Source organism: Hylobates moloch, unplaced genomic scaffold (genome assembly GCF_009828535.3).
Source record: "Hylobates moloch isolate HMO894 unplaced genomic scaffold, HMol_V3 SCAFFOLD_5, whole genome shotgun sequence".
Taxonomy (NCBI): domain Eukaryota; kingdom Metazoa; phylum Chordata; class Mammalia; order Primates; family Hylobatidae; genus Hylobates; species Hylobates moloch.
The window spans coordinates 66051149-66123237 of record NW_026652280.1 but is presented as its reverse complement, the minus strand read 5'-3'; the positions used below and the strand labels follow the sequence as shown (position 1 = coordinate 66123237).

Genomic DNA, 72089 nt, shown 5'->3' with positions numbered 1-72089 from the left:
GGGGAGGCAGCCAGTGTCTACTTCTCTTATTTCATCTTTGCCTCCTTACCTTCCCTCTTTGCAAGCTTGGAGGAGGGAGGGGGAAAGGAAAGGATCTTGAGCTTAAAAGCCAAGAATCTACTGTCTTTGTTCTCTGCCTCTGCGAGGATAACTTCCCCCTAAGACAGTGATGAATCATTGCTAGCTGCCTGGGCTGGAGGAAGGCCCTGGGGCCCAGTGGAGAAATTGACTGGAAAGAGAACACATGGCTTAATATCCTCCTGCCCTCCTCGCTTTGCACTCCTCTGTCTGCAGGTACCACTGCTCTGGGGATACATACAAAGCAGCAGTTTCCAGGCAGGGCTCCATAAGCCACATGACACTGCACAGGGGCCCTTCATGGATCTCATTCCACCGGGCTTTTGGATGGATAAATACAGGTCATAGGTATGGAACTTAAAAAATCCATTTCTCATCATCAGTCATCAAAACTACATTAAAATACATATTATAAAGCAGCATCTCCTCCACATCTCTACAGACCTCTGGATTACAGTGGGAAATCTGGGAAGCTGTCAATACGAAGACGAATGTTACTAAATGTGTGTATTTGACCTATAGAGAACAATCATTCCCTTTATACTGGGGACACAGTAAGACACAGTGAAAAATAGCACTGGCTTCCCACACCTATATTTAAGAATAAACAGCATCGAGCATTTATCCAGCACTGAAGAGCCTACCTCATGTGGTCTTATAATTACCAAGATAACTATCTTTCTTTAACCCTCCACACCTCCTACCCTATCCTTCCTCACAGTGATGAGCTTGCTTCCAATTTCACTGGGAAAATAGAAGCGGTGAGAACAGAGCTCATACAAGCTCCATCTGCCTGTGCCTGTGTTCCTTGTCTCTCTCCTGGTATCTGGAGGAATTGCCCAGGCTCCCAGCAAGACTAGACCCATCCTCACCAGAACTATCTCTTCTCCTCCTTAAGAATTCCTTCATGCAAATGGCTGGGCATGGTGGTGGCTCACACCTGTAATCCCAGCACTTTGGGAGGCCGAGGCAGGTGGATCACTTAAGATCAGGAGTTCAAGACTAGCCTGGCCAATATGGTGAAATGTGTCGTCTCTACCAAAAATACAAAAATTAGCCAGGTGTGGTGGTGAGTGCCTGTAATCCCAGCTACTTAGGAGACTGAGGCAGGAGAATCACTTGAACCTGGGAGGCGGAGCTTGCAGTGAGCCGAGATCGTGCCACTGCACTCCAACCCAGGCAACAGAGTGATACTCCATCTCAAAAAAAAAACAAAAAGAGAGAATTCTTTCATGCAATTAATTCTCCTGGAAGTAAATTCACTCTTTCCTGTCTTGTCAGTCTTTTTACTGTTTTTTCCACATCAGAAGAGTAAATAAGATTTATTTTCTTCCATATCAAAGGGGGAAAAATCCGTCTGTGGACTTTGTCTTCCCTCCACTACCACCTGCTTTCTCTCCCTCCCAAGCAGCAAAACTCCTCAGCAGGGCTGCCTAGTATTGGCTTCTCTGTTCTTTCATCAACTTGCCTGGTCAGCTTTGTGAGCAAAGGCACCAGGAGTCTACAGTTGCTAAGCCCCACAGTCAGCACCCACTGCCCAGTCTCGAACATCGCTCCCTTCTTCCTGACACTCTCTCTCCACTCGGAATCCGGAATCCCACAGCCTCTTCTCTTCCTCCCATTCTGCCTTGGTCTCCTGACCATTTCCCTTTTTCTCCCACCTCTGCATATGGCAGAGTCTTTGGATGTGCTCTCGCTCTATCTTGGAGAGCTCAGCTAGTTTTATGACTTCAAATGCACCTACGTACTGATAACAGCCCAAATTTATGTCTCCAGCCCAGTGCTCCCCTGGACTTCGGACTTCAGTACACATCTACCTGCCTGGGATCTCCATCTGGATGCCTACAGACATCTAAAATGAAAATGCTTCGCCAGGCGCGGTGGCTTACACCTGTAATCCCAGCACTTTGGGAGGCCGAGATGGGTGGATCATGAGGTCAGGAGATCAAGACCATCCTGACTAACACAGTGAAACCCCATCTCTACTAAAAATACAAAAAAATTAGCCGGGCGTGGCGGCGGGAGCCTGTAGTCCCAGCTACTCGGGAGGCTGAGGTAGGAGAATGGCGTGAACCCAGGAGGCAGAGCTTGCAGTAAGCCGAGATCGCGCCACTGCACTCCAGCCTGGGTGACTGAGCGAGGCGCGTCTCCAAAAGAAAAAGAAAAAAAAGAAAAGAAAATGTCTCAAGCTGAGCTCCTGCTCTCCCCCACCCGCCTACCCCACCACCTCAAACCTGCCTCTCTACTTTGTCACCTGAGTGAATTGCAATTCTATCCTGCTGATTGGTCAAGCCAAACACCAATGAGCAATTCTTGACTCTTTCCCATAATCTATTAATACATGAGATCCATCAGCAATTTCTGTGAATTTTACCTTCAAAATTTATCCACAATCTGAACACTTCTCACTTTCTGCACTGCCACCATCCTGGTGAGCCCACCATTCCGCCATTGACATTGCCCCCTCTCATCTCAACACAAGAGGTGGGTTTGAATGGGGGTTCAAACTCTCATTAGACCTGTGGTCCTCACACAGTTGGTCTCAGAATACTTTCTTCCCTTAGAAGTGAGTGACTGAAAACCCCTAAAAGCTCTTGCCTATGTGGATTATATTTATTGATGTTACTGTATTAGAAATTAAAGCTAATCGCTTGTTGGCCTTTTGGCTAAGATCAAGTGTAAGAAATTAAAGCGAAGTTTAAAAAATAATTCATTTTAAATAATAATAATAAACCTATTGCATGTTAACATAAGTAAAACAAACTTATAAAAAATAACTCAGCTGGGAGTGGTGGCTCACGCTTGTAATCCCAACACTTTGGCAGACCAAGGCCAGTGGATCACAAGGTCAGGAATTCGAGACCATCCTGGCTAACACAGTGAAACCCCATCTCTACTAAAAATACAAAAAATTAGCCGGGCATGGTGGCGGGCACCTGTAATCCCAGCTACTCAGGAGGCTGAGGCAGGAGAATCTTTTGAACCCAGGAGGTGGAGCTTACAGTGAGCCGAGATCGTGCCACTGCACTCCATCCTGGGCGACAGAGCGAGACTGTCTCAAAAAGAAAAACAAACAAACAAAAAACCAAAAAAACTCTATTTTCCAAAACAAAACAAAAAAACTGAGAAAAGTAGCAGTATACATTTTTGGAGAGTACATTTTGTAAATCTCTTTAATGTCTGGATTAATAGATGAATTCTCCATTTTCTACTTTGAATCTGTTGCAATATATGTCGTGTAGCTTCTAGAAAACTCAACTGTGTAGTTATGAGACAATGAGAACAAAAAGGGAAAATCATATCTTATATTACTATGAAAATAATTTTGATCTCATGGGGATCTCTGAAAAAGTGTCAGGGGCTCCCAGGAGTCCCCAGATCATGCTTTGAAAAATGCTGGGGTAGAGCACATCACACCTCTGCTCAAAACCCTGCAAAGGCTTCCAGACATAGGATGAATAACAGCCAGTGTCCTGACGGTGGGCTTCAAGAATCCACATGGCCAGTGCCCTCCCTCCCTCTGTCCCTGGCACAGTGGCCACCCTGTGGGTCCTCGGACATTCTGGGCATGCTCCTGCCTCAGGATCCTTGCACCTTCTGTTCCCTCAGCCTAGTACACTTTCCCTTTGGTATCTTCTGGGCTGGCTCCCTCATCTCATTTCAGGATTTTACTCAGACGTCACCTGTTCAGTGAGGTTTACCTGGATGTCTCTCTAGTACTGCAACACTGCCCCTCCCCAACGGCTCCTTTGATGCTCCCCAACACCCCCACCTACTTTATTTTTGCCTTAGCATCAATCTCCATCTAACTTACTGCTCATTTTACAATTTATTTTTGTTTACTTCTCCTCCACCTCCAATCACAGCCCCACTAGACTGTGGGCACTAGAATGGTACAGTACATAGTAGGCGCTGAATAAAATTAGAATCATGAATGAGCAAATGAATGTCTACATTCTAGCTGAGGAAGTAGAAACTTAGGGAGGGCACGACTTTCCCTGAGTCACAGAGCTAGTGGATAATACAGCTGAGTCCTGGAGGTGGGTCTGCTGGCTGCAAAGTCTGGGCTATTTCAACCACACAGCCAAAAATGCAGGCACATGTGCACGTTCAACTGCATGATTGAGTTCAGGCTGACTAGGAGGTCAGGTGTTTTCAAGGTCTAAAGGTGCACCCCTCTTTGGAATGGCCCTGGCGATGGTGGAATATATCATCTTCATTCTACAGGTGAGGACAGGGACCTAGAGATGTAACTGACTTGCCTAGAGTCACAGGATCCACAGCAGGAGTGAGAACCCCATGGGGCTTCCTAATCCAGCGCTCCAAGGAAATGCAAGGATATTGGTCATGGGTGACTCAATTTAACCAACAGTAGCTTGGTTAGACAATCTGCCTTTGGATTCATTCATAGTTAATTTCTTCATGTTTGCGTGGATTGATGATGCCATAATTCACGCTGTCTGGTATGGTTCAGCTACAGAAACATGCAATAGGGCATGTATTTTGTGGCTTGGTGACAAATCAGGACACACATGCAGTGCTGCTGTGAGCCAAGCCAGTTTCCTCAGGGTCAAGGCCTTGGCTGCGAAGCTCAGGTGCAAAACACCTCTGCTCGAGCTGCTTAGAGCTTTGACCACTGCAGGAACTCACGCACTCCTCAGTGCAGCCATGAGCTGGTGATGACGGTTCCAACTCAAGCTTGGAATGTCTAAGTAACTTGATAAAATTTGGAAGCTAGTGAGAAAACCAGGGGCACAACATACATCTTTCTGATTCTAACCTTTCTGCTACTGGCACCTCTTAAAGTAGGTTTAATGTGCCTGGCACTCCAAGTTCATAGGAAAAGCAGGAAGAGAGGGCTTAACTCACCCCCACGCAGCATCCCTCGGAGGGAGTCATGTTAGACAAGGAGAGGAAGGGAGTAGGCCTTATCTGCTGGCCTTTCCTTATACTTCTCTTCCTGTGTCTTATGTCAGATTTCCTTTCAAATACTCCAGGGAAAAAAAAAAAAAGGTGTGTGTGTGTGTGTGTGTGTGCTGGGGAAGGGACTTAGATGAAACAAGATTGACAAAATGTTGATGACTTTGAAGCTAGATAATGGAGCTGTGAGGATTCATTACACTACTCTCTTTATTTTGTGAATGTTCAGAATTTTCCATAATAAAAAGATAAAGGGAAAGGAGATGCAGCTAAAAAAATGCTCATCCTCTGGTTGTTTATAATCATGAAATACAGGAAGTATTCAAAATATCTAACAATAAGGGATAAATTAAATAAAAAAGGTTGTATCTGATCCATGCATTTAGGTGGCCGTAATAATATAAATGTAATTTATTGATGCTGAGACTATCCAAATGTGCTAACCACAAATAAATAGTAATATTTAGGAAAAGATTTATATTAAAATTCCATTTTGATTTTAGGTGCATATTTTTATGTATATGCTTGTGTTTGTATATGCATTGAAAGAGATCTGGAAATAGTAGCTCTTCCTGTGAAGACTTAACTTTATATACTTAGGTAATGTATAAATTTTCCAAATAAGAATGAATCACTATTGCAATTAAAATGTTTGACATTTTCTAAAAGCAGGTCAGAAAATGCCATGTATAATATCATCACATTTTTGTTTTTTAAAAAAGCAAGGAAAAAGAAGAGCATCGGAGTTGGATCCTGGACATAGGATGTGGACCAGAGCACATCAGCTGGGGGAAATTCTGGGAGAAAACCTTGGACCTGTCACGTTTCTGTTTACCCAGAACACAGAGCTGGGGAGGGGGTTTTAGTGCCGAGTGCAGTGCTGGGCTCAGCTAATACTTACTAAATTTAAAAAGCTCCCCACTACTCTGCCCTGGGAATGTGCATTCCCTGAACAGAGGGGAGAATTGAGTTCATTATTTCCTAGATTGGAAAGCTCTGATGAAAAGGAGATCTCCTTTGAAGAGAGAAAGGCAGCAATGAACAGAACAGCAGGAGGAAGTCAGCTCCTGAGAGTACTGCCGGCATCTGTCTAGTTGACAGCTCTACCAAGTAACAACGTGCAGCACCTTCCAGCGGAGAGGGAGCTGGGGCTGCCGATGCACTTTTACTCCAAGGAAAGGCCAGAGTATAAAGTAAACAACTGCATTAGAATGCCATATGCACTCAATGGGGTTGTAATTGTAGACATAATTGTAGCAGCAGATTCATGGTGTCCGGCTAAATGGAAAATCTGTAATTCAGACCACGAAGTAGGCAGCTGGGTTTGTTGCTTTAGATAACATAAATCTAAGGTCAGAAGTCTTACCCTGGATGTGCTACAGTGTGAAGCTCCCAACCGTATCCTTTTGCCATCAAGGAGAGGATATGCTAATATGTCAATGCAATACTAATGGGACTCCATGGATTCTATTACTTAAATGTCTCCAATCAATTAGGGGTTTTAACTTAGTCATACCGACATAAATATCCTTTAATACCAATTAAGGCCACTGTTCATCATCATGATGGCTTTATCATGGTGTATGTTTTGTTTTGGTTTGGGTTTTTTTTGCTGCTGAAATTTTAACAGGGAGGAAAACAAGACATTCTGGACAGAGTGGAAGATTCCTGGTCCCTCGACCCACACTGGTGTCAAAGAATGAAAATCACTCTCATGCTGTAGGTGTTGCATCTTCAAGTGCTCCTTAAGCTTGGGGGAGGCGAAAGAATTCAATGGGACAAATATTTTTCAATAACCTATTTTGAGTGAGGAACTCTGCTAGGCCCTAGACTTTATTTGTTACACCAAATACATAAATAAATTGAAAGCCCTCATCTTCTGATATGGTTTTCAAAGCTAAATAGCGTGTTTACCAGTATTGCTCATTGGTATTAAAAATTACAACCCCTGCTTCAGGATTGAATTAAATCTATGATAAGGAGAAAACTCAATTCCAGAATCATGTTCATATTGCTCCTACTGTCACAACCTTTCCCTTCTTTCCCATATAACAATCTGCGGTAGGGGACTTTTCTGTTCCAATTGCCCTGCAATGGCATGACCCTCCTTGGGATATGTTGTGTGCAATTTCGGGGAGTTCTCAGAATCCCTGACACCTTTGTATGAACCCCAGGTTAAAATAAGTATAAGTGAATACTGTCCATCTGACCGTCTATCCATCCATCCATGCCCCATCCATCCTCCTATCCATCCTCCTACCCATCCATTCATCCAACTGTCCATCCATCCATCCATCTCTCCATCCTCCTATTTATTAAAACTTATAAGGAGTTATATACAGTTCAGATGTTATATAATAAATATTCAGGTCAATATGTTCAATGGAATCACTGTTCCAAAAATTTGTATTGTATATGCAATCAATAAAAAATGTAAGCATCCTCAATATATAAAAATACATTTATATTTGTGCAATGCAGTGGCTCACGGGTGCAGTGGCTTACACCTGTAATCCCAGCACTTTGGGAGGCCGAGGTGGGCAGATCACGAGGTCAGGAGATCGAGACCATCCTGACTAACATGGTGAAACCCCGTCGCTACTAAAAAAAAAAAATACAAAAAAATTAGCTAGGCATTGTGGCCGGCACCTGTAGTCCCAGCTACTCGGGAGGCTGAAGCAGGAGAATGGCGTGAACCTGGGAGGCGGAGCTTGCAGTGAGCCGAGATTGCACCACTGCACTCCAGCCTGGGTGACAGAGTGAGATTCCATCAAAAAAAAAAATTCTACATATTTAGATATATACATATTTAAATGCTAATATGTTATACAAATCATAAAGCATACATAAATCACAAATGTTTAAATGATGACTTTAAACTAACTGGAAAGTCCTAACATTTTCTGCCCTCACCTTAATGATCATATTGTGTATCGTGGAGGTACACATTTCACCCTAGAGGCCCAGAGTTTGATGTTACTTTTTGCTGCCTGCTTGCATGAGTAGCAAATCCCATATTCTACACTTGAAGAGTTCTAAGTAATAAATACCTCTATTTTCTCCTGGACTCTTTGTTGGGAAGTGATATTTCCCTTGTCCTTTCATGTGAGCAGCGAGTGTTTTCTTGAAATGTATGGGGTGATCAACCTCTTTGTCCTCGTAAGTTCAGTTTAACCGGAACTGGACACATTATAGGCAATAGGACAGTGCCCCAGCATTCATGGAGCTTGGAGGTTTATCAGGGAGACGAACACACAAACAGATGGTTACGGCAGTGTGCTGAGGGCTGTTTGGGAGCACAGACGAAGGCACTGTAGGTCATTCGTCCTTATCCTTCAGCAGATTGATGGTAAGACTCAGGCCACCGCCTAGACTTGCCATTGAGCTGCCTCTAAGAACTGTTGCTTCTTTGTAAACTCCAATTAAATCACAATTAGACTTCCGTACCAGAACTCCTATGTTGCATTCTTTGGCCATTTTGAGAGGAGAAACAAGCATATACATACAGAATAAACTATCCATTAAACTACGTTCCTATAGTTCTTCTATCAATTCACTTACTTTTCTTTCCACCATTATCAATGTTGTCATCAACAGCCCACCTGTCTCCACAGTGGGTAGTGGCATACCTATACCATTATATCAATTAAAAAAATGAGGAATGGGCCGGGTGCAGTGGCTCTCGCCTGTAATCCCAGCACTTTGGGAGGCCGAGGTGGGGAGATCATCTGAGGTCAGGAGTTTGAGACAAGTCTGACCAGCATGGCCGAAAACCCCGTCCCTACTAAAAATACAAGAATTAGCTGGGTGTGGTGGCAGACGGTGCCTGTAATCCCAGCTACTCGGGAAGCTGAGAATCACCTGAGCCCAGGAAGCAGAGGTTGCAGTGAGCCGAGATCGTGTCACTGCACTCCAGCCTGGGCGACAGAGTGAGACTCCATCTCAAAAAAAAAAAAAAAAAAAAAAAATTGAGTAACGGAGACCACCAGCGACTTATGGTAAAGTGAGGGAGTGCAGGAGAGCTTTGTTTCCTCCCACGGAGATAAGAGGAGTGCCCCTCATTTTATTTGCCCTCACCCAGCACAGCGCCTGGGACCTAATAGGACTTCTACCAATGTTGGATGAAGGCAACTGGACGTGAGTAGTTCTGGATGCAAGTCAGCTTTTAGGGCAGAAGTGAAAAATTAGGTTGGGGAGACCTAGAGACAGCGATGGAGCTTGGAATACTAGACCGAAGATAAGTGACAAGGGTAAGTTTTTGAAGCAAACATGGGCAATAATGAAAATAATCTTATCACCTACCTCCACTGGGTGTTCACCATACCCAGAGAACAATGCCAGTTGCTCTGTCTCGGTAATCTCAATTATCTTCACAGAAGGCTTGGGAATTGGACATTTTCATTTTCATTACTTTATAGATGGAGAAACCAAGGCACAAACAGGATGAGTAAGTTGGACACTAATAGAGAGCACAGCACCCTTCTACCCCAGCTCCCAAACCCTGCCCATCACATTAGCGCTCCTATCTGGGATTGATGCAGTCAAGCAACATCCGTTAAGAAAAGCCGAAGGAAAGAGATGGGGAAGCTACAGGCTGCTGGGTCACTGTGATGATGGGGAAATAGACGATGCTGGGAGGGGAGTGGTTCGAAACAAGAGAGAGCAAGAGTCCTTTTCTGCCTGACTGTTTGCTTAAGCAGTCTTTGTGCAGATTCTCCTGGATGTCTGCACATCGCCAGAAAGTCAGGACAACATAAACCCGCGACAAATTCCCCTCCACGCAGCATGCATGCAAAGTAAAGCTGCAAACCTGTGCCCATTGCATTTCCCTAGAAGGCTGCAGCCACAGGACAGCAGGCTGTGTTGCTCCTGTAAGGCATTTTGAATACAAAACAAAATCTGATCATATCTTAATATGTTTTATCCAATTTGACCTTAGCAATGTTCAGTAGTAGAAACATTTGCGGGTGTTGAATGACAGAGCAAACAGTCTATTTAGAGAGCGAACCAATCAGTCCTTCTCTCAGGAGGTTTGATCCTCATTCAGGGTTGCTGGAGTGGATCAACATGGATTTTTACAGCTGCTGAGGGATTGATTTGGAAACACCTTCGCATGCAGTTGAAACAGCAGGGGTGACTTTTTTTTTTTATTTTTGAGAAAATAAAAACAACCTAAATCTTTTTGTTTCCTTTTCATGGGCTCGTAGTTCTGAAACCCAGCTTCTTCTTCTTGTACAAGTTCGCTTTGTGCTTCTAGGGTGTGATACACATGTGAACATAGCAGATAGCTGAGCCCTGCCTTCGGATCTTGGGTGGGTGACAGTGCCTAGTGTGCTCCTAAAAGGCCAAGACCTGGGCCTGCCTTTCTCAAGCCTGCTTCTGCAGAGACATAGAGGCTCCGGTGCAGCCCTGCTTAGAGAAAGGCTTTGCAGGAACTTTTAAAGAGCCAGGCCATCCATGTCATCTGACATCCTGGGTCCTAGCAGGTTGTTTTTCCCACAATCATCCCCACTCCCCATCCCCTGTGGACCTCTGTTCCTTTTACTCACCATTTTCTAGGGTGGTGTAATTTTCCTGCAGAACAAATGGGGTTTGATGGGACAGAGGAAACACTGGAAGTTGTCCCCAGAGAGTCTGACCATAGGGGCTATAGTGTTGGAAGCAGGGACTATGAACAAAGACCTGGTTCTAGTCGCAGCTCTGACCTGTATCCATGTAGGACCCTGGGCATGTCATTTAGCCTCTCTGAACCTAAGTGTCTTCATGTGTCAAATGAGGAAAATAATATCTTGCTGGTACTCAGGCCTTTTTCTGTTACAAGAGACAGAGAATCCACTCAAAATTGCTTAACCAGAAATGGGGCATTGGCTCCTGTACTACAAGGGCAGGGGTGGAGCTTAGGGCACACCCACCTCGGGTTTGAATCTGTCCTGTCTTCCTCCTTGTCATGTTACCTCATTCTCTCTGACTGTGTCATGCACATCACCGGGGCCAAGGCCACAGGGAACTCCACATCCAGGCAACTGTGGGTCTGGGAGGCAGAAGAGGCGTGTTCCCTCCAGGGCCAGCCAGAAAATGCCCATGGGGGGCTCTTATTGGGTTGGCTGTGGCCCCAATCCCATCCCTGAATCAAGCACTGGACAGGGCTGTGGCATAATTTAATGGGCCCACATTCTCCCATGGAAGGCTGTGGGGGAAGTGTGGTGAGTCAGCAAAGACTTGAGTCACCGTGTCACCTCACTGCACCATGGTCCGGGTAGAATGCACGTGTACAGAAAGTACCCAGGCGTATTGCCCAGTGCAGAGGAGTCACTCCAGGACTGGTAGCTTATTCAAGGGGCAGGGGCAGGCCTAGGGATGCTGCTGCTGGGGATCTCCTGGGAGCCGGGGGTCGGTGTTTGTAGCTGGGGAGGAGCTGGAGAGTGTTACCTGGATGTGGTCTCGGGCAGCTGATGAAGCTGCACCTGGGCCCATGGGCTGCTGTGGGAGTCTGTGGACACTTGTACATGCTCACCCACATACACTCACTCTCACACTAACACTGTTACATGCACTCACACACAGGCACTTACCTGTCCTTACACACTCACACGTGCTTGTACATACACTTGTGCATGCTCATACACATGCACACACCTGCACACACTCGTGTACATGCTTGCACACACACTTGCACACACATGCTCAAACCCAGCCCTTCCACACCAGATTGCACTGGGTTGCTGAGGCAGGGAAGGGGTCCCCTGGGAGTGGGGAGCATCCCCCTGAGGGCATCCCAGAAGGTAGGTATTTGTTGAGATTTTGCTAGGAAAGAGACACACCTTAATGGGTGAGTGAGGGGCCTTTTATAACAGGACTGCTTACAACAGCAGGGGCCCAATGCAGGAAAGCCAGGAAGAGGAGCTGGAGCACACAGGGCTAAGTCACAGCAGAGCAGGATGCCATCCTCAGGCCTGTGGGGGTGTGGGAGGGACTGCTGGCTGTGGGAGAGGGCTGGCCCACAGGGGCTGGGGCTTTGGCAGAAGCAAGGAAGAAATCCCCCTGACCTCACTCTCCCACTCTCTGAGCTCTTGCCGCTGCCATCCATTGGTCCAACCCAGCTGGCCCCAGAGGGAAAAGCAGCTGGTTGAGAGGTTGAGATGGCCCACGCTGGTGGCTCCCAGAGCTCACAGCAGGATGGGGAAGGTGGAGAGGGCATCCAGAGAGCAAAGGGAAAATAGCTGACACCACATCCAAGGGGAGTACTCCAGGGAATGAATGGGAGTCTCTCCTGACAGTCCTCAGGGTCAGAGGGATGTCCCAATGCCACCAGAATCGAATCCCCAGATATGCAGCTAGTTTAGTAGACTGCTCTCCCATCACCCCGTAGCCCTGGGCCCTGTGGGGTCAGGGGTTAAAGGATAGAGCCAACTGTTTGAATCCCCTTCTGCTGTGTGACTTTGGGCCAAAGCTAACCTTTAGGAGCCTCAGCTTTCTTCTCTGTGAAATGGGAATAATCCTACCTCATAGGATTATGATAAGGATTCAAATCTCCCAGGACAGTGCTGGTAGATGTTCCCTATCCTCTAGCTATTACTATTAGGTTTAAAGGGAAGTGATTTGGCTAGTAAATCCATGTTGAACATGTGTATGGCTTCAAAAATGCAAGGGAAACCCTCCTCTGTGGGCTCAATACACAAGAGCTTTCATGTAACATTTTGACCATGGATATAGTGCCTGAAACCAGCCTCGCTAACTTTCTTCTCTCTTTTTTTGACCACAGGCACAAAAATCCTTGGTGCTTTCTTGTTCTTTCTTTCTTTATTTTTGATGGAGTCTTGTGCTATTACCCAGGCTGGAGTGCAGTGGTGCAATCTCAGCTCAACGCAACCTCTGCTTCTCGGGTTCAAGCCATTCTCCTGCCTCAGCCTCCCAGGTAGCTGGGATTGCAGGCACGTGCCACTACAGCCGGCTAATTTTTGTATTTTTCATACAGACAGGGTTTCACCATGTTAGCCAGGCTGGTCTTGAACTCCTTACCTCAAGTAGTCCACCCGCCTCGGCCTCCCAAAGTGCTGGGATTATAGGCGTGAGCCACCATGCCTGACCACTTTTTCATTCCAACATGAAGCACTTGCTGGTCGTCCATCATGGATATAGTGATGTGAAGATGAATTACACAGTCATAGGATTTTAAGCTGGAAGGAGTGTTGGAGAGTATCTCATCAGTCTCCTATTCACAGTGAGAAACAGGCCCAGAGGAGTTAAAGGATAGCCCAGGGCAGCGCTCAGCTCTTTCCAGCCCTGATGATCTTCTTGGTCTGGAATATTCCCTTACGGTGCAGGGGCTCCCACCCCTGACTGATCAGCAGAGGCACTTGGGACCTTGTTAAAGATTCATGAGCCTACCTGTGAAGATCTGGATTTTCCAGGTCTGGGTCCAGCCTAGGAAGCTGGATTTTGATCAATTGCCCCAGCAGTTTCTGATGCTCAGTCAGGTGTGTGAACCAACATAATGAAGCCCATGTAGGACATAGAAGGACTATGTAGACATGGAATAATGGAACGAGAACCCAAGTTCTCACTGGCTTGGAGGAGGGCACTGGCTGTCCTTTCAGATGGATTTTATGGCTTTTTCCAGTCTAAACTCAGGAGTGCAGTGGTGCCATCTCTGCTCACTGCAAGCTCCGCCTCCCGGGTTCAGGCCATTCTCCTGCTTCAGCCTTCCCAGTAGCTGGGACTACAGGTGCCCACCACCACGCCCAGCTAATTTTTTGTATTTTTAGTAGAGACAGGGTTTCACCATGTTAGCCAGGATGGTCTCGATCTCCTGACCTCATGATCTACCCATCTCGGCCTCCCAAAGTGCTGGGATTACAGGCTTGAGCCAACGTGCCTGGCCCATTCTTTGGTTTAACTGTTGTCTTTTTCTAGAACAATATCATGGGCTGGTTGTCCACCAAGAATAATTGTAGCTATGCTACTTTGGCGTAAACTGAGGTTGAGTTACTCTGCATTATGGCTTATGGCTAAAGGTTGCATAATTTAGGAATTATATTGTCATCCTTTAACTCAATACTTCCACTCTCCTTGGAGAAGCTGGCGGGGGGGGTTCTCTCCTATTTAAGGTATGTGTTTCTTTCTGAAGACAGGGTCTTGCTTTTTCACCCAGGCTGGAATGAAGTGGCGTGATCACAGGTCACTTCAGCCTCAACTTATTTGGCTCAAGCCTTCCTCCTGCACAGCCTCTCAAGTAGCTGAAACTACAGGTGTGCACTATCATGCCTGGCTAATTTTTTTTTTTTTTTTTTGTAGAGGTGGGGTTTCTCCATATTGGTCAGGCTGGTCTCGAGCTCCTGACCTCAGGTGATCCTCCCACTTCAGCCTCCCAAAGTGCTGGGATTACAGGGGTGAGCCACTGCGCCTGGCCCATGCTTGGCTAATTTTTTATTTTATTTTTGTAGCAATGAGGTCTCACTATGTTGCCCTGGCTGGTTTTGAACTCCTGAGCTTAAGGGATCTTCCTGCCTCAGCCTCCCAAAGTGCTGGGATTACAGGTGTGAGCCACTGGGCTGGCTGATGTGAATGTTAGCCCCATCTTTTACAACACCTAATAGAGAAATACCATGTGACCTCTGATCCTGTCCCCCGTTCCCACCCCTAGGCTGCTCCGGTTCTATCCCAATCTGGGGAGTGTTAAATGTCCTCTTTTAAAAATGCAAATTAGATTGAATAATTCCCTGGTATGGCTTCCCCTATTCCTTATCAAGACACACAAGCTGCTATGCTAAATTAACCCCTCTTGCCCAGTGCTCATTTTATTCTGGCCACAGGAGCCTTTCTTGAACTTGAACTTGCCAAGCCTGCACTTGCCTAGAGCAGAGATCATGTGGATTGTCTTACATACATAGTGCAGGCGATTATTCCAGGCCATTCCAAGTAAAGTTGACCCTTGAACAACACGGGTTGGAATTACATGGGTCTACTTTCTTATACTCAGACTTTTTTCAATAAATATATTGAAAAAAATTTTGGAGATTTGTGACAATTTGAAAAAACTCACAGATAGACAAACTGCATGGCTTAGAAATAACAAAAAAAGGAAAAACTGGGTATGTCATGAGTGCATATAATATATGTAGATACTAGTTTATCATTTACTATCATAAAATGTACATGTCTATTATAAAAAGTTAAAATTTAACAAAACTTACACACACAAACACAAACTGTACATGGAACCATTCACAGTCAAGAGAAATGTACACAGATGTAAAGATGCAGTATTCAATCATAATTGCATAAAACTAACTGTAGTACACACTGTATGGCTGTGATAAATCAGTAGTCATGTCTTGTTGCTGTTCCGGTGAGCTCAAGTGCTGTGGGTACCCACTTAAAATGCTGTGTGACAGTAACCATCTCCACATGAGCAGTTCATCCATCCAGTAAATTGCTGATTGTAGCAAAAAGACCTCTTGCAGCTCTTGTGTATTTTTCATCATGTTTAGTGCAATACCAAAAACCTTGTGTAACACCATGGGACCCAAATAAAGTGCCAGTAGTGATGCTGGAAGTGCCCCACGAAGCAGAGAAAAGTCATAACATTATCAGAAAAAGTTGAATTGCTTGATATGCAGCATAGATTGAGTTCTGCAGCTGCAGTTGCCCACCATTTCAACATAAATGAATCCAGAATAAGGACCGTTGTAAAAAAAAGAAAAGGAAATTCCTGAAGCTACTGTAGAAGATCTGCCAGCAGGTGTGAAAACTTTGCACTTTTGGTGAAACACCTTTTTATCTTGTATTGAAAATGCAGCTTTTATATGGGTATAGGATTGCTGTAAGAAAGGCATTCCCACAGATTCTAATATGATTTGAGAAAAAGAGAAGTCATTATATGATAACTTAAAGAAAAAGGAAGGTGAAGGATCTAAAGCTGGAGGATTGAATGCCAGCAAAGGATGGTTTGATAACTTTGGAAAGAGATTTGGCTTTTTAAAAATGTCAAGATAACAGGAGAAGCAGTTTTTGCTGACCAAGAGGCACCAGATGAGTTCCCAGATGCAACTATCATTGAGGAGAAAAGATACCTGCTTGAATAGGTTTTTAATGCAGACAAAAGTGCCCTATTCTGGGGACAAAAATGCCACAAAAGACATTTATTAGTAAGGAAGATAATCCGGCACCAGGATTCAGGCAGGAAGGGATAGGCTAACTCTACTGTTCATTGCAAATGCAGTTGGGTTTATGATCAGGACTGTCCTTATCTATAAAGTAGTTAATCCCAGAGCCTTGAAGGGAAAAGATAAACACCACCTGCTAGTCTTTGGCTGTACAAAAAGAAGGCCTGGACAACAAGAATCTGGATTGGTTTCATGAATACTTTGAAGTCAGAAAGTATTTTGCTAGTAAGAGATTGCCTTTTAAAGTTTGTTTTGATATTGGGCAATGCCCCTGGCCACCCAGAACCCCATGTGTTCAACCCTGAAGGCATTGAAGTGGTCTACTTGCCCCCAAATGCAACATCTCATGTCAGACTCTAAATCAGGGAGCCATGAGGACCTTTAAAACTTATTACACATGGCACTTTATGGAAAGGATGTCAACGCTATGGAGGAAAACCCCAACAGAAAGAACATCTTGCAAGTCTGGAAGGATTACACCACTGAAGGTGTCGTTGTTGTAGAAAAAGCATGAGCGCCATCAAGCCCAAAACAATTAATTCCTGTTGGAGAAAACTGTTTCCAGACGTTGTGCATGGTTTCATAGGATTTTTGATAAAGTCAATCAAGGAAATCATGAAAGAGATTGTGGGTATGGCTAAAAAAGTAGCAGATAAAGGGTTTTCAGATGTGGATCTTGGAGAAATTCAAGTGCTAATAGATACAACACCAGAGGAATGAACACAAGACAACTTAACGGAGATGAGTGCTTCCAAACCAGCGCTAAGCTATGAGGAAGAAGGTTTAGGAGAAACGGTGCCAGAAAAAAATTGATATGAGACAATCTGGCAGAAGGGTTTTGATTATTCAAGACTCCTTTTGACTTCTCTTACAACACAGACCCTTCTATGATATGGGCACTGAAACTAAAGCAAACAATGGAATAAGGATTGGTATCATACTGAAACATTTTTAGATAAATAAAAAAGCAAAAAAGATAGAAATGACACTGTTATTTCCATAAAGTTATGCCGAGTGTGCCTGCCTCTCCTGCCTCCCCTTCCACCTCTTCTACATGCTCCAACTCTGCCATCCCTGAGACAGCAATACCAACCCCTCCTCTTCCTCCTCCTCAGCCTACTTAACATGAAGATGATGAGGATGAAGATCTTTATAATGGTCCACTTCCACTTGATGAATAATAAATATATTTTCTCTTCCTTATGATTTTCTTAATAACACTCTTTCTCTAGCTTACTTTATTGTAAGAATACAGTATATAATACACATAAAATACAAAACGTGTCAATTGACTAGGGTTCCTGTCAAGAGTAGACTATTAGTAGTGAAGTTTGGGAGGAGTAAAAAGTTATTGAATTTTTGGCTGTGCAGGGTGTTAGCACCCCAGCCCCCAAGTTGTTCAAGGGTCAAGTATAATTCCATTTCCCTGGTCAGTCATTGACTCAGAAGTGGACAAGCCTAAACCAAGCTGGGCTGGCAAGAAGGGAGAGGAATTCAGCAGGGGAGCATCTAGGAAGAGCTTCCTCACTGCTAAGGGGTGGAGAGGGTCTCATACGGGTGCCCCATCCTGCTGGATACCAAGAGTGGGTATCCATGATGAAAATGGCCAAGTAGAAAGACAGACCACCTCATACTGATGAGCTGCTAAATCAACCAACCCTGATGGTGGTCATATTTCTGAACTTCCTGTTATGTGAGATGATAAATGTCCTTATTGTTAAAGGCATTATTTTTCTTCAGAAACATCCAAAGTGTTTGCTGCTTTTCTCTCTGCCTTCCCATGATCCACTTATTATCATGATTCAGAATTCCCCTTTTCAGTTAGGCTATCTCTGTCTTATTTAAAACAGCAGCCCCTGCCCCAATACAAATTTCCCTGGGACTTCTTTTTATGTCTTTCTTAGTGCCTGTGATGGTTAATTTTAGGTGTCAACTGGACTGGATTAAGGAATGCCTAGAGAACTGCTAAAGCATTACCTTGGGTGTGTCCATAAGGGCGTTTCCAGAGGAGACTGGTCGGTGAACTGAGTGGGGAAGATCTGCCTCAGCATGAACAGCACCATCCAACCAGCTGGGGACCCAGATAAAACAAAAAAAGGAGAGAAAAGGATGTTCTCTTTCTCTCTCCTGAAGCTGAAACATGCCCCACCTCCTACCCTTGGACATCAGAACTCCAGGCTCTCTGGCTTTGGGATTCCAGCATTTACATCAGAGGCCCCCAGGTTCACAGGCCTTCAGCCTCACACTGAGAGTTATGTCCTTGTAACTCTGTGATTGCAGAATCAGCATCCCTGATTCTGAGGCTTTGGAGTTAGACTGAGCCACACTATTGGCATCCCAGTGTCTCCAACTCGCAGAAGATAACCTGTCGTAAGATTTCCCAGCCTCCATAGTTGTGTGAACCAATTCCCCTAATAAATCCCCTCTCATCTACCTGTAAATCTATCTCTCTGTCTGCCTACCTACCTATCCATCCATACTACTGTTTCTGTCTCTCTGGAGAACCCTGACTAACACAGCACCTATCATCATCTTAAATTATATTATTTGTTGTTTATTCAGTGTTTATCTCCCTGACTAGATGTAAACTCCATAAGGGTAGACACTTTCTCCTGTTCACCACTGAACGAGAGACACTCTATCCCCCACACTGAAACAGTGACTAGCATGTAGTAGGTGCTCAATAAATATTTGTTGGTTTTTTTCTAAATAAACATTCCTTGGTAGAGGATTCTGCCTGGTGCTTCCTGTTGACCAGGGCATGAGAGAATACAGGAAGCTTGGGGTATTTCTTCCCTATTCTGAAGGGCATTCAGAGGCTGATTGGATGTTTCATGAATATTTACTGAAAACAATAAAAATATAGAGCAATGCGCTATAAAATATTTCAACATATGTATTAGTGTTTCTCAAACTTCAAACCCAGGCTTCCTTTAATTACTATAGAAATCTGTCAGCACAGCCCACCTTTAGGAAATGTCTGGCATCCCCCACGGGTTTGGGCCCTTCCTAGGAACCACCATGTCTCCTGCACATTCAACCAGGAGCCAAGAAGTTTTCTTCGATGTTTACTTTGGGTTGTTTGCATTATAAATCTAATAGACGTTCCCTGCACTCTCTTTCCCTTCCGTACTCCAGATACATAATTGGGTTAAGAACCACTAATTTTCAAGTAAGCATATGTTTGCATGCATTTTAGGAGTAATGTTATTTTCCAGTTTGGTTCAGGATCAAAATTGCGTTAGCCTCCCAGAGAACATTGCCATCAAGTGCAAGAATATCAGTGACCCTTTATGGACAGCTTACAGAACGCCAGGCAGTGGCACTGTGTGTAGCTCTTTAACTGTTTTATCTGATTTCTTCTTTTTTTTTTTTTTTGAGATGGAGTCTGTCTCTGTCACCCAGCCTGGAGTGCAGTGGCGTGATCTCGGCTCACTGCAAACTCCGCCTCCCAGGTTCAAATGATTCTCCTGCCTCAGCCTCCTGAGTAGCTGGGATTACAGGCATGTGCCACCATGCCCAGCTAATTTTTGTATTTTTAGTAGAGACGGGGTTTCACCATGTTGGTCAGGCTGGTCTTGAACTCCTGACCTTGCGATCCGCCTGCCTTGGCTTCCCAAAGTGCTGGGACTGTATGCGTGAGCCACCGCGCCCTGCCCTAATCTGATTTCATCCTTAGTCAGTTCGGGCTGCTGTAACCAAGTGCCATGGATGGGGTGGCTTAGAAAGAACAGAAATCTATTTCCCACAGTTTTGGAGCCTGGAAGTCCAAGATCAGGCGCCCCCATGGTCAGGTTTTCTTTCGTGTTGCAGACTGCTGTCTTTTCATTGCGTCCTCACCTGGTGGAGAGAGTGCCAGAGAGCTCCCTGGGACCCCTTTGACAAAGGCACTAATCCCATTCATGAAGGCTCCAGCCTCGTGTCCTTATTACTTCCTAAAGGCTCCACTTGCTAATACTATCACATGAGGGATTAGGATTTCCACATGTGAGTCTGGGAGAGACACCAACATTCAGTCCATAGCAGTCCCCTAAAGAATCAAATGAGGTGGGGAACAATATTCTAGATGAGGAAGTAAGAGTTAGGCAGATGCTGGCTAACTAGGCAAGGCCAGGCATGTCCCAGTCCTGAACAGGCACTCTGAACCATTTCTTTGTCACTCAGTATCCTATCGAAGCCCATGTGGCCTCCAGTGTCCCCTGGGACAGTGTGGAACCACCCTCTGGAGGGAAAGAAGTGACCAGGACTTCTACTCCTCTGTCTCATGACTAATACACAGCCCTTGGCATGAGGCAGCTGCAGCCAGCAGCTTCTGGCCCTGCGGTGGGGGTCTCCAGGGAGCCGTGCAGCAGGCCCCCTTAGAGGGTGACAGCAGTATAGTTGAGATAAGAAATAATGCAATTCTCCAGGCAGACCTGCAGTCTTCTAGCCCATATAAATGATTCCTTTAGTGATTTTGCCAAGGATTGTGTGTTATGTGTGCTTGGGGAACCAATAGAGCCTGAGAAACCGTCAATATTTCTGGAGAAGAGCGAGTGTAATCAGTCAAGCATTCCAGAAAAAATGTAGTCAATGATTTTAACAGCAAGTGGTTTTGACTATGAAAAGATTCAACTGTGGGATTTTTTTGTTTTTTTCTTTTTCCCCAAGAATCACTCTGAGCAATTTCTTAAAGAATTAAAATGAAATGTTTCTCGGGTAACAAATCACCCAGTCTTACAGCTTGGAGCTTCATCACTCTCCAGCTAATGGGTCTGAAGAGAGATTTCGGAAGATTCTCAAGACTGCCGTAGAGACCTTGCTGGCAGGAACACAGGGAGCTGCTGTGAGGACATTACTGTTTTGGTTACGAGTTAGAAACAAGGAGAGGACTAATGGCACAGAGGACGAGAGAGAAGGAGTGCTTCCATCAAACCAGCGCAGGGCCTAGGTGCTCTCAGGGGCCAACTGGCTGATTAGGGGCTGTGGGCAGGAGCGGGCACAGCCAGGCCCTTAATGTACACACTCCACTAATATCTCCCTCTGTTACTCATCCAGATCTGGCTTGGTTTCTATAGTGGCTGTCTTATTATGGGGCCATTGGTCATTTTATGAAGAGCCAAAAATGGATATCCATCCTAGAAGTGACATTTTCTTTGGAAAATAGAGTATAATGATTTACTACCAGGTTACTGAGTTTTGGAGACTGGCTTAAATTTGCAGTTCTAGGGAAACATTACTGACGGAGCCTTGCCAGTTTCTGAAAAATATCCACTAATGCCCTTGCAGTGGGAATTATCTTTGATGGGGAGAGAAGAGAAGGGTAAGCCAGGCTAAGAACAGAGCCAAAGGACACCCAATGGGACTGAGGAAGTTATGACAAGCCCACCATGGTTTGAAAGGAGGGGAAATTGGCTTTGACCTTGACTGAACTGTCTCAGGCATCCCCAAGAAAGGTTGCCCATTGTGAGCCCAGCTTGGAGCAAGTTCTGTCGTCCATGGCTTCACAGTGACCTGCATGTCTCTTGCATCCGTCCTAGGCCTTGTCACACCTGTCATAGGCCACACCAGAATCAACACCCAGTTCCACGTTCCTGCCCTCTCTTAGCACCCAGGTCTTCCCACAATAAGCTTACAGACTTCTATGTGCAGTTAACCCCCGTCCTCCAGTTTCCTAGCTTTCTGTAGGCCTCTTGTTCTTCCCTAATCTGTCTAGGCCCCACAGTTGATTATAAATCCTCTATTTCACCAAGACACTCCACCCCCTTTTGCCCTGTCTTGCAGACCGCTAGTCCTAGAGCAGCCCCACAATCTGTTTTCCCTTCCACATCAGTTGACCCTACAATTGGCTGTGTGTAATAAAAGCTGACATCAGTGGCTTCATTAAATGGAGGTTTTATTTTATTCCCCCATAAAAGAAATCTACGAGGCTAATAAGTACACATAGAATGCTCCCAACAGGCTCTTTCTCTTCATTCACTCTTTGTTAGCATGTGGCTTTTGTCTTCATGCTTGTTGCCTCCTGGTCACCATGTGGCTGCTTCACCTCCAGCACTGCATCTGCATTCCAGGTAGGAAAGGGGAAGGAAGGGTAAAGGGCAAAGGGCATGTGCCAGCTGAGCATTCCCATAAACAAAACACAAACCAATTTAAAAGAAAATCTTTTCTGGAAAGACAAGCTAAGAACTTCTGTTTCCACCCCATTGGCCAGAACTCTGACACATGCCTTCCCTGGATGCAAGAGAGGCTGAGACACAGGGAAGTTTTGGCTAGTCACATTGCCTCTCCAAACAAAAGGAAAGAAAGAGGGTTGATGGAGCTGGGCTAGGCGGCCAGCCATCTCTGCTCTCCTCCCTCCCAGTCTGCAGCATAGAAGAGCCACAGCGAACACACGGGCTCCTGCCTGGCCCCTCACTCACTGCCCTCAGAGGCTGTCCCACACCTCACTATTGCCCTCAAGGCCCCTGCCCAAGTCCATCCACTTCATTGTTCCTCTTTTGGCAAGAACATCCAACCACCAGGCAAGGCCCCGCATGTGAACACACTGACGTCTTCTTTCCTTATGTCTCAGTGGATGAGTTCTCCTTGCCACCTGCTCCGTCCAAGCTTCCACCTCCCACTCCTCGTAGACTTTGTTCCACTCATCATCAGCTGGCACGCCCATTGCCAGCTTCTTCCTCTCTACCAGCAGTTTTCCCACAGCCTATCAGCAGGATAATAGAATCTGTATCTTGTTGTGAAGATGACCTGAATTAATAAGGATTGGTGTTACAATGATGATTATTCTAAAAAAATAAAGCAAAACAACAAAAACAGCCTTTGACCCTTTCTATGTCCATCTGCCTATGGAATCTAGTCGCTTGACCATCCCGGAAACACCCAGCTTTGACACGTTCTAAACCAAGGTCCTCTTCCTTCTCCGGCTCATTCACTGTTTTGGTGGATGGGACTCAAACCAGAACCCGAGGCCCATCCCAGCCCTTTCCTCTCCCACTCTGTCCCAACCCAGAAGTCATGAAATTGGTCGAGTGAATCTCCTAAAGATTTTGGAGTTTGTTCCTTCCCCTCTGTTCCTATACTCCCAGCCAGGTGGATCCAGCAGCATCCCGTGTGAGCTCCCTGGTGTGGGGCCCACTCCCCTCAAAATTCCTCCACATCACTACCTGGGCACAATGTAAAACTCAGACCTGGCCAGTCGTGGTGGCTCACACCTGTAATCCCAGCACTTTGGGAGGCCGAGGCAGGCGGATCATGATGTCAGGAGATGGAGACCATCCTGGCTAACATGGTGAAACCCTATTTCTACTAAAAATAAAAAAATTAGCTGGATATGGTGGTGGGTGCCTGTAATCCCAGCTACTTGGGAGGCTGAGGCAGGAGAATCGCTTGAACCTGGGATGCAGAGGTTGCAGTGAGCTGAGATCATGCCACTGCACTTCAGCCTGGGTGACAGAGTGAGACTCTGTCTCAAAAACAAACAAACAAACAAACAAAAAAACTCAGACCTGCTCACTCACCCCACACAGAGGCACGAGGGGCTTGCAGCAGCAGGGCTCACGGGTGTTTCTCCCAGAAAGCTTACTTGGATGGTAGCTAAGTAAAGTTTAAGCAAGAACTTTATTTGTAAAACTGCTTATGTTTAAACGAAAAAAAAAAAAAAAAGCAGAGCTCCCTTCTCCCACATGGATCTAATGGGCAGAATCTGATTTGGAACACAATGACTGGTCTGTCTGGAATGAGTGAGGGGTGCAGCTGGGAGCAGGCCTGTGGTCTCCTCCCCACTCGCCGCCCTTCTCACCTGCTGCAGTTAGCACTCTCTCATCTGGACTGAAATCCCAACCATAATAAGCATTGCTTCCCCTGTGGATGTTCAGGGGCAGAGCTACACAGTTCAGAACTGGAACTCACGGTGTTTGTAAATCCGTGCTAAGCCGGAAATCATCCTTGTAAGGATAAGGAGAAAGCCTGTCTTTAAGTGGGAACTTTTTGTCAAGGAGCTTACAGTTTTCTGATTTCAAGTCACTTTCCTAAAGTCTGTATTAGACTGTATTAGGTCAGCCAGGGGTGGGGATTATCATTGTCATCTGACAGAAGAGGAGACGAGATAACAGAGAGGAAGGTTAGGAGCAACTTGTCCATAGTGGTGGATCAGAAGGATTTGGGCTAGATCGGATCCCCACACAATAATCTCTTCACTACATTTCTTAGGTGAAATACAGCTTGCCATAAATCTGTAAGGGTGAAAGGCAGATTGTGGGTTTGGCATGCTACCAAATTAAGAAGGTTTTCAGGGTTAGCGCAAGGGAAAATAGGAGGGGAAAACCTGTAATGTAGAAGACAGCTTCTTTCAGCTCTGCAAGCACAGTCTGATGACCCTCTATCTTTCTCCTTGTAATCTTAAGGTTTCTGCCAATTTACCTAACAAATCATCTGTACATTCACCCCGAGAAAGCGCATACTGGTTCTACGGGCTTTAGGGAGGAAAGGACATTCTGAGGCAAGGGCTAAGCGCCAGATTCCTCCCAGTAGTCAGCATGAGGCCGTGGGCCCAGTTCTGCTGGTGTTTTCTCTTTCCTGGGGAGGAGAAGAGAGGACAGGTGGCAGATTGTGATCTACAGAGCCCAGGAGCTAGGTGGTGTGATGCAACTGGAGGCAAATAGGTGACAAATGAAAGAACTATCCTGGAACCACAGCTTTTCCCTATTATGATCTAAAATCTTAAATGTTAAAAGCCGGAGAAAAATAACCTGGAATAAAGGCCCCTTGGGTTTGGTCACTGCTTAAATTCCCATCTTTATCTTCTGCGTGCATTCCCAAGGGAACCCTCTGTCTCAGCCACACTGAGCCACATTTCGTGAGCCACCCTCTCTCAGGCTTCTACCTCTACTCTGCTAGCCCCACTTCCTGGGATGCTCTTTATTGCCTTCTCTGCATGCTTGACTTTTACTTGCATTGCAAGATTCAGTTTTCCAGAACAGCAAAGCCTTTTGTATATCTATTCTCCTATAAAAGAAATAAAAAAGCTACCAAGAACTGCCAAAATCAATTTTGTTGGAATTCTGGAAATTAACTAAAGGCTTGCAACAATCTGAGGAGGGTTTATTCAAGAAAAACAGTAGAATCTTGTAAGAACAGGTTTGTGGCATCTTTACTTGCCCTAATCCCATGCCCCTCTTGAAAACCAGCAGCCACTAGAGGAGACAGATGAGGGCTGGAGTTCCCCTAAAGCCCCATCCCTAGAGAACTGTCACTATTTGACCTGTCTAGCAAGTCACTAAAAAACTCAATTTTTCAAGACTTGCCTTTATTTCACTTGACTCCGAGTTCCATCTCTGTGAACAGTTCTACCTCTAGGTAATTTGCGGAAAACAATCAGCAACAATTGTTTAATATTGGAGATTCCTGTGGCAATGTTAGCAGTTAGGACTAACAAGATGCTGACAAAAAGCTTAAAAGGATAATTACCCTGATCTGATTACTACACGTTATATATATATCAAAACATCACTATATACCCCCATGAATATGTATAATTATTTTTCAATTAAAAAATAAAATTTAGGCTAGGAGTGGTGGCTCATGCCTGTAATCCCCACACTTTGGGAGGCCAAGGTGGGCAGGTCATGAGGTCAGAAGATTGAGACCATCCTGGCAAACACAGTGAAATCCCATCTCTACTAAAAATAAAAATAAAATAAAAAAAATTAGCCAGGCGTGGTGGCGGGTGCCTATAGTCCCAGCTACTTGGGAATCTGAGGCAGCAGAATGGTGTGAACCCAGGAGGCAGAGCTTGCAGTGAGCTGAGATTGCACCACTGCACTCCAGCCTGGGCAACAGAGCGAGACTCTGTCTCAAAAAATAATAATAGGCAAACAAACAACAATACCTGCAACAACAAAACCTGGGGAAGGGTGAGGAATCTGATATCCATAGTTGCCACATTCTATTTTTTAAATGCCCAGTTTTCAACAACAACAAAATGAAACCAACAAAAATTGGAATGTATGACTCATACACAGGTAGAATTGCAGTCAATGCCTCTGACCTGGGTAGAGTGGCATCTGGCTGTGACATTCATCCCATATCAGCCAGGGACAAAGCAACCCCTTGTTTATCTCAGCTTGGCCTTTGGTCTGTGCCCATGCCTGGTTCATGCCTTGGACACACCGGGGGAACACAGTAACACAAATTTCTTAGCAAGATAGACAACAGTTTTAGACAAAGATTTAATCAAAACTAAAAGAAACTATGTTCAAATAATTAAAGATATGTATGAGAATGATGTTTCACCAAATAGACAATATCAATAAAGAGAAGAAAATTATTTAAAAAGAACCAAGTAGAAATCCTGGAGTTGAAAATGAAAATAATCAAATTATGAAAAATTATCATCATATTCAAAGTAGATTTGAGCTTGTAAAAGAAAGAATCAGCGAACTTTAAGACAGGTCAATTGAGATTACCTAGTTTGAAAAATAAAAGGAAAAAAGAATGAAGGAAAATAAACAGTCTCGGATACCTATAGGACATCATCAAGTGTACCAATACAGGTAAAATGGAAGTCACAGGAGAGGAGAGACAAAAGGAGAAGAAAGAATATTTAAAGAAATAAACTGAAAACTATACAAATTTGAAATCTACACATTCAAGAATCTTAATGAATTCCAGCTGGGCACAGTGGCTCAAGCCTGTAATCCCAGCACTTTGGGAGGCCGAGGCAGGAGGATCCTGAGGTCAAGAGTTCAAGACCAGCCTGGCCAACATGGTGAAACCCCATCTCTACTAAAAATACAAAAATTAGCTGGGTGTGGTAGTGGGTGCTTGTAATTCCAGCTACTAGGGAGGCTGAAGCAGGAGAATTGCTTGAACCTGGGAGACAGGGGTTGCAGTGAGCCAAAATCATATCATTGCACTCCAGCCTGGGTGACAGAGCAAGACTCCATCTCAAAAAAAAAAAAAAAAAAAAAAAAGAATCTTAAAGAATTCCAAATAGAATAAATCCAAAGATATCTACATGTAAGCACATCATAATCACGCTCTCAGAAGCCATAAATAGCACACCAATGCTCATATATCAGCATTCTTCACAATAGCCAAAAGGTGTAAATTTCTCAAATGTCCATTGGCAGATGAATAGACAAACAAAATGTGGTATACCCACACCATGGGATATTATTTAGCTATGAAAGGAAGAAAATTCCGACACATACTATAGCATAAATGAATCTTGAAGATATTTTCCTTAATGAAATAAGCCAGGCACAAAAGGACAGATGTTGTGCAATTCCACTTATATGAGGCACCCAAAACAGCCAAATGTATAGAGACAAAGAGTAGAATTGAGGCTTCCAGGCATTGGGAAGATGGGAGATTTGGGAGTAATTGTTTAATAGGTGTTGAATTTTAGTTTGGGAGGATGAAAAATTTCTGGAGATGGATTGTGTTCCATTTTGCATTACTGTAAAGGAATACCTGAGACTGGGTAATTTATAAAGAAAAGAGGTGTATTTGTCTCACAGGTCTGTAGGCTGTCAAGTATGGAACCTGCATCTGCTCAGCTTCTAGTGAGGCCTCAGGAAACTTTTACTCATGGCAGAAGGGAAGGGGAGCTGGCATGTCACATGGCAAGAAAGGGAGCCAGAGAGAGGAAGAGAGGTTCCAGTCTCCTTTAAACGATTATCTCTTGCATGAACTACAGAACTCACTTATTACTATGTGGAGGGCACCAAGCCATTCATGAAGGATCCACCTCCACGACGCAAATACCTCCCACCAGACCCTACCTCCAACAAGGGAAATTACATCATTTCAACATGAGATTTGGAGAGGGTGAATATGCAAATCACATCAGATGGTAGTGATGACTGAACAACCATGTGAATTTACTTAATTTGAAATACATGTGTGCTTAATGTGAATGCCACAGAATTGTACACTTAAAATGGTTAAATGATAAATTTTATGCTATGTATATTTTACCAGAAACAAAAACAAAGACAAAGAATGAATCTTAAATGCAGCCAGAGAGAAGTTATTCACCACATGAAAGTTTATAAGTGACTTCTTTTAAGAAACCATAGAAACCAAAAAGCAATGGGATTATATATATAAGTACTGGGAAAAACTGTCAACTAAAAATTCCATATTCAGCAAAACTATATTTTAAACAAAAATGAGAAATTAAGACATGCCCAAAAAAACAAAAATGAGAGAATTTGTTCACTAGTAGGTGTGTTCTACACAGAATACTTAAAAGGAATTCTTTTGATTGGAATCGAAGGGCACTAGAGAGAAACTGAAGTCTACATAAAGAAATAAAAAGCACTGGTAAAGATAAACACACAGGTAATTGTAAAAGACAGTATAAATATAGTTTTTGTAACTCTTTTTACTCCTATCTAATTTAAAAGATAACTGTATAAAGCAATAATTTTATAACTGTGTGAATGTGCTTATAAGGTACAAGGATATAATTTGTTTGAAATCATAATGAGAAGTAAGGAGAAAGATAGTGGAGCTATATTGGAGCAAATTTTGGATACTATTGAAATTAAATTGGTATTAATCTGAGCTAGATAGTAGCAAGTTACAATGTTAACTGTAATCCCCAGAGCAACCACTAAGAAAATAATTCCAAAGCATGTAGGAAAAGAAGCAATAAGGGAATAAAGATGCTATACTAGAAAATATCTATTTAATTTAAAGAAGTCTGTAGTAGAAGAACAAAAAGACATAAGATATACAGAAAGCAAATAGCCCAATGGCAGGCATAAATCCTATTTTATAATAATTACATTAAATGTAAATGAAATAAGTATTCCAATCAAAAGACAGAGGTTGGCAAAATGGAAATAAAAAACACCTGATGCAACTGTATGTTGTCTACAAGAGATATGCTTTAGATTAAAATCACAAACAGGTTGGAAGTAAAAGGCTAGAAAATATATGCCATAAAACAGTACTAAAAAGAGAGCTGGAGTGGAGCTAATATCAGACAAAACATATTTTAAGACAACAAAGTTTACTAGAGAAAAAGGAGGAGGTTTTAAAATAATGAGTCAATTCATCAGGAATATGTAACATTTATAAACATGCACATACCTAACAAGGGAGCCCCCAAAACAGATAAAGCAAAAACTGACAGAATTGAAGGGAGAAATAGATGATTCAACATTAATACTCCATAACTCTAATATTTCATTTTCAATACTTGATAGAATGATTAGGGATAAGATCAACAAGGAAATAGAAGACTTGAAAACAGTATAAACCAACTAGCTTAAGCAGACATTTGTGGAACACTCCACCCAACTATAGCAAAATTCACTTTTTTTTTTTTTTTTCTTGAGGCGGAGTCTCGCTCTGTCGCCCAGGCTGGAGTGCAGTGGTGCAATCTCGGCTCACTGCAAGCTCTGCCTCCCGGGTTCACGTCATTCTCCTGCCTCAGCCTCTCCGAGTAGCTGGGACTACAGGCGCCCGCCACCACGCCCGGCTAATTTTTTGTATTTTTTTAGTAGAGACGGGGTTTCACCATGATCTCGATCTCCTGACCTCGTGATCCGCCCGCCTCGGCCTCCCAAAGTGCTGGGATTACAAGCATGAGCCACCGCGCCTGGCCGCAAAATTCACATTTTTGCCAAGTGAAACATTCTCAAGGATAGACAATATGGTAGGCTGTTCAACCAGTCTCAATAAATTTAAAATATTGAAATAATAAAGTATGTTTTCTAATTGCAGTGGAATGAAATTAGGTATTTTAATAGAAGGAAATGTAGAAAATTTATTAGTATGTGGAAATTAAATAACAAAAATCTGATAATAATAGGTCAAAGAAGAAATCATAAGGGAAATGAGAAAATACTTTGAGATGGATGAAAATGAAAACAGCATACCAACGTTTATGGAATGCAGTGAAAACAGTGCTAAGAGGTAGATTTATAGCTGTAAAGGACTGTATTAAAAAAGAGGAGCGCTTTCAAATCTTTAAGTGAAACTTCTACCTTAAAAACGAGAAAAAGAAGAGAAAACTAAACCCAAAGCAAGCGGAAAGGAGAGAAACATAAAGATTAGAGTGGAAATGAATGAAATTGAGACTAGGAAAACAATAAAATGAAGCCAAAAGTTGATTCTTTGGAAAACTTAACAAAATTGACAAACTTGTAGCTAGAGTAACAAAATGAGAGAGAAGGCTCAAATTACTAAAAGCAGGAGCGAAAGAGGAATGTTACTACCAATCTTACAGAAATAAAAAACGGCTATAGGCCAGGCGCAGTGGCTCACGCCTGTAATCCCAGCACTTTGGGAGTCCGAGGCGGGTGGGTCACAAGGTCAGGAGATCGAGACCAAACTGGCTAACAAGGTAAAACCCCGTCTCTACTAAAACTACAAAAAATTAGCTGGGCCTGGTGGCGGGCGCCTGTAGTCCCAGCTACTAGGGAGGCTGAGGCAGGAGAATGGTGTGAACCTGGGAGGCAGAACTTGCAGTGAGCCGAGATCGCACCACTGCACTCCAGCCTGGGCGACAGAGGGAGACTCTGTCTCAAAAAAAAAAAAAAAAAAAAAAAAAGGCTATAAGGGAATACTATGAGCAAGAGTATGCCAATAAATTAAACAACCAATATGAAATGGAAAAATTCCTCTAAAGACAAAATCTACCAAAACTGACCCAAGAAGAAACACATCTGAATATACCTATAACAAGAAAAAAGATTAAATTAGTAATGAAAAATCGTCCATAAAGAAAATGCCAGGCCAGATGTCTTCATTGTTGAATTTTATCAAATGTTTAAAGAAGAATGAACACCAATCCTTAACAAACTTTTCCAAAAAATAGGGGTGAAACTTTCCAATTCATGACAGGATCCCAGTTTTAACCCTGATATTCAGACACATACATAGCAAAGGAAACTGTAAACAATATAGCTTATGAAAATAGATGCAAAAATCCTTAACAAAATACTAGCAAGTTTAATATAGCAATATATAAAAAGGATTATGCAACATCACCAAGTGGGATTTATTCTAGTAATACAGGTTGGTTCAAAATGCAAAATTAATCAGTGTAATGCATCATATTAATAGAATAAAAGACAAAAACACATGATCATCTCAATGGATGTAAAAGCACTTTTAAAAATCCAACAGCCTTTCACATTAAAAGCATTAACCAATTGAGAATAAAAGTAAACTTCCTCAACTTGATAAAACGCACACTAACATCATAATTATGAAAGACCGAATGCTGTCCCCCATCCCAAGATTAGGAACAAGATAGGAATGTCCACTCTCACCCCTTCTATTCAACATTATACTTAAGTTCTAGCCAGGGAGAGAAGATGAGAAAGAGAAATAAGCCTCAAGATTGGAAAACTATCTCTATTCACAGATGACGTAACTGGTATATTGAAAATCCTAAAGAATCCACAAGAAAATCTATTAGAACCAATAAAATATATTCAGCAAGGCTGCAGGATACGAACTCAATACACAAAATTTAACTGTATTTCTATATACTAACAAAAAGCAAATCAAAAGTGAAATTAAGAAATCAATTCCATTTTACCATAGCATCAAAAGGAATACATTTAACTAACAAAGTGCAAGACTTGAATACTGAAAACTATAAGACATAATTTGAAGACATTTAACAATACCTAAATAAATAGAAAGAAATCCCATGTCTACGAATTTGTAGGCTTAATATTGGTAAGATGTCAATAATCTCCCAAATGACCTACAAATTTAATGCAATCCCAACCAAAATTTCAATTGCCTTCTTGAAGAAATAGACAAGATGGTCCTAAAATTCATGTGGAAATCCACAGAACCCAGAATAACCAAAACAATCTCAAAAAAGAACAACAAAATTAGAGGACTCATACTTCTCAATTTCAAACTTACTGTAAAGTTACAGTAATCAAGATATGAGATATTGGCACAAAGATAGATTGACGTATAGATAATTGCAACACAATTGAGAGTCCAGAAATAAGCCCACATATTTAGGGTAAATTGATTTTCAAGAAAGCTCAAAAAATACAAAAGAATTAAATTGTACCACTATCTGCATCTCACACCATACACAAAAATTAACCTGAAATGCATAATAGACCTAAATGTAAGGCCTAAAACTGTAAAACCCTTGAAAGTAAACATAGGCATAAATCTTTGTAACCATGAACTAGTCAATAGTTTCTTAGCTATTACACCAAAAGCATACCCAATAGAAGAAAAAAAAATAGATCAACGGAACATCGTTAAAATAAAAATTTTTGGCTTCAAATGACACCATCAAGAAAATGAAAAGACAACCCAAAGAACGTGACAAAATATCTGCAAATCATGTATCTAATAAAGGACTTGTGTATATAAAAAAACACTCACACTCAAACATGAAAATAACAGATAATCGGCCAGGCACAGTGGCTCACGTCTGTAATCCCAGCACTTTGGGAGGCCGAGGCAGGCGGATCATGAGGTCAGGAGATCGAGACCATCCTGGCTAACACAGTGAAACCCCGTCTCTACAAAAAATACAAAAAATTAGCCGGGTGTGGTGGCTGGTGCCTGTAGTCCCAGCTACTGGGGAGGCTGAGGCAGGAGAATGGCATGAATCTGGGAGGCGGAGCTTGCAGTGAGCAGAGATCACGCCCCTGCACTCCAGCCCGGGTGACAGAGCGAGACTCCATCTCAAAAAAAAAAAAAAAAATACAGAAAATCGAATTAAAAATGGGCAAAGGATTTGAATAGACATTTCTCCAAAGAAGATATAAAATGGCCAACAAGCACAGGAAAAGAAAAGATGCTCAATACCATGAATCATTAGGGAAATGCAAATCAAAAACACAGTGAGATACCATTTCAGACCCACTAGAATTGCTAGAATAAAAAAAGATAGAGTATAGCAAGTATGAAATGTCCACAGTAGGTAAAGACATAGAAACAGACACAGATTAGATAGTGGTATGGGGTGTGCAGAATGAGGAGTGACAGCTAGTGCCTACGCATTTTAGGAGGGGGTGATAAAATTGTTTTGGGACTAGACAGTGGTAATGATTATGCTAAAATTACTGAGTCAGACACTTAAAAAATGTTGACTTTGGCCAGGTGCAGTGGCTCACGCCTGTAATCCCAGGAATTTGGGAGGCTGAGGCGGGCAGATCACGTGAGGTCAGGAGTTCAAGACCAGCCTGGCCAACATGGTGAAACCCCGTCTCTACTAAAAATACAAAAATGAGCCGGACGTGGTGGCGGGCGCCTGTAATCCCAGCTACTCGGGAGGCTGAGGCAGGAGAATCACTTGAACCCAGGAGGTGGAAGTTGCAGTGAGCCGAGAATATGCCATTGCACTCCAGCCTGGGCGACAGAGCAACACTCTGTCTCAAAAAAAAAAAAAAAAAAGTTGATTTTTTGATATGTAAATTACAGCACAATAAACCTGTTATATATACTTTTAAAAAATAGGAGATCCAATGCATTCTCTTTTTCACTTTCCCCAGGCTTAACACACAATTCCTGCCCCTAGCATAATGTGCTTCTCCATCTCACTTGTTCTAATGGATTGTAATTGTTAAGCCACTTCTCTATCTTTATTTCTGAGTCACCAGCCCCCTTATACAGTGACTAGCATAGCATAGTGAATAGTAATTTTGGAAGACATGAATGGCTTTTACATTATTTATTTTTTATTATTAAAAACACTTATTTTAGATTCAGGGGGCACATGTACAGATTTGTTACATAGGCATATTGTGTGATGCTGAGATTTGAGGTATGACTGATCCTGTCACCCAGGTACTGAGCATAGTATCCAATAGTTAGCTTTTGTCCCTTGCCTGCCCTCACAGTAGTCCCTAGTGTTTATCGTTCCTATATTTATGACCATGAGTACCCAGTGTTTAGCTTCCACATATAAGTGAGAACATGCAGTATTGGGTTTTCTGTTCCTGAGTTAATTTGCTTAGGACAGTGGCCTCCACCTGCATCCATGTTGCTGCAAGAGACATGATTTCATTCATTTTTATGGCTGTGTAGTATTCCATGGTGTATGTGTACCACATTTTCTTTATCCAACCCACCACTGATGGGCACCTAGGTTGATTCCATATCTTTGCTATTATGAATAGTGCTGCAATGAACATATGAATGCATGTGTCTTCTTGGTAGAACATTTTATTTTCTTTTGAATATAAACCCAATAAAGAGATTGCTGGGTTGAATGGTGGTTCTGTTCTAAGTTCTTTGAGAATTCTCCAAGCTGCTTTCCACTTGGAGCTTTCCAAGTGGCTGAACTAATTTACATTCCCACCTATAGGGTATAAGTGTTTCTTTTTTTGTGCCACCTCACCAACATCACTTGGTTTTTGATTTTTTAAGTATTCTGACTGGTGTGGGATGGTATCTCATTATGGTTTTGACTTACATTTCTCTGATGATTAGTGATGTTGAGTATTTCTTCATGTTTGTTGGTCACTTCTATGTTTTCTTTTAAGTGTCTATTTATGTCTTTTGGCCATTTTTAATGGGGTTGTTTTTTGCTTAGCCTGCTAACAAAACCTAGCAAAGACATCACAAAAAAATAAAACTACAGGACAATATCCCTGATGAACATAGATGCAAAAATCCTCAACAAATTTTGGCAAACCAAATCCAGTGGCACATCAAACAATTAATTCACCATGATCAAGTAGGCTTCATTCCTGGGATCCAAGGTTGGTTCAATATATATGAATCAATAAATGTGATTCACCACATAAACAGAATTACAAACAAAAACCATATGATTATCTTAATAGACATGGAAAAGTTTTGATAAAATTCAACATCCCTTCATGATAAAAACCCTCAAGAAACTAGGCATCAAAGGAACATACCTCAAAATAAGAAGAGCCATCCTTGACAAACACATAGTCAACATTATACTAAATGGGCAAAAACTGGAGCCATTCCCTTTAAGAACTGGAACAAGACAAGGTTGCCCACTCTCACTAGTCCTATTTAACATAGTACTAGAAGTCCTAGTCAGAGCAATTAGGCAAGAGAAAGAAATAAAAGCATTTAAACAGGAAAAGAAGTCAAGCTATCTCTTTGCTGACAATATGATTCTATACCTAGAAAACCTGAAGAAACCACCAAAAGATTCTTGGAAACAATAAATAACATCAGTAAAGTTTCAAGATACAAAATCAATGTACAAAAATCAGTAGCATTTCTACCAATAATGTTCAAGCAAAGCACCAAATCAAGAATGCAGTCCCATTTACAATAGCCATAAAAAAATAAAATACTGGCCAGGCACGGTGGCTCACGCCTGTAATCCCAGCTCTTTGGGAGGCCAAGGTTGGTGGATCACAAGGTCAGGAGATTGAGACCATCCTGGCTAACACAGTGAAACCCCATCTCTACTAAACATACAAAAGGAAATCAGCCAGGCGTGGTGGAGGGCGCCTGAAGTCCTAGCTACTGGGGAGGCTAAGGGAGGAGAATGGCATGAACCTGGGAGGCAGAGCTGGCAGTGAGCCAAGATCACACCACTGCACTCCAGCCTGGGAGACAGAGGGAGACTCTGTCTCAAAAAAATAAATAAATAAATAAAAATAAATAAATAAAAAAAAATACTGGCTGGACGTGGTGGCTCACATCTGTAATCCCAGCACTTTGGGAGGCCGAGGCAGGTGGATCACGAGGTCAGGAGATCAAGACCATCCTGGCTAACATGGTGAAACCCCCGTCTCTACTGAAAATACAAAAAATTAGCCGGGCGTGGTGGCGGGTGCCTGTAGGCCCAGCTACTCGGGAGGCTGAGGCAGGGGAATGGCATGAACCTGGGAGGCGGAGCTTGCAGTGAGCCAAGACCATGCCACTGCACTCCAGCCTGGACAACAGAGCAAGACTCTGTCTCAAAAAAATAAAATAAAATAAAATAAAATAATAAAAATTAAAATAAAATACCTAGGAATACATCTAACCAAGGAGGTGGAAGATCTCTACAAGGAGAACTACAAAACACTGCTGAAAGAAATCACTGATGACACAAAGGAAATACATCCCATGCTCAAGGATTATAAGAATCAATATTGTGAAAATGACCATACTGCCCAAAGCAATCTACAGATTCACCATTGTTCCTGTCAAACTATCAACATCCTTTCTCACAAACTTAGAAACAATGATTCTTTGGACTACTTAATGCTCAGATTGTTTTTGGAATGAGCTGACCAGTGTGGTCACCATCCGGGAGAACTCAGGAAGCCCTCGCAGCCTCTGTGAGCAGAAGTGGGTTTCTCTGTGAAGGAAGTCCGACGATAATGCCCACTCTGGTTGTCTAGCTCCTCCCCATCCCCACAGCAGACTCGGGGTTCTGGGGCCATGGGCTTGGGTAGGGATTTGGGGTCTGGGCTGATGGAAGGAGCAGGGTGAGCAGTGCCCAGACAAGCACTAGGGTGTGGGATGGAGATCCCAGACCAGAGCAGAGGGTTTGAGCAGAGGGCAGGAAGCAAAACTTGCAGAGACTTCCTGAGCAGCTGAGTGCCAGCTGGAGGGTCTAAAATATCCACTGGGTTCCTGGGGACAGGGGAGAAACAGTCACAGGTTCTGAGCTGGCTGAATTATGGGTGTCTTAAGGACAGCCAGAGCCCTCATGTGTGAGAAGGGTGAGAGGTGTCTTTAAGAAATGGCCCCCTACACCTGTAAGAATATGGGTAGAGAGGAAAGGAAATAGCATTTTGTTGGCCCCTGGAGGCCACAGGGCAATGGATGGGAAGCAATAGAGGTAAGAGATGCAGATATGAGCATGATTGCAATTCCCTGAAGGATGACATAAAGATGCTCACCATGTGCGTGGTATGGTGTTAGGCATGATTCAAGGATTCCTTATTTAATTCCCAAAACAACCCTATAGGACAGGTGCAATTGTGTCACCATTGGAGATGAGAAAACTGAAGCTGAGGAAGTGGAAGTTAGTTACCCTGGTTCTCTCAACTAGTAGGTGCAGAGCTGGGATATACAGACCAAGTGCTACTCAGAGAGAAGACTCTGCTGGGGGCCTGCAACCAAGAGGTCTTGGCAGCTCTCCTTCACCCTGGCTTAAGAGTAACAGGAGGAAGACGCACTTGAAACAATGGCAGCATCAGGCATATCTCTGGGTCCTTGCTCGATTAGATTTTTAAGTCTCTGTCTTGTACTTGCCAGCTGCAAGCTCTGGATTTGGGAGGAGTTGAGAGGAGACAGGCTGGAGAGGGAGGGGCAGCAAATCCAGGTATTGTTTCACTGAGATTAAGGACAGAGAATAATAGCCTGTAAGTCTGTTTTGAACACTCAAAGTGCTTGCCCATCCAGAAAGACTGAGATTTGAAATCTAAAACAAGTAGAATCAAATGTCTTTTATAGCCAAAATGGAGAAAATTAATCAGCTTATAATATAATATATACCAAAGCACCTGCAGCCTAAAAGAAAGGAAACAAATCCAGGGATAAATTAGACCTTAAATCTCTCATGATTCTGATAGATGTGTATTTTTGAAAAGGAATGCTTTGGGTGTGTGTTTTGCTGGGAGAATCTAGGCCTTTTCAAAGCTGTTTTGGGGTGATGTGGGTTGGGGGGTGGCAGCTTCCCCGTGCTCTTGTGTGCATTTCCCCAAAGCCACCACAGACATTGTGTCAGGGGCTGGGGCAGATCTGTGGTGCCTAAGTGATTTCTTTGTAATCTTTCCAAAAGCACGTATCAGTGTTCATGTTATCAAACTAAAAGCATGTAATCCATTCTATACTGATATTTATATTAAAAGCCTCACTATGAAGACTAATGTGGATGGGAGGATGGGATATGTAATTTGATGATTAAATGATACAGATTTCACAGTGGAGAATTTATTTTCAGATTCTAATTAGAGCCAATCTGAGCCCTGTGGATTCTTGTTAACTCGCATGGATTATCTTGTACATTATAATTTTTTTTTTTTTTAAGACGGAGTTTCGCTCTTGTTGCTCAGGCTGGAGTGCAATGGTGCGATCTCAGCTCACTGCAACCTCTGTCTCCCGGGTTCAAGCAATTCTCCTGCCTCAGCCACTGGAGTAGCTGAGATTACAGGTATGTGCCACCACGCCCAACTCATTTTTGTATTTTTAGTAGAGACGGGGTTTCACCATGTTGGGCAGGCTGGTCTCGAACCCCTGACCTCAGATGATCCGCCCGCCTTGGCCTCCCAAAATGCTGGGATTACAGGCTTGAGCCACCGCGCCCGGCCAGTACATTATAATATTAATAGAACTCTTTTTCCTGTGTTATTTCCGGAGAAGCCAGGGAACCTAAGTGGGTGATTGGATCGAATGACTTTGCCCTGGGAGTTCCCAGCCTCTGGGGCCCGAGGACAGGTCTGTGGCTGATGCACACAGCATGGGAACCCCCACCAAAAGTCACCAAAGATCACAGGATTCTAGGGAAAGGACTCAGGCTTCCGATGGTGGCTGAACAGATGTCCCTGAGTCACCTTACCACCCCATCATCCCAGGAATCTATTTTCTTGAAGAGGTTACTTTGTGCACAGGTAGGGGAGAGTCAGGACTTGCTGTTTCTGTCAAAAAAGAGGATCCTTTCTCAGTGATAAAAATGTGCAGTGTTCAGAATTGCTGTTGACTTAGGTCATCTTCATCCCAGTGACAGGGTGGCTATGGTACACTTTTTCTCACAGTGTTAGATCAAATACCCTTGTGCCAAAACAAACCAGTACCTCAGCTAATTGAGCATGCAGATGCCACCAATTCACCAGAGTCGTTAGTACGCACCAGCTCAGGACCTCTGAGGCTCCTGCTTACGTAGATGGGAGAAGTGTCTGAGAATCAGTAATGGGTCTCTCCCCATCCAGGTCACCTACAGGCAGCCCCAAGTCCTGAGGAGGGGGCCACCCACATTCCACTGAAGAAAGAAGCTCCAGCACAAAGCACCCAGGATGGAACCAGAAATTGGAAAGCTGACAGCCCCACCCCACGTAATCCAACCTCCCCACCTCTCCCTGACCCCATCCTGGGGTGTAAATAAATAATTGAGAAAACGCATTTTCTCCTGAAGTTTGTCTAATTTCCTATTTCTAGAGACTGGGAGAGCACATGCATTGTTCTCTGCTGAAGACAGTTTTCATATAAATAAGGGATTCACTGTGACTCCTTTCACTGAAGTTAAAATTCCATTTAAAAGTAAATTGAGTTCCTGAAATATATGTATTGGCAGCAGGGGCTACCACAGCTGGTATTACATTTTACATTTAACATAGTGCTGTTTGCTTTGACAGATTCCAGACTTTTTCCTACATAAATCAATAGAGTGGTGTTTGAAGAGCTCAAATCTGTCTTTCATTCTTCTCCCTACTCCAACCCTGTATTCTGAAACCCATAAAGAAGTAACTTTCTAGCAGGTGTCATTTGGTTGGAGAGTATTATTTACAGCATTGGACTGACTGCAACACCGTCTGTAACTGTAAACTCACACAGGAAATGCTAGGAGGAAAAGCCAGGATTTTGTTTCTGAAAGGAAGCATTCTAATGCATTTTTAAATGGTATGTGTGTATATGTATGTGCAAGCATGTACGTGTGTGCACATATGTGTAAGTGTGTGCATGGGACCATTTTTTGGGGGGTGTGTTCATATATGTGCATGTGCATGCACATGTGTGTGCACTTTGGTGTGCAAAAGTGTATGTGTCCGTGTATATGTATGTGTATGCATGTATACGCATTTAGGTGTGTGTAATCATATGTAATTTTTTCATGACTCCTGTGACCTGACCATGGTGGACATAAGTATTCCAGGGAGCAGCCAGCTGAGGCAAGAATCATCAGGATCAGGCTTAAGGGTCTGGAGGAGGCAGGGCATGAACAGTGGTGGGGATCTAGAAGGTTCCCAGATGGTGTGACTTCTGCCTTTCAGGAAAAGAAGCCATGCCCCTACTTTCTCTCACCCTCAAGAAGTCAGGGTGCTGACCAGATAACCACATGCTAAGTGGGAGAGCTGGCCTCATTTTCCAGGGGATGGAGCTTGGAGCTCTACGCAAGCTTATGCTGAGAAACGGGAGTCTCTCACTGGCCACATTATTTTTAACGTAACGGGAAGGTGAATCTTTGACTAGAATCTTTTTTTAAGACTAAGGATCCATAATTTTTTGCCCCAATGGAATGACGTGACTTGCAGCCTTATGTTCCACAATTGGCTGATAGATTTAAAACAATGGGTAAGTAAAGAATCCACTAGGACCTTTGACTATTTAACATTTTAGATGAAGCCAGAGTTGCCGGGTCATGATGGTGCTCCCTGATGGCTGTAAGTGAAAGCAAGGGTAGGAAGGGAAGAGACCAGATATTTCGAGCTAGGAACTGACCTAGTTGTTCATGTCTGCATAGCCCAAAGAATGAAGCAAGTACAGAGCTGTCACAGCAATTCTGATATTTCAGGAGATCTTCATTGTTCTCCTCCCCAGCTTGCCTTTGAAGAGAATATTTTTTCTTTTGTTTTAGTTTGAAACCTGATTATAAAAATTCACAGAATATTTCATCCCTTTCTGTAATGGTTAATTTTTTGTGTCAACTTGACTGGGCCAAGGGATGCTCAGATAGCTGGTAACACATTGTTTCAGGGTGTGTCTGTGAGGGTTTTTCAGGAAGAGATGAGCATTTGAATCAGTGGACTGAGTAAAGCAGATCCGCCCTCACCAGTGTGAATGGGCCTCATCCAATCTATGCAGGGCCCAGATCAAATAAAAAGATGAAGAGCGATTTGTGCTGTCTCTTCTTGAGCAGAGTCAGCCCTCTTCTCCTGTCCTCAGATATCGGGGATCCTGATTCTCAGGGCCTTCAGACTCTGGGACTTATACCGGTGCCTGACCCCAACCCCTGTTCTTGGGCCTTTGGCTTGACTGAATCACACCATCAGCCTTCCTGGCTCACCAGCTTTGCAGATTACATATTGTCACTTCTCATATTCTCATACTGGGACTTCTCAGCCTTCATAATCATGTGAGCAAATTTCCACAATAAATCTCCTTTTATCTATCTATCTATCTATCTATCTATCTATCTATCTATCTATCTATCTATCTACCTACCTATCCATCTATCCTACTGGTTCTGCTTTTTGGAGAACACTAACACACTTTCCTTGGCTTTGTGGTCTAGATTTTCACATACTTTATTCTTTTCAATAAATGATATTCATTAGAAAGAGAATCATACGTGATTTAAGTTTGAGAAAAGAAAAACAGCTCTGAGCAGTCTGAGTTCTGTAACGTTTGCAGGCCCAGAGAGAAATGAGTATGGGGCTTCAGTCATGCCCCCTACACCCATGTCCAGGGGCAATTGTTTAAAGTCATTTTGTTCCCAACTAGCTGCCTAGCCCATTATCTTCGTGTTCCTGGAATTTGTGATAGAAAGAACAATGTATTGCCAATCAATAGCTTATGCTATTTTAGTGAAATTTCTGGAAAACAACTCAATAATTTCCTCTTCTTCTCCTTTGAAAATCCACTTGTAACTACCACTAATCAGAGCGTATATTTAGGGCAACTTGAATCTAGGCTCCAGGGTTGTAATTCTCAAGTCTGGCCCATATAAACTCTCTACTTATATTAATTTTGCCTCAATTTCTTTCTTTTAGATTGGCAGATTGTATTCCTTGCCAGTCAATGTATTCTAATTGTGGGGTCAGAAATGAGAGTCACTCCCGTGACTCCCTAGGAAAGAGGAGTTGTCTCTGTCCCCTTGACTCCACCATCACTGCCCACATTGGCCCACATGCTAGAGCACCAGAAAAAGCCACGTTTTCACGTGGGTTGAGCTTGGAGCTACACATACGTTTTTCCTAGGAAATGAGAACTCTCTGGTCTAGTTCTTATGTATTCTGGAATATATATATTTTGTCTTTCTTGGTGGAGCAGAATAATCTGAAATTTAGTTTCTTGCAGGGAGAGAAAAGCAGCTACTTAGATCCCAGGCCTGGACAAATAAGTGTTTGCCAGATCCAGCCCCAGCCCCAGCCCCGCATTGTGGAGTTCTGCTTTGAGATTTGGGATAAAGCCATAGGCAATTCAAATATTCCTTAGCCTTTGATTTTGCTAATCATTGTCCCTCAGAGACACAGGAGGGAGCTGTGATCGAGGGTTTAGTATGGACGCTCCTGGCTCCTTGATCAAACTCTCTCAAAATACTTCCTAGTACTTTCTATCTCATTATCTAATAGCTCTACCAACAGATTCCATGAAGAAATAGATCGTGGGAGGGAGGTGGGAAGAGAATTTGATCAACCAGGATGCATGGCTAAAAAATTAAATTAGAGGAATCTCACTTAAATTCACCAGCCAAAGAGAAGTAATATGGTTGACACAGAGGAAACTAATCCCATCTACCACTCACTGTCCCTTGGAATGTCTAGCTGAATTCTCTACAAAGATGAGATAGGAGGGGTTAAACAATTGGCTGTCACCGTGGAGGTGTCTGATGAATTGTTACCAGCATGCTTTGCCCTTCCTCCTGCTAGGTATGCTCTAAAATGAGACCCCCAAAGTGCAAAGCATAGGGCACCCATCACTAGTATCCAAATCCTCCTCATTCCTCAAGATCCAGTTCAATTTCAAAACCTCCGCTATGTGCCAGGCCATAGCAATCCTTCCGCGCCATTCAGACCATGATGTGACTGCTCGTGCTGTTTCTTAAGTGCTTATTTTTATCCAATATGATTCCTCTTCTCAACTAACTTATAAACACATTAAGTGTTGCTACCATAGTTTATATTTCTGTTTCTTACACAGAGTTTAGCACAGTGCCTTGAATATAACATGTGCTCATATACCATTAATGGATTTTTAAATGAAGAGTCTAAAAAGCCTGGGATTGAAAAAATCTGCTTGGATTTCTGGTTTTAAAAAAAGGAAAACCAATTGCTCAAATCTTCATCTGCAAGGCTAGTCCTGAAATGCAGTGAGTGCTTCCTTTGAAGTCTTCCTGGCACATTATCACTCCCACCTACTTATCTCAAACTTCAGTAAATTAGTTAGGAAATGATCTATTTTTTGGATAGAAAGTCCATCAATTCAAAATACATGTTTTTTTTCTTTCATTTTTAACCCTAAAATTGGGATGCATTTTCAACTGATGGCCCTTATAATTGGCAGCACAGTTTCCCTATCTTAATGTTATATAAAATAATGGTGCATCTTATAATCAATGGTGACTTAAAGCTGATGAAATATGGTGTGTTTACATCTATCATTTATGATAGGCTTATCTAGAAATTAATCTATGCAGTGGCCTTTGCATGATGAATGAAAGTGGAAGGTGGCCATAACTTTCATTAAAATGGGACAGTCCTGGTCGGGTGTGGTGGCTCACACCTGTAATCCCAGCACTTTGGGAGGCTGAGGGGGGCGGATCACCTGAGGTTGGGAGTTTGAGACCAGCCTGACCAACATGGAAAAACCCCGTCTCTACTAAAAAATACAAAATTAGCCAGACGTGGTGGCTCATGCCTGTAATCCCAGCTACTTGGGAGGTTGAGGCAGGAGAATCGCTTGAACCTGGGAGGTGGAGGTTGTGGTGAGCCAAGATCACACCATGGCGCTCCAGCCTGGGCAGCAAGAGTGAAACTTTGTCTCAAGAAAAAAAAAAAAGGGACAATCCTTTATGCCATTCCTTCCTCCTGGTGCTACTGCCATGCATGTTTTTAGGTGTCCCCTGAGAGGTTGTAGGACATCAGTGGACTCAAAAGTGGGGAAAAAGAAATTGCATAAATGGAAGGAACAATGAGGAAAGCATTCAGAGGGAGATGTCCAGGCACAGTTGAATTCAGGCATAGCTGGTTTGCTTGTCATTTCTGCTTCCATTTTACCCTCCCTTTATTATTTCTTTGTGTTTATACTGCCTGAAATTTCACCAACCTGTGATTTATTGAAATTTTGAGATTGAAATAATGATCTCCTTTAAAAACACAAATATCAGAGTTAGTGACTTCTCAATCTTAATGTGTCTTACTCTATTCTTCTTACATCAACTGAAATCAGCAACATCAATGGGGTAGTACTATGGTTTGGGATCTAGCTTGTTTGACCAAATTTGATCCCCAGTGTGGTGGTGTTGGGAGGTAGGGCCTCATGGGAGGTGTTGGACATGAATCCCTTGTGAACGGCTTGATGCTGTCCTCATGGTAGTGAGTTCTTGCCCTTGAGAGACTGAATTAGTTCTCAGAGAAACAGATTATTTCCTGCGAGAGTGGGTTGTTATAAAGTCTGGATGCCCCTCAGTTTTTCCTATCTTTCATGTGTCTGCTTCTCCTTTTATCTTCTCTGCCATGTTGTGACACAGCATAAAAGTTCTCACAAAAAGCCAGGGCTGTACCCTTGAATTTTTCAGCCTGCAGAACCAAGAGCTAAATAAACCTCTTTCTGTTATAAATTACCCAGTCTCAGGTATTCTTTTATAGCAACGCAAAATGGACTAAGGCAGGGAGAGTGGAAGAGAGGAACAGATGGCATGAAATACTCTGGGGAATTGGATGGGTTATTTGGGACTAAGTCTTCAAAATAGGAGTTTTGATGTGGACAACTTTGGCCTCAGTAAAAGCATGGATGTGCTGCAAAGAGGAAGGATGGGGAAATTGGAGGTTTTCAAGCTGGCTTTAAGCAAGAAAAAGGAGAGAAAACACATCTCCCTCTTGCTCCTTTCTCTAGTACAGGTGTGGCAAATGAGATTGCTGCATTGGTTGTCCAGCATTTATCCTCTCTTGCTTTTTCTTTTTCATTCAGGCGTTGACCATTTCCCATACAGTCCAGGAGTTTCAGGGAGAGTGTATACCTTCCCCATTTCCTGACTGGCTTAAGTCAATGAACATATCCCATCCCAGAGAAAGTGTTTAAACATGGACATATGACCCAACGTGGGGACAATGCGATTGGTATGTCTGAGAAAGAATCTTCTCTCTGCTTCTGAGAAACCCAGTGGAAGGAAAATTAGCTTTGGACAGTATAGGGTAAGGCTGTGATGTCCTTACCCTATACTTCCAGATGCAGGTTGATCTGGAAGCCTAATCAACGTGTATAGCTATTTTTTTTTTTTTGAGTCTTGCTCTGTCGCCCAGGCTGGAGTGCAGTGGCACAGTGGTGCGATCTTGGCTCACTGCAACCTCTGCCTCCTGGGTTCAAGCGATTCCCCTGCCTCAGCCTCCCGAGTAGCTGGGATTACAGGCACCTGCCACCACACCTGGCTAATTTTTTGTATTTTTAGTAGAGGCTGAGTTTCACCGTAGTAGCCAGGATGGTCTCGATCTCCTGACCTCATGATCCGCCTGCCCTCGGCCTCCCAAAGTGCTGGGATTACAGGCGTGAGCCACCGCACCCAGCCATGTATATCATTTTTACAGTAGAAAATTTTCCTCTTGGGAAAAACAGTTGACTTCAAACAAACTTTTGGAAACCAACCTGTTCATCAATTGGAGAGTAACAGTGGTAATTTTTGAGTAATAAGAGTCATTGATATGTACCAAAGAAGTGAAGAATATTTTTTACAATATTTCAAAAATTTAAAATGACATTGTGTCCTGAAGTGATATATTAGAATTGAAGGGAATATGACACTGTGATTTAAAAATGCAAGAAACTGAAGTAATTTATGAAGTGCTGGCAGCTAGCTTCACATCCCCTCTCACTGCGTGGGCTTAAAATTACTTTGGAGGCTTTGGTGAGAAGCTTTAGTGCATTGTGTTATGAAAGTACCAGGTTCGGGCTCCCACAGCAGGAAGCAAGCGCTGGTCCAGCTCTTGGGAAGAGATCTGCACAGCCTGGTCTTGACATATATAGAGATTAGGTCTTTTTCAGTCCAATCTGGTCCCAGGAAGGGGCCCTAGAACCTCTGAAGGTTGAGATCCATTTGGATCCAGAATGATCTGAAGGGTCTGCTTTAGCTGTGGGTAATCTTCACACTCACATGATAAAGCAATAAAATAATAATAATAGCCAATGGTTTTAGGGTTCTTCCCAGTTTGTAAAGTGCTTTTACATGCATTATCTCATTTGTGCTCAAGATAAGTAGGTCCCCGTTCCAGAGAGCAGCAAGCAGGTCATGGACGCTCACATGTAGTACTAGGGGTCTCACAGCAGAAAAGGGATCTAACGGGCTTTCCTGACTCACAAACATAAAACTCAATCTTATGAATGAATCCAGATGCTTCCACCATATCTTGCCTTGTGCTTTACCAAAAAAATTGGGACCACCATGTGTGAGTTCCCTTATTCTCCATCTTCTACATTTTGATGTATCCTCACAATCATCTGCACTCTGTCCATTTTCTCTCATCTTAACTGAAAGGAAAGATCACCCCCTACTCCCACCTAAAGCTAATAAGTTTGTCAGTGTTAATCCCTCCTGTATCCTTCCTTAGGTCATCTTTTTGTCTTGTCTCCTGCCTCCTTCCTCTTTGTCTACAATGTGTTGACCTCTGCTCTATACTAACAAACAAAGCTTTTATCTGTGGCCACTAGCCTTACACTTTTGCTTCCTTCCTTTTCTTTCCTTGCTGTTTAGAAAAAAGCAATCTCTACATGCAGCCTCACCAAGCATCCTTCTCCCTTCCCCATACATCCAGTCTCTCCCCAAGACTTGTCAGCCCACTTTTGTTCCTTTAGATTGATTTCTTCTTCATGCCCCAGAAAACCATCCTAATACAAGCCTTTATTGCCTCTGTTATGGGCTGAATTGTGTCTCCTCCAAATTCATATGTTGAAATCCTAACCCCAGTATTTCAGAATGTGACTATATTTGGAGACAGGTCTTTAAAGAGATAATTAAGGTAAAATGAGGTCATACAGGCCGGCGGCCCCCAACTGGTATAACTGATGTCCTTATAAAAAGAGGATATTAGGACACAGACATGCCCAGAGAGAAGACCATGTGAGGACACAGTAAGAAGGCGGCCATCTACAAGCTAAGCAGAGAGGCCTCAGAAGACACCAATCCTGCCAACGCCTTGATCTCAGACTTCTAGCCTCTAAAACTGTGCAATAGTAAATTTCTGTCATTTAAGCCACTCAGTCTGTGGTACTTTGTTAGGGCTGCCCTAGCTCTCTACTACATCTAATTAGCTGACTAGCCATTTGCTATGCTCCCAGTTCCTTCCCTTCCAATGACAATGTCCTTCTGCATGACCAAGGACAAGACTAATTTTCCCAAGTTACCATGTTAACCATGTGATTCCCCTTCTCAAAAAGTTCCAATGGCACCCTTCTTACCTGCATAAGTTTGAAGTGCTTCATCCTGACATTTAAGGTGTCCACAATTTTGCTACCATTGTCCTTTCCAGAATCAGATTCTTTAACTTCCTACCTGAACTTCTGCTTCTTTTTTATTTTATTTTATTTTGTTTGTTTTTTTATTTTTTGAGACGGAGTGTCGCTCTGTCGTCCAGGCTGGAGTGCAGTGGCACGATCTCGGCTCACTGTAAGCTCTGCCTCCCGGGTTCACGCCATTCTCCTGCCTCAGCCTCCCCAGTAGCTGGGACTACAGGTGCCCACCATCACACCCGGCTAATTTTTTGTATTTTTAGTAGAGATGGGGTTTCACTGTGTTAGCCAGGATGGTCTCAATCTCCTGACCTCGTGATCCGCCCGCCTCAGCCTCCCAAAATGCTGGGATTACAGGCGTGAGCCACTGCGCCCGGCAACTTTCTGCTTCTTTCATATTCATCTCTGCTTCTTCTGCGCACATCCCATCCCCGCCACCCCTCCACATCCCCATTGATGGAATCCTGTCCACATTTCAAGGCCAAGACCAAAATGACACCTCCAAAAAGCCTTGCCATAATTTATTTTTCTTCTAAATTACAGAGGACAATAATACGTATTTCACTCACAGGACATATAATCCACTTTGCCTAATTTTATTGTTATGAGCATTCTAGGAATAATTCATCAACTAGACTGTAATCACCTGGAGGACAGAAATGAATATTTTATACGTTTTTTCTTTTTGTATTCTCTCTACTTCTTGCCAGAATGTTTTATACATTGCAAGGGATCAGTAACTACTGGTAACAAATTAATAAAACCAAAGTACAGGTTAAAATGAGTATATATTATTCCCTCCTTCCAAGACAACACAATTGATATTTTGGAAGATACTGAAATGTGGGATCCAGCTCTATATTCTACGATGGTTCTTATTTATTTTTATCTACCTATTTTCTTGGTTCTTTATTTATCTATCTCCTGTATCTTACCTATGGATTGTTTTGGTTTGTATTGGTTGTGAAGAAGTGTTAAAATACTGCTCTTCTCTGCTTGAGTTCTCACTTAATTACTTTTGTAATATATTCATTGCATTATTTGAAGTAAGCAGTTCCTGTATAACTTCCATGACAGAGTGTACTCATATCATGAAGATTAGAAAAATGGATAGCAAACTATTTTTATTATATGAGTTATTAAGGAAAGCATACCATTGCTTTGTAACTTTTTATTCAGAGAGACTTTACTTTTGTTTACTGTATTGCTGCATAATCCCCTGCTCCCTACCCCAACGACACTCCACAATAGCTATAGCTTTGGCAGTGCTTGCTGGCTACACGAATATGTCACTGCAATTGGAAAAATATCACTGGAGGGACAGGTCCAGGTTTGAAAATAGGGCAATTAGCTCTCAGCATGAAAAGGTGTGTCAGATGCTCCTGAAACTGAATGACAGATAATGCTGGCTTGAGCCAGGCATAACACCAAGGGCCAACGGTGGTCACATAGAATTCCTCCTGGCTTGTTTCTGCCAAAGAAGATCACTTCTGAACTGAATTTCACTGCTCACCCCAGGAGAATTTGCCAGTAGGTAGTTGTACAGACGTGTGTGTATATATGGGGTCAAACATTCATGATCTCTCATTGTTTTCTTTATTATTATGAGGAATTTTGCTGCACAAATCTTATGTTACTCTTCAGAACAAACCATCATGGTAAACAGTTGGTGCCTGCATCAACAACAGTCCCTTCCTTTGGAGGACTGCCTTGCCCCAGCTCCTGTTGATTTGCTCCAGCTCCTGTTGATTTGCCCCAGCTCCTGTTGATTTGCCCCAGCTCCTGTTGATTTGCCCCAGCTCCTGTTGATTTGCCCCAGCTCCTGGTGATTTGCCCTAGCTCCTGTTGATTCTGGGTTTGTGGTGGGGATTCCAATCACTTTCCTGAACACCCGACTAACCACCCTGGAAAACCCTAACACTAGCCTCACACCTGATGACGGGCCAAAGTAGGGAAATGTCACCCAAGCTGGGCCAATGAGAGACTGTCCCTGGGAATTCTCTATACTGAAGCAGGAGTGAGTGGCTCTTTCCTCTGGGGTTGCTACTCTTAACAGGACATAAGCCTGGTTGTAGCAGCACCCCATGACAAATAGATCGAATCTGTTTGGATTAGAGTGAGGGAAAGAAGCCAATTTACAAAGATAAGCAAAGATAGACTGGGAGAGAGAGAGAGAATGGTGATATTATTTGCATCACTGTACCCACCTTTCCCTAAGACCATCTCTCCAACTGTCTCCCCCGTCACATGCATGGACAAATCCTAATTTCTTCATTTCCATATTAGGCTAAAGAGCTAGATTCTGGAGAAGAGGGTGGTGGTGGTGATGGGCTGTGGAAAGGTGGGGCACCGCCTTGCAGTATCAGTCCTTTGCTTGGATGTGCCAGGAAAGGTTAACAGGGGGTCTGGAGTGGTCCCGTGGTGTCCTGGGTCAGTCTCATGTGAGCTGGGCTACCAGGTAGGACAGCCACAGTGGCTGGCTGTGCATGGCTTTCTAGCATATAGCTTCTATTCCCAATTCTTTCAATCTAGCCAAGGAGATAAGACTTAACACTCCAAGTAACAGAGAACAATCGGGGCATGCTGATCAGTCCTCCAGCATTCGCAGCACGCCCATTGATGCTGCAGGGCTGTGGAGATGAGGGACAGGTGAACTTGTAGAGTCACTGAGCCGTCACTTCATCTTGTAGGTCCTTGATCAGGGACCAGCCTGAAGGCTGGCTAGAGTTGGTTCTCAAATGGAATCCCAATTGTTTAGGTGACAGGATAAAGCTATTATTCTCTTCACCATTTAGAATTAGAATAGCTCGTAGTGTTTGATTCCTACTTTTCTTGAAGTTTCTTCTTTTTGTCTAACTCTGTACTTTTCCCAAGGATTATTAGGGCAACACCAAAAGTGCAGGGCAGACTCTATGCTATCCTGGTTTTGGCCAAACAGGGCAGCTCTCTCTCACACTGCAGAGAAAAGTGTGTCGGCGGCCGGGAGCAGTGGGTCACGCCTGTAATCCCAGCACTTTAGGAGGCCAAGGTGGGTGGATGACGAGGTCAGGAGTTCGAGACTAGCCTGACCAACATGGTGAAACCCCATCTCTACAAAAAATGCAAAAAAAAAGTAGCCAGGTGTGGTGGCAGGCGCCTGTAATCCCAGCTACTCGGGGGACTGAGGCAGGGGAATTGCTTGAACCAGGGATGTGGAGGTTGCAGTGAGCCGAGATCGTGCCACTGTACTCCAGCCTGGGTGACAGAGTGAGACTCCATCTCAAAAAAAAAAAAAAATTGTGTCTGCTTCCCATGAGGTCAAACAGGGGATGCTGCTACTTGTTCTACCTACCTCACAGTATTATTGTGATAACCAATAAGGCAGTCCATGAGATAGCACTAAAGAAGAGCAAATAGCATAAAAAGTATTATCCATTGATGCCTCTCAACTCTAACACCAGACATGTTACCCAAATCAAAGAATTATAACCTTGCAAATTTGCTCTTCATGGTTCAGCATGGTCCTTTCTCAGAAATGCCAGGACCAGATGGATGAGGTGGCCTCCATCCAGCCACTGTCATGGCCGATGATCCTGACAGGTCCTGTGACTTTTCAGTATTTACTCTGAAAGAACTTATGCAAGAAGTCATAAATGAGACACTATAATAAAGCATTTGCTTAACTCTCTCCAATGTATAAAACTTTTATATTTACAAACTCACAAGATAATGCATCTTTAAAACAGATTAAAACTTTTTTAAAAAGATAAAGAGGGGGAAACAGAGCACTCTGGCAAGCACTCTTCAAAACAATTTAAAGTCTCAGGGACTAAATTCTTTCCCTACATTATCAGGAACCCCTGGGAAGACAGAATTAATGTGGCCACCTCAATCCATCCCATGTGGGTACTTACATCTGGAGTGAAATAGTGAACAGCTTTTAAAGAGATGAATCCTCATTTCAGGAATGAATATTAAATTTCACATTTCATAAAAGTCTTGAGCCAGATCTACTACATGAAAAGTGACTCTCAGTTATTGTCATCTGTAATGAAAGAGGGGACCCTCCACTTGTTTCTTATTTGCACTGCCTGGATCATATTGGCAAAAAAAGCCATTTTCTCCTCATTTTCACCTCAGCTGTCCCTTGTATATTAAAGACATTATGAGGATATTTTAAACTCTGGCAGGGCAAAGAGCTCTCTGCATCTCTCAATATTTACCTAAATGTAACTTTGGTCATCAAGAAATGTATAGAATATGGTCTTCCAAGCTTCTTAAAGCTTGTCTAGCTTGTAAATGTGGTAAAATAAGACTAACTCTGCTGAATAAAGTGACTTTATGGTGGGGTATGCCTTTTTGTCTATATTTCCTCCCATCCTCAGAATGAATATGGGTTTGCTTAGGAAAACAAAGACCATTCTAGTTAGGTCAAGCAGGAAGGGATTTCATGGAGGGGCCTGGGTACTTATCACACTATTGGAAGTCTAAAGGAGCAACAATCTAGGGGCCACCATGACATTCAGGTTTGCTGTTAGAGTTAAGAGTTGATGTTGCCTAGAGTGGATGAAGCTACAGACAATTGCTACAGAGTTCACAGACCCTCTGTAGACATGACATAAACAAGATGTCGAGGCTGAGGCTACTGAATAGCTCCTGTCTGGCGAGAGCATGACCATAACTTCCAGAGAAAGAGACAAAACAAGGCTTCTGTCACCCTTCCACCTTCCAAATATCAAGTGAGTTTATCTCATTGATAGAATTAAAGGTGTATGCAAAGCACCTGTAGCAAGGGAGAAGGGGAAATGTCATTTTCAAGCTTCTGGGCTGTGTAGCATAAGAAAAAAACAGAAGGCAATATATTGCCAAAGATAAACCAGACATAACCTTCATCTTAAATATTTCTGGTCTGGTGGCTGGGCGTGGTGGCTCATGCCTGTAATCCCAGCACTTTGGGAGGCCGAGGCAGGAGGATCACAAGGTCAGGAGATCGAGACCACAGTGAAACCCCATCTCTACTAAAAATACACAAAATTAGCTGGGCGCAGTGACGGACGCTTGTAGTCCCAGCTACTCAGGAGGCTGAGGCAGGAAAATGGCGTGAACCCGGGAGGCGGAGCTTGCAGTGAGCCGAGATGGTGCCACTGCACTCCAGCCTGGGCGACAGAGCGATACTCCGTCTCAAAAAAAAAAAAAATTCTGGTCCGATATCTTTCCTTCACCAACCATCCACCTTCCTGTCTCAGCCACTGTAGGCTTCAGGTTGGTCTTGCCCACTGTTGCTTATTGTCCAATGCATTTCCTAGATAAAAGGCAGTGGCCACGTAGTCTTCAAAATAATTTCCCATTCACGTCCGTTTTCTCTCCTTTGGACCTCAACTTTCCCAATCCCTTCTATCTCTACTTTTCCCAAATTTAAAAAAAATGCAGGCCAGGTGCGGTGGCTTACGCTTGTAATCCTAGCAACTTGGGAGGTCGAGGCAGTTGGATCACCTGAGGTCAGGAGTTTGAGACCAGCCTGGCCAACATGGTGAAACCCTGTCTCTACTAAATATACAAAAATTAGCTGGGAAACCCCGTCTCTACTAAAAATACAAAAATTAGCTGGGCATGGTGATGGGCACCTGTAATCCCAGGCTGAGGCAGGAGAATCGCTTGAACCCAGGAGGCAGAGGTTGCAGTGAGCCAAGATGGTGCCATTGCACTCCAGCCTGGGCAACAGAGTGAGATTCCATCTCAAAAAAAAAACAAAGAAAAAAATGCAGGCCAGCCTCGGTGGCTCATGCCTGTAATCCTAGCACTTTGGGAGGCTGAGGTGGGTGAATCACCTGAGGTCAGGAGTTCAAGACCAGCCTGGCCAACATGGCGAAACTCCGTCTCTACTAAAAATGCAAAAATTAACTGGGGGTGGTGGCACAGGACTGTAATCCCAGCTACTTGGGAGGCTGAGGCATCCAGGAGGCGGAGGTTGCAGTGAGCCAAGATCATGCCACTGCACTCCAGCCTGGGTGACAGAACAAGACTGTCTCAAAAAAAAAAAAAGAAAAGAAAAGAAAAAATGCATAAGTAAGCATCCTATCAAAGAATGGAAACGCCAATACCTATGAAATTGATTAGATTTAGCAACAAAGACGTTACCATCACGATGAAAGCTGTTGAAAAGCATAATAGCTAGGTCTAGTTTAAAAGTGCATTAATTCAACTCAACATGTACATTTTCATGCAACAAAAGACCCACAATGGCATTTTGATATGCTTCCGTCCCCTTGGATCTGATTTGTATGAAAAGTAAAACCATACTAAGAGACCATGAGGATGCCATGGGTGCGGTGGCTGTGACAAGATAGAGTGAGAAAATTTTATAAGGAACTTCTGGCAAAAGAAAGGAAATAAGCTGTGCTATGGTGTGACCTTTAGTGAAATTTTATGTCACATTTGAGCAATAAAAGGAAATGAGTCAACTGACTCCCTTCTCCTGTCCAGGCTGGGAGCCATGTGCTGAGGACCAATACTCCAGTCCCACTCGCTCCCTCTCCCACCACTGCCTGCCAGGCTGGGTCGCAGCCTAGGGGGGTGAGAATGCGGTTCTGTGAGTGTGCCAGGGACTCAACTATTGTCTCAGAGCTCCACATCCCGTCCGCGCTCTGCCCTGTGAGGGTGGGGTTGAACTGTGAGCCACATCCTTGCTGTGCCTCCAGCTTCCTGTCAGGCTGTGCCAGTGGAAGGTGCTAGAAGGAACTGGTAAGGAGGGAAGAGCAAGGAGGGACTTGATTTTCCTCTCCATTCCCTATTCTTGAGTGTCCACACTCCCTCCCAGCCATGTCAGTCCCTCACCACAGCAGCAGCTGAATCCAGTTTGCAGTGTTTCTAACACTCACATAACCACCTCATCACACACACCCGGAGACCAGCAGCAGCTGAGCAGCTCTGCGGGCCCCTGAGCTTTTAGGTCTTGGTGTCCCCAGCCTCAGGGGTGGCGGCTGCTCCCTGCTGTTACCTCCTCCCTGGCATCCACCATTCTCCTTTTGTTTTTTTAGTTCCCCAGCTTCAACCCAATGCATGGTTTACAATTCTTTATTATTACATTGTCTCTCTTCAGATAACTGGTGTGGCTTCTGTTCCCTGGCTGAACGCTGGCTGATACCATAAACAAAATGGAGTTTTTGGAATACTGGAGGCTTTGCATGAGTATTTGCTGAATGAATGAGTGAGTGAAGGAGTGAGCCAGTGCTCCCACTGCTGTCTGTAGCTGTCCATGCCCTTTGCACCTCGCAGGAGGAAACCAAGGCGCAGCTCAGAGCCCTCAGCCTCAGACTCAGCCTCCCTCGCCTTGTTGCCGGGACTTTCATACAGCTTTGGGGCTCCCTCCTGTGGGCTCTGCTGGTCTCAGACAGGGCAGCAGACACAGTCTGGGCACCCCAGGGTAAACATGGCCCCGGCCAGATGGGCCCTTGTGTCTGCACGAGGCCACTTGGAGCTAACGGGGAAGGCCAGTCCAGCTCTGCGTGTATAACACAGCTTTTCTGTTGTCTCTGCCAGGCCTTCACATACAGCTCCCAAACTCCGGCAAATCTCAAACCTAAATACCCTGCTCTAGGAAAGAAAGTAGCCAGGGGAAGAAGTCTGGTTGACTATTACCCAATTGAAGTCCCATAGTAGGAAGCAAATGAACCTGATTAAAGAAAATGGAGTACATTTCTGGCTTGGCAGAGAAAAAAATATATAAATAAATTTTTATATGGGCCTGAAATTTTCCCTTGTTACTTACTTAGGAGCTGGAATCCTAAAACGAGAGTGCCACCTGCTGGCCATCGTCAGACTCGGACCCGAACGTCGCGGGTGTTTCAAGGCAGGTGCCCTGAGTGGCAATCCAGGCCAAAGCATTCTATGTGAACACCGCACAAAGGATTCTAGGCGTGACTGCCATAGCCATGTAGTTTCCACAAGGTGTTTGGCCCTGCCCAGAGTATGTGGACTTGCTACCTGTCCAGCACCAGGCACTCCTCTGTAAAAGTGCCTCTGTGAGGCCGGGTGCAGTGGCTCATGCCTGTAATCCCAGCACTTTGGGAAGCCGAGGCGGGCGGATCACCTGAGATCAGGAGTTCGAGACCAGCCTGGCCAACATGGTGAAAACCGACTCTACTAAAAATACAAAAATTAGCTGGCGTTGTGGAGTGCGCCTGTAATCCCAGCTACCCAGAAGGCTGAGGCAGGAGAATCGCTGGAACCCAGGAGGCAGAGGCTGCAGTGAGCCGAGATCGCACCACTGCACGCCAGCTGGGGCGACAGAGCAAGAGTCCCTCAAAAAAATAAAAAGTGCCTCCATGGAACATCTGGAGTATCCCTGCTTTCTGACAAAACTTTTGGCAGATGAAACTGAAACGGCACAGTTCATCTGTGGAAATAAGTGATTATGGCTTCAGATTAGATACAATAAGTAGATTACAAGAACCTGTGCCAGGGAACCATAGGGTCATAGAGCCAGAAGGAGGCCTTCGAATATTCTTTGCGAGAAAGCCATAGTGAGTCTTATTTTTCAAAATAATTTCAACCTTTATTTTATATGCAAGGGGTACAAGTGCAGGTTTGTTACCTGGGTATATTGCGTGATGCTGAGGTTTGGAGTATGAATGATCCCGTTACCCGGGTACTGAGCACAGTGCCCATTAGGTAGTTTTTCAGCCGTTACCCCCTTCTGTCCCTCCCCACTCTTGCAGTCCCCTGTGTTGACTGTTCCCTTCTTTATGTCCATGAGTACTCAATGTTTGGCTCCCACTTATTATTATTATTATTATTTTTGAGACTGAGTGTCACTCTGTCACCCAAGCTGGAGTGCAGTGGACCGATAGCTCACTGCAACCTCTACCTCCGGATTTTAAGCGATTATCTTGCCTTAGCCTCCCGAGTAGCTGAGACTACAGGCGCCCACCACCACGCCCGCTTAATGTCTGTATTTTTAGTAGAGACGGGGTTTCACTGTGTTGGCCAGGCTGGTCACTGACCTCAAGTGATCCACCTGCCTCGGCCTCCCAAAGTGCTGGAATTGCAGGTGTGAGCCACCACGCCTGGCCTTGGCGCCCACTTATAAGTGAAAACGTGTGGTATTTGCTTTCCTGTTTCTGCATTAATTTGCTTAGGATAATGGCCTCCAGCTGCATCCATGTTGCTGCAAAGGACATGATTTTGTTCTTTTTATGGCTATGTAGTATTCCACAGTGTATATGTACACATTCCACTTTTTTTTATCCTATCCATTGTGAATGACCATCTGGCTTGATTCCGTGTCCTTGATATTGTGGATAGTGACCATGAATCTTATGAATGAGGGCAGTGGTTCACAGTTTGTAGTTGCCATTTTAGGGTATTGGAGAGGATGTTCCCATGTAAGAGCTTTGAAACTATTGGCGATGATGAGGATGATGGTGATGGTGATAATAAATAGTACTTGTTAGCCCCCTCCCTGAGGGGAGGTGAGACACATTTCCCCGTCAGTTTCCAAAACCCCCAATAAAAAACATAGTACTTCTAGACAAAATTAAATGAAGATTAAAATGCAAATATACCACAGAAAAGAAAAAAACATAGACTCATTTGTGTAACTCCAAAGAGCAAAGGGTTTCCAATTAAATGACTTCCTGAAACAAGTTTTGGAGTGGTGCATGTGTGTGAGGACTGTCTGGCCTGGGTGAGCTAGAGATGAAAACCTGAAAAGGAATCGGGGGTGGGGATTAATTCCAAAGGCCAAAGGAAACACAAAAGGCTGGAGCGGCACTTGACAGAGTCCTCCTGGCCATGAGATCACCATGGCTGATCTCAGATACATGCCATGGGATGCTGGAACATGACTTCGCTTTCCTGCCAACTCAGCTCTTCTGCTGCCTGGCCTGGGAGAGTGTGAGGAGGGGTCCATGCAAGCCACAGTCCTGCTTACAAACCAATAATACATAGAATCTCCAGGATAACATAATACCATGGTCTCCAAAGTATAGGATCATTCTCTGTGAAGTTTTCTTTTCAACTTTTTACTGCTTTATATTTATTTCATGTGGAACTTATTCAGTATTGACATTGTTTGGACATTTTTCTTCTCCAGATCTCATGTTGAAATGTTATCTCTAATGTTGGAGGTGGGTCTGGTGGGAGGTGTTTGGGTCATGGGGGGCAGATCCCCAGCGAATGGCTGGCTGCCATCCCTGTGGTGATGAGTGAGTTCTCACTCTATTAGCTCGCGTGAGATCTGGTTGTTAAAGGGAGTCTGGAACCTCCCTCCCCTCTCTCTGTCTTGCTCCCTTTCTCACTATGTGACACGCCCACTCCCCTCTTTGTCTTCTGCCACGAGTAAAAGCTTCCTGAGGCCTCACCAGAAGCAGAAGCTGGTACCACGTTTCTTGTACAGTCTGCAGAAAGAACTATGAGCCAAATAAACCTCTTTTCTTTATAAATTACCCATCCTTGGGTATTCCTTTATAGCAACACAGAATGGATGAATGCAACAACTTTGTGGTAGATATATGATTTACCTGCTGTCCTACCACCAATTAAATTCCATATATATATATATATATATATATATATATATACACACACACACACATGTATACATATAGCCCCCATGTATTCATGCCATCTCTCTCTATCCATCATAAAATTCATGAGTCTCTATTGATGGACACATAAGCAGAATCAAGTGATATTCACAGCAAGACACCACAAGAGCTTAAGGTGCTTCTGAATCATCAATGATTGGATTACATTCAGTGAAATTTTAGTGTCAAGTCTATTTTCTTGTGTTCTAATATCCTAAAATTGAACATCCACATTGCTAAATGTGACATTTGGTGACTCACTGTCAGCAAGGATATCAATTGACCAGAATTCCTCTTCAAGTGTGCTTACAGCTCATTGCAAGAGGGGCAAATCAAATCAGATTAGTTCCTCTGCAGATATAACATTTTCATTTCAATAATAATTTGAAGGCTTTCTGGGCAAGAGAAATATATCTTAAGGTGAAATCTCAAAAAATATTTAAGAATATCAAAGCATGTCAGTCATAATAGATATTTTTGTAACAATGATAACATTTTGACTTAGCAAAATTATATGGAGAGCCTACAGTACCTGACTTTGTGCTCCTCATCAGCAACATGGGGGAGAAGGAGTGGCTAAGATGTGGTCTTGCCTCCTCTGAGTACATTGTCAAAAACTGCCTCCTTCTGCCATCTCTCCATCCCATATTACTAACTGTACCATTCACCCAGATTTATTTCTCCCCATAGCAGTCAATACTATCTGAAGTAATATATGATGTTTATAAAGCAAAATAATGTAACGAACACACCACTATTATGCATTTCTTCCTTATTAGTTTTCTTTCTCTCCTGGGAGAACACAAGGTCCGTGAGAGAAGAGACTTTGTGTCATTTTGTGCTGAGTCCTCAGTGATGGGAAATAAGGTAAGTGTTCAATAATTATTCATTGATTCAGGAATGATGATTGAACAAATCTATGTCAATACATATTTTAGTTTTTTTATACTGGGTTACTTTTTTATTTTGTATAAACCCAGATGTTTCTGATTTATACAAAACGATTATTAAAATTTGGTATGTACTTTAATTGTTATGAATAACACATTTATAAAAATGAAACATTTTGTAAGCCATATATATCTTCCTAATTCATTCATTTCCTACCAAATTATGTGTCTCACATTATTAAACACATCCCTTGGGCAACCGTCTATTCCCTTTGTAGTCATTGCGGTCATTTCACATTAAGATATATAAACTGCAGAAATATCATCAATTCGAAACAGGTCAGGTCCTGGACATTTATGGTAAGTGATCTACTGTGCAACCATTTACCGAGTGAATACTGTAAGCCAGGCAAGGGCCAGCACTTTGCATATGTTCAATTTTAACTACATGAAAACTCTAAAAATAAATAATATCTGCATTTTGCAGATCAGAAAACGGAGACTTAGACCAGCTTAGTAATAAACCTAAAATTTGACCTTGAATCAATGTTAGATCCTGGGTCAAACTCTTCTGAGTCCCATATCTAAGCTTTTCTATGAATATGATCATTCACATGGACACTTTTTATTATATAAAACAATAACAATAAAAAGTGTTGACGTCTTTTCTCACATAAAAATAGAATACTGTTGTTTGTATAGACCATTAACATCAGCTTACTCATAAAAATGACATTTTCTGCCATTGATTAGATATTTAAATAATTCACGACTGAGGCCTTCTTTAATTGGTAATTCAGGCAGGACAGGACAGAGTAGATCACTATGAGTTCAGGGGTGCTATGAACTCAGAAGTGTTATGAGTACAGAGGTGCTATGACATCAGCGGTACAAAGAGATGGAATGCTGAATTCAGGGGTACCTTGAGCTCAGGGGTGCTATGAATTCAGGAGTGCTATGAGTTTAGGGGTACAATGAGTTTAGAAGTACCGGTTAAAGGGTGCTATGAGTCTAGGGGTGCTATGATTTCGGACATCTATGAGCTCCGTGATGTTATGAACTTAGGGATACTGTGAGTTCAGGGACACAATGAGTTCAAGGTGTTATGAGCTCATGTCAGGGCCACATTATAGCTTGTATGAACCCTAGGTATTTTTGCCTTTGTGTGACTTTCTCCATAGCAAGTATTAAAAATGGTATTGCACAACTGTGTTGGTATAAAGATTAACAAAAAACAAGCTAGATTCACTATTATATATTCATTATTATCCTATTCATTTCTCTTCTGATATTAAAATAGATTATAATTTAAACATTTTCATGGGCCTTTAAAAGTATTGTGGGACCTGGGCCCTGTGCCTGCTGTCGGCCCCGATGCCTGGGGCTAGGCAGTGTGCCCGACACATGTGTATGTGCTCCACTTTCTCAATTTCAACTGCTAGAAAGTTAATCATTCAAATCATATGCCCATTAAGGTAAAATAGCATTAGAAGAATTGACCTTAGGTTAGTATTTTATATGCCACTTAAATTGACAAGAGCAGAGACCCGTGTCTGTGTTCTCTGATGAAGTCAGGGATGCTGGGTAACAGAGGCCGACCTTGGGGAAGGTCCTGCTGGTCCAGCTCTTTGGGGAGACACTGCAGACCCCTCCCCTTCCTACAGTGGTACCTAGGGCTTGCCTCAGTGATATCCTGCATTATCTGTCTACACATCTGGCCCTTCCGCCATCTTCTGTGGTCGTTATATTGTCTGTTTTCTCTACATATAACAACATACGTTCGTATTAAAAAACAGCATATTTTGGCCCACTTCTCTTCATTCTTTTTCCTATCATCTATGCACACATGCGTGCACATGCGCACGTATTAACATCAGAACCGTGCTGTGCATATGGGTTAAGTTATGCACATTTCCCCTTGTCCTTAAAATGTACTGCTTTTATGGCTCTTCCCTAAGTCTGTGTTTTCAGTTTTTTGTTAACACACTAGATTTTACCTGCTTAAATATTTTCCAAAGACTTGGAAGTCATATCCTATTTTAAGTCTAACAATAAGTTACTTTTTTTTATTTGAGATGGAGTCTTGCTCTGTTGCCCAGGCTGGAGTGCAGTGGCACAATCTTGGCTCACTGTAACCTCTGCCTCCCGGGTTCAAGTGGTTCTCCTGTCTCAGCCTCCCTAGTAGCTGGGATTACAGGCATGCACCACCATGCCTGGCTAATTTTTGTATTTTTAGTAGAGATGGAGTTTTGCCATGTTGGCCAGGCTGGCCTTGAACTCCTCAGGTGATCCACCCGCCTCTGCCTCACAAAGTGCTGGGAATACAGGCGTGAGCCACCTCACTTGGCCAATAAGTTACTTTCTTTTTTTTTTTTTTTTTTTTTTTTTTTGAGACAGAGTCTCGCTCGTCATCCAGGCTGGAGTGCAGTGGCACGATTGTGGCTCACTGCAGCCTCCGGCTCCCGAGTTCAAGAAATTCTCCCTCCTCAGCCTCCCGAGTAACTGGGACCACAGGCGCACGGGGCCATGCCCAGTTAATTTTTGTATTTTTAGTAGAGACAGGGTTTCACCATGTTGGCCAGGATGGTCTTGATCTCCTGACCTCATGATCTGCCCCCATCGGCTTCCCAAAGTGCTGGGATTACAGGCATGAACCACCACACCTGGCCATTAAGTTACTTTTAAGCTATAAGAACATTACTAGACGTATGTTTCTCTAAGTACCAGAATAAAATCATGACATGGTAACCACCGTGCATCTCACATAAGATGGGGTATTTAGCATTGCTTTAATTCAACATCACCTCCCATATCCCAGACTTTATTAATAAAATGTGGAGTTTGAGACCAGTTTGTTCTTACTAAATTACCATTTTTCTATTAAATATAATTCCATATTAAATTTGAGATTGTCAGTACATTTTAAAACTAAATTTATAACAGAATAGGTTTTATGATATATTTAGTAGATTTCATTATTCACTTTTAGTCCTTTTATATCAAAATTATCCATTTGTTAACAGTGGTTAATTGCTTGGTTGGCTCTAGGTCATCTAAAACAATTTTTACCAGAATAGCACATTCGTGCCTATTTCTTGAACCTTGCATATTCAAAAATATCTTTCTGTAGCCTTCACATGAAAAATAACTCAACTGGGCATATATTTTGGGCTTGCAACTATTTTCCTTCAAAACAGCAAATGTTCCTTCATCAGATTCTGGTATTTAATGATTCCCTGAGGCTGTCCTAATTTCTGAACTTCTGTAGGTAACCTATTTTTGCTGTCTGAATGCTTGTTGGGTTTTGTTTTCTTTTTGTTTTCTTTTTTTTCTTTTTTTTTGAGACGGAGTCTATCTCTGTCGCCCAGGCTGGAGTGCAGTGGCGCAATCTCGGCTCACTGCAAGTTCTGCCTCCCGGGTTCAAGCAATTCTCCTGCCTCAGCCTCCCGAGTAGATGGGACTACAGGCGCCCGCCACTATGCCTGGCTAATTTTTTGTGTTTTTGGTAGAGACGGGGTTTCACCATGTTAGCCAAGATGGTCTTGATCTCCTGACCTCGTGATCCGCCTGCCTTGGCCTCCCAAAGTGCTGGGATTACAGGCGTGAGCCACCACGCCTGTCCTGGGTCTTGTTTTCTTGATCCTCGGAATTAAAAAATATAACCACTTCTCGTGTCATTGGTGTCTCATCCTGGTAACCTACTTCTAGTTGCACTCAGGTCGTTTTTTCAGCCCAGGCCCAGGAAAGGCCCAACCACCCCCATATCCACCTCACCCTCACCCTCCCACCATGATGTCTTTGGTGACCATTCCATCCATCTGTTCTACTTGACTTTCTTCCTGGGGAACAGCCCTAACTTCTTTCTGTCTCTGTTCCTCCTTTTATGCATGTTGAGTGTTCACCAGATGCCATATGTCGTGCTGAATTCCCATATATATTTGTTGCTGTCCCAACTGTGGTACTCTAAGTAGATATCGTTATCCCTGTACTGCAGATGGAAGACTTGACCAGGTCCACACATGTTGTAAGTGCTGGGGTTGAGCTTCAAGTCTGCGTGAGACCCCGAATCTCATGCCCTTTCACCCCAATGCTGTATTTTCTTTTTTTCTGTCCATCCCACCATTTCCATGTGATTTCCTTTCCTCTCCATTCTCAGAGAGTCTCAGGTTTGCCTCCCTCACTAAGGATCAGATTTTCCAAGGTGTCATTTCTGATTTACCGTCCCCACATAGATTAATTCAGCATTGAATTTCTCGTTTCCTTTAATACTTTCTTATTTTACTTATCTCGCTTTTCTTTATCTGGGCTGCTTCCATATCAGTCTATTCTCCCTTTGACATTTTGTTCCATTTCAAAAAGGCAATTTGATTTTTTATCTAAGGATGATCATTTTTTCCTAAAATGTTTTAGGTTTTTTTTTTTTTGTAGAAAGACATTGTTTCCAGTGAAATTTTAGCACGAGGCTGACTTTATCAGGCCCATACGATTTTTTCAAAGACTTCTCCTTTTTCTTGTTTCCTTGTCCAAGAAGGCAGAGCTCTACCCAGCACAAAAGAACAAGCACGCTGTGTGACCCACTCCCACCCTTCCCCAGTGGCTGTCCCAGGAAGAGCTGGGGGACACACACAGCTTTTCTGTCACTAGGAAGCCTGCTGCTGGAATGTCTTTGCTAAACTATGAAGGGAGTTTTTCCTGTCTTCGCTGTCTGACCTTCTGACCCTTTGTAAAATTTGAGGATCTCGGAAATAACAGCCTTGCAGATGCCTAGATGCCAAGGCTCTTCCGGAGTTTGTCCCCATTCATGGTGCTTTATTTGGGCCACTACACTCCCCAGAATGAGTCTCCTCCGGAGGCTCCAGAATTATCTAGCTCAGTCTAACAGCAGAAGTAGTTATCTGGGGAGGATGAATCTGACTGTGTCAAAAAGTAGCACCTACAGAGTCGAGGCATGACATGTTCTGGTTTTACAGATGATGAGGCTCTGACCCGGTGCGGAGCATGGAGAGGGATGGAAGCCAGTTGACCCATTCCTGAGGCCAGACCTGCGTTGTCCACCGAGTGACGTTAGCTCTACAGCTTGTGGAAAGTCTTCCCAAACTCTGGTAAGAGATTGGCTGTCAGTCCTAGTTTTGAGAGTTGCGAATATGTTCTTTTCTTATAAATGGGCATTGAGGAGACTGAATCAGGAGTTGCTAGCCAGGTGACCTTTTAAATTAGAAATCTTAGGCCAGATGCACTGGCTCATGCTTGTAATCACAACACTTTGGGAGGCCAAGGTGGGCGGATCACTGGAGGTCAGGAGTTTGAGACCAGCCTGGCCAACATGGTAAAACTCCATCTCTACTAAAACTACAAAAAAAAAAAAAATAGCACAGTGTGGTGGCACATGCCTGTAGTCCCAGCTACTTGGGAGGATGAGGCAGGAGAATCTCTTAAACCCAAAGGCAGAGGTTGCAGCAAGCCAAGATTATGCCACTGCACTCTAGCCTGGGCAACAGAGCGAGACTCCATCTCAAAAAAAAGAAAAAAAAAAGGCTGGGTGCCATGGCTCATGCCTGTAGTCCCAGCACTTTGGGAGGCCGGGGTGGGCAGATCACGAGGTCAGGAGTTCGAGACCAGCCTGGCCAACATGGTGAAACCTCATCTCTACTAAAGATATAAAAAATTAGCCAGGCATGAAGGCACACGCCTGTATTCCCAGCTATTCAGGAGGCTGAGGCAGGAGAATCACTTGAATCTGGGAGGCGGAGGTTGCAGTGAGCCAAGATTGCACCATTGCACTCCAGCCTGGGTGACAGGGCAAGACTCCGTTTCAAAAACAAAACAAAACAAAATTAGAAACCTTAGGCCAGGTGTGGTTGCTCATGCCTGTAATCCCAGCACTTTTGTTGGCAGAGATGGGAGGATTGCTTGACCCCAGAAGTTCAAGACCAGCTTGGGCAATCTGGTGAGACCCCATCTCTACAAAGGACTTAAAAATTACCTGGGTGTGGTGGCACGCACCTTTATTCCAAGCTACTTGGGAGGCTGAGGCAGGAGGATTGCTTGAGCCCAGGAGTTAGACATTACAGTGAGCTATGATCATGCCACCACGTTCCATCCTGAGTGACAGAGTGAGACTCTGTCTCTAAATTTAAAAAATAACAATAATAACAAAATAAAATAAAAAATAAATTAGAAACTCTCAACATTTTCCTTCCTCCAACATAAAATATCACTGAATCACTGGATAACTTCAAGATAACATTGAAAGTTTTAAGTATCTAATCAATAAATGGATAAAACAGAATGATAATGATGTCCTCAATGTGCCTACTGCACTGTGTGACTATTCAGTCCTAGCCTATCCATAGCTGGGACACCCACTTTGTAAAGCAGATCCAGGGACAACCTAATGTTGTGCTTCTCTTGTTCCTGGCCCTTCTCAAGAGTCCAGGACAACCCATTCAAAACTCAGAAACCTCTGCTTAACAAGAAGACCCTCATCCTGGCACTACAGCACTAAAATCAGGCACTGTTCCAGAGACCACACCAAGCCCCCCTCTGAGGACCACATTAAGTCTAGCGGGAACAGGGACCTGAAGATGCCCTATATCCCCCAGTGTAACTGGGTTCATTCAAGATATCTGTGTATTGGGTGGGGAGTGAGGTTGTAGGAAGTAGCAGAACTCCTCATTGTATTTTTTATTTGAGTTAAATGCACTATTTCAGCAACAATAACACCAAAACTTCTCAATTGCTGAGAGGACCAGTTGTGACAATGAGCTACTACTTAAAAATCTGCAAGGTTTTATTGTCCGTTTCAGCAGCTCTTATCAGACATCCTGGATACTTAAAACAAAATGATGAGGTCTGGCTGGCCTGGGCCTTCACTGCTGCCTGGCCACTGCTCCCCAGCGTGAGGCTGGGGCTTCCCTGTGGTCCCTCATGTCTGCACTGTTGGAGAGTAGAGGACGGTCACCCCGGCCCTTTCATTTCTGTCTGCCAGGTGTAAGACGGCTCCTCTGAGTCACTGTCAGGACGGGCTCCTGCAAACCCTTCTACTGGACTGACCTGAAACCCTTAGGGCAGCCCAGCTCTCAGCATTGTGCCCTGGGGTCAAGGACTTGGATTCTTGACATGTTGGGCCTCAGACAGTTTCTGGGAAGAACATGGCCTTTGGAAGCAATAAATCCTAGGTTAAAAATCCTAGCTCTGACAGTTACTCACAGCTACCAAGTTACATGGTCATTCTCAGCCTCCGATTCCTCATGTATAAATTGGGGGAATGTAGGCCGGGCGCGGTGGCTCATGCTTGTAATCCCAGCACTTTGGGAGGCCGAGGCGGGCAGATCACGAGGTCAGGAGATCGAGACCACGGTGAAACCCCGTCTCTACTAAAAATACAAAAAATTAGCCGGGCGTGGTGGCGGGCGCCTGTAGTCCCAGCTACTTGGAGAGGCTGAGGCAGGAGAATGGCGTGAACCCGGGAGGCAGAGCTTGCAGTGAGCCGAGATCGCGCCACTGCACTCCAGCCTGGGCGACAGAGCGAGACTCCGTCTAAAAAAAAAAAAAAAAAAAAATTGGGGGAATGTGACAATTTAGTGAAGAAACAGATGCAAAGTGTGGAATTGCCTTGGACAGAGCAGAAATGCTAGCTTTGCTACTTTTCCCTCTCCGCCTGGCTGTTGACATAAGAACTAGGACTACAAGTCTAGCCAAATGGCCAACTGGGTAGAACTGTGATCACCCATATTCTTTCCCCTGCCCTGAAAATTTTCTGGCAGGAAAAAAAACTATCAAACATGACTTCCAACACCAGTCCCCAATACTTCTTTCCATGTCTTTTATGATTAGGGAGGGGTGGGAGTTAATGAGCTGTTCGCGGGCCTTCAACAGAAATCATTCCCAAATAGCTTGGAAAGCAGGTTCCCGTTGGCATCTGTGAGTAACTCTGGGCAATAAAGAGCTTTTGAGGTGTCATGGGCTATGAATCTGGTACGAGTTCTTTCTGATCAACCTGTTAGAGCAAAGCAAGTGTGCTTCCCCCCTTCCTGCCTCTCAGCCTCCCCTGCACAGACCAGGACAGAACAGCCACCAGGGAAGAACAGCTGCTGGCCCTGTGCCTGCAGGGAGACACGGCTCCTCTGAACCACCATCAGAACCATTTCCTCTGGTCCTCTAGGAAATCATCCCCTTGAATCCAGAGATGACTATATTTACTGATAGTATAAATATTTATATTTATTTACTGTTTTTCTTCTGCTAGATAATAGTACTATGTAGCTATATAGAAATATATCAAATTTCTCATTTTTCCTATGAGAATTTTTTCTTGATGGTTTTCTATTTATTTTTGAGATGTAGTTAAGAGAGGGTAAATACCAGAGGTGATATCAAGGGGAAGCCGTTAGAAGGATGAAGAATAGAGAGTAAGGTCTCTGGGGATCACAAGGTGGGGTGCAGGGCTGCAGCCAGAGGCAAGCGGTTGGGGGCACAGCAGGAGATGAGGAGAAACAGCAGGAGATGAGGAGAAACAGCAGAGAAGGGTCTGCACTGTGGTGAACGCCTTTAACCCCAGCACTTTGGGAAGCTGAGGCAGGAGGATCGCTTGAAAACAAGAGTTCGAGGCTGCAATGAGTCTGGGTGACAGAGCGAGACCCCATCTGAGAGAAATTGAAGCACAGCAGGCAGGGAAACAGCTATTCCCTGTGCCCAGGAGCCCTGTCCTCCACTTCCAGAGGAGCATGTGTGGTTCTGGGTGGTTGAACCAGGGGGAAAATGGGCAGTCTATGTATAACATATCAGAATTCTCTCACAATAAATACATATTACCAAATAAGCTTTATTTTGTCTGGGGACCTTGAAACAAAACAAAACACAGATACACAAACAGAAAACCAGATGTCCAAGGGAATAACTACGTACATATTTACTCATTTTTACAGCTTTCTCAATTCCAGGGTGCCTGGAGGCTCCCAGCAGCCGCGAGGAATGTGGCTAGTTCACCGGCACCTGCCATTCCAGAGGAGCTCTTTAAAACAGCTGTTTCGGGCAGGAGAATGGCGTGAACCCGGGAGGCGGAGGTTGCAGTGAGCCGAGATCGCGCCACTGCACTCCAGCCTGGGCGGCAGAGCAAGACTCCGTCTCAAAAAAAAAAAAAAAAAAAAAAAACAGCTGTTTCAGGCACTTCTGCGAAGCAAGGGAATCGAGTTCTTGGCAGCTCCTTGTCCAAACAGAGACATTCCTGTGATACAGCCAGTAAAATTGGTAGCCTTTGACCTTGGAGGCTGTGACAAAACCCTGCTTTCCTTGCAAATAACAGAGCTGATTATTTTCCAGCCTTTGATAGAGATTTGGCCACTGCCCAAACTTGTATAATTAGCATCCTCTACTTCTATCAACCAGAAACGCCACAGACGGAGCTCTGGATCTACTACACAGGGAGAAGTATGCTATCAGATCTGGCTAATTAGATAATTTTCATACTAAATGCATTGATGGGTAACTTGAAAATTTACTTCAAGCTTGAAAGAATTGGGCGATGAACTGTTTGTGCAAGAGCAAACTCTGTGGATTCTCTTTTGGCCTCCAGATTTTTCTTTTCTTTCTTTTTAAAAACTAGACAGAAATTTATTTGTTGCTCACAGTACTGGAGGCTAGGAAGTTCATGGTCAAGGTGCTGGCAGATTTAGTGTCTGGTGTGGGACTCATAGATGGCACCTTGTTGCTGGGCCAGCACATGGCAGAGAGGAGAAGGGAACTCCTTGGAGCCTCTTTTAGGAGGGCGCTAAGGCCATTCTGGAGAATGGAGCCCCCTGACTTCATCACTGCTCGAAGGCCTTATCTCTTAATACTGTCACATTGGGTATTAGCTTCCAACATGTGAATTTTGGGAAGACATTCAGACCACAGCAATATAAGACCACACCTAAGAAGTAAACATCAATTTCTTTTTTAATTAAAAAATTATAAAATTGATGTTGAATATTATATCAAAACCCTTACAGCATTTAAAGAGATGTCTGTGATTTTTTTGTTATGTAGTAATAATAAATGTTTTAATACATATCCAATGAATGTACCATCTTTGTAATACTTATACGAAAACTTAGACATAGTGTATTTTTTTTTTTTTTTTGAGACAGAGTCTCAATCTGTTGCCCAGGCTGGAGTGCAGTGACACAATCTTGGCTCATTGAAACCTCCACCTCCTGGGTTCAAGCAATTCTCTGCCTCAGCCTCCCGAGTAGATGGGATTACATGTGCCCGCCACCATGCCTGGCTAAATTTTTTTTTTTTTTTTTTGTATTTTTAGTAGAGACAGAGTTTCATCATCTTGGCCAGGCTGGTCTTGAACTCCTGTCCTCGTGATCCACCAGCCTTGGCCTCCCAAAGTGTTGGGATTACAGGCGTGAGCCACCATGCCCGGCCGACATAGTATATTTTTAAAAATTGCTACTAAGTTCTATTTGCTAACATTTGACTTAGGGTTTTTGCATTGATATTTATGGGTGAGATTTTTCTGCACAGTTGGGGTGTTTTATTTTTGTTAGATTTTATATCAATGTTATGCTGACTTCATAAAAAGAATGTGAAAGCTCTGCTTCTTTTTTCCATGATCTTTTAACAATTTAAATAATGTTGATGTTATCATTTTAAGGTTAAGAGCAGAAATAAATGATTTGGGAGACAGAAAGTGGTAGAAATAAATCTGAGAGCTGGTTTTTAGAAAAAATAATTTTCCAAAATTGTAGCCAACTAGTCAAGAATATTAAAAAAGCACACGTACATATAAAAAAATTTTAATGAGAAAGCTTCAGATACAAAGAAACTTTAAAGAACCATGAGACTAGCTTGGTCAACTCTACATAAATAAATTTGTAACTTTGATAAAATAAATAATTTTCAAGGAAAATGTGTTACATAGACTTGTTAACTTTGGATAAAAAAATCGGCCTGGCACAGTGGCTCACGCCTGTAATCCCAGCAATTGGGAGGCCTATGTGGGCGGATCACCTGAGGTCAGGAGTTCAAGACCAGCCTGGCCAACATGGCGAAACCCTGCCTCTACTAAAAACACAAAAATTGCCCGGGCGTGGTGGCTCATGCCTGTAATCCCAGCTATTCAGGAGGCTGAGGCAGGAAAATCGCTTGAACCCAGGAAGTGGAGGTTGCAGTGAGCCGAGATTGTGCCACTGCACTCCAGCCTGGGCAACTACAAAAAAAAGTGAGACACTGTCTCAAAAAAAAAAAAAATCGAATAAGACAAATTTCCATTTAAAAGATGAAGAAAGCAGCCATACATAAATATATATGACTAGTTTCCTAGGTAGATTCTTCCAGGTTTTTCTTGGTAACTGAGAGACCTATGGGGGCCATTCAGAGCAGGGGTTGGGGAGGGCAGGACGGAAGAATCCCATAGAGATTGGCAGTGACAGCAGCAACGTTGGTCCATGTCACACAGCCTGGTCTGTGGGTGAATTTGCAGTTCTGTGAAAGTGAGTGTGCAATTGTACAGCCAGAGAAGGAGACCACTGGGACACTGTGACAATTGTCTTTGTCCCCGTTGAAGGTGGTGCTGTTTAATTATAGAATGAAAATAATCCAGAAATAGATACCAACTGCTTAATACATAAATTAGTAACCGTGCCATGAGTGGATAATGTGAGCAGTTTGGTCTTGAAATAACAGCTCTATTTTGTGTAAGCCTGAGAATTCTGAAGAAAGGCTTTCTATTTCTCTTTTTCTTTTATGCCGTTAAATAGAAACCTGAAAGTTAACAAAACCTCAGCTGATACCAGTCAGCTTTGTGAACAAGCAAACCAACAACCAGCTGGGAAGCACCTATTGTATGGCTCCTCAATTCACAGCAGAACCCAAATTACAAGGTGAGAGATAAGCAGAGATACCTTTCCCAGATCCTCAACCCAAGAAGCGAGCACGTAGGAGGCTTGGGCAGATTCTGTCCGTGGAATGGGGTTGTGGGGGGAGAGAAACAGACAGAGAGAGAGAATTTGTATTTTCCTAGGTATCCTTAAATCCATTATTCATTAATTAGAGGTAAACATGCCTTGTTGAGAGGTAAATCCCACCACTCAGAAGGGGCAGGATAGAGGGACCCCATTCCCTGACTCTCTAAGTCCCATGGTTTAGACAGCAGCCTTCCAGCGTGTTCAACCATTCAGCCATCTCATCAGGGAGTGCTTTAGATTAACAAATGTGAACATTCTAACATTACTGGAGGGATTACTACATCGTGTTAAATATTTCATTTATCTGACATCACCCTACTGACTCACTGCTATAATTTATTAAATCAGCCTCCAGGTAAAACTATTGGATAGTTTTGCACAGTGAGGCTCGACTTTCAGGTCCTCTTCCCCTACACCTGTAAATGTGCTCCTTCCCTTTCTGCTTCTGTCTGGTTCCATTTCCCGTAAGTGGCATGGGGAGGTGGTGGGTCCCAGGCCACGTGAGTGGTGTAGGTGGACAGGGTGAGAGGTAATTGGGGAAGAGAGGCAAAGGCAGGTGGGGTTCAGCACAGCTGGTGTCCATGGGCTTCTGGTCAGTCTGGTGGTCATCAGGGCTCAGGCGATCAGCATGGAGGTAAGGGGCCACCCGCACGTCTAGATGCCTAAGGCTGGAGCAGGCAGAGAATGGACAGCTTCCAACCTTGGACTAGTTGGAATGCTCCCATCAGAAGTCAGCTCAGGCTGAGAAACAAAGCAAGATCTCATCTCTACAAAAAAGTTATTAAAAAAAATTAGCCAGGCATGTTGGTGTGCACCTAGAGTCCCAGCTACTCTTGAGGCTGAGGCAAGAGGATGAGGCAGGAGCATTGCTTGAGCCCAGCAGTTTGAGGCTGCAGTGAGCTGTGAGTGCACCACTGTACTCCAGCCCAGGTGACAGAGAGAGACCCTGTCTCTAAAAAATAAAGAAAGAAGAGGAGAGGAGAGGAGAGGGAAAAGAAAGAAAAGGAAAGAAGTCATCAACAAATGTTACATTAAAAGCATCCTGGTGGGACAGCAACACACCTTTGCCTCGGTCTTCCCATGCATTGATCCGTTCTATAACTAATTACCTTATCCTTTCATTTGATGAGTATTTATAGAGCAACTACTGTGTGCCAGATATTTCAGAGGCATTGAGACCAAAGTTGGTCCCAGATATCAGGGACTTACACAGTCAAGTGGAGTAACTGC

At 43.5% G+C, this 72089-nt stretch overlaps 1 non-coding gene across 1 annotated transcript; it reads left to right on the top strand.

Annotated features, from left to right (window-relative positions):
* The first annotated feature begins 26177 nt into the window (after positions 1 to 26177).
* LOC116470074 (small nucleolar RNA SNORA48) lies at positions 26178 to 26311 on the top strand. Its single transcript, XR_004248505.1, has one exon. It is a non-coding gene; the product is annotated as a small nucleolar RNA SNORA48 (small nucleolar RNA).
* Positions 26312 to 72089: the final 45778 nt, after the last annotated feature.